At 37.7% G+C, this 72,089-nt stretch overlaps 4 protein-coding genes across 8 annotated transcripts; all 4 read left to right on the top strand.

Moving 5' to 3' along the window:
• The first annotated feature begins 35,341 nt into the window (after window positions 1-35,341).
• On the top strand, window positions 35,342-38,761 carry LOC149233023 (uncharacterized). The gene is made up of 2 exons (XM_089379638.1): window positions 35,342-35,594; window positions 35,724-38,761. The coding sequence occupies exons 1-2, from the start codon at window positions 35,461-35,463 to the stop codon at window positions 37,972-37,974; spliced, it is 2,385 nt and encodes a 794-aa protein (XP_089235764.1). The 5' UTR covers window positions 35,342-35,460; the 3' UTR covers window positions 37,975-38,761.
• A 2,252-nt stretch (window positions 38,762-41,013) lies between these two features.
• LOC149233022 (caffeoyl-CoA O-methyltransferase-like) lies at window positions 41,014-43,747 on the top strand. 4 transcript variants are annotated; one of them, XM_089379639.1, is made up of 7 exons: window positions 41,014-41,266; window positions 41,352-41,437; window positions 42,280-42,471; window positions 42,602-42,681; window positions 42,815-42,959; window positions 43,057-43,188; window positions 43,285-43,747. In XM_089379639.1, the coding sequence occupies exons 3-7, from the start codon at window positions 42,430-42,432 to the stop codon at window positions 43,582-43,584; spliced, it is 699 nt and encodes a 232-aa protein (XP_089235765.1). In that variant the 5' UTR covers window positions 41,014-41,266; window positions 41,352-41,437; window positions 42,280-42,429; the 3' UTR covers window positions 43,585-43,747. The 4 variants fall into 4 exon arrangements, with proteins under 4 accessions (XP_089235765.1, XP_089235767.1, XP_089235766.1 ...); XM_089379641.1 differs by lacking the exon at window positions 41,352-41,437; XM_089379640.1 differs by lacking the exon at window positions 41,014-41,266 and having other exon boundaries at window positions 41,293-41,437.
• An 11,615-nt stretch (window positions 43,748-55,362) lies between these two features.
• Window positions 55,363-57,673, top strand: LOC149233021 (caffeoyl-CoA O-methyltransferase-like). Its single transcript, XM_089376632.1, has 6 exons — window positions 55,363-55,510; window positions 56,337-56,468; window positions 56,599-56,678; window positions 56,812-56,956; window positions 57,054-57,185; window positions 57,268-57,673. Exons 2-6 carry the CDS (start codon window positions 56,427-56,429, stop codon window positions 57,565-57,567), a joined length of 699 nt encoding a protein of 232 aa, XP_089232758.1. The 5' UTR covers window positions 55,363-55,510; window positions 56,337-56,426; the 3' UTR covers window positions 57,568-57,673.
• An 11,317-nt stretch (window positions 57,674-68,990) lies between these two features.
• On the top strand, window positions 68,991-71,782 carry LOC149233020 (caffeoyl-CoA O-methyltransferase-like). Of its 2 annotated transcripts, XM_089379637.1 has the most exons (7): window positions 68,991-69,290; window positions 69,376-69,461; window positions 70,288-70,419; window positions 70,550-70,629; window positions 70,763-70,907; window positions 71,005-71,136; window positions 71,219-71,782. In XM_089379637.1, the coding sequence occupies exons 3-7, from the start codon at window positions 70,378-70,380 to the stop codon at window positions 71,516-71,518; spliced, it is 699 nt and encodes a 232-aa protein (XP_089235763.1). In that variant the 5' UTR covers window positions 68,991-69,290; window positions 69,376-69,461; window positions 70,288-70,377; the 3' UTR covers window positions 71,519-71,782. The 2 variants fall into 2 exon arrangements, with proteins under 2 accessions (XP_089235763.1, XP_089235762.1); XM_089379636.1 differs by lacking the exon at window positions 68,991-69,290 and having other exon boundaries at window positions 69,310-69,461.
• The last annotated feature ends 307 nt before the right edge of the window (window positions 71,783-72,089 follow it).

Genomic DNA, 72,089 nt, shown 5'->3' with positions numbered 1-72,089 from the left:
TGGACACTAATATCCACCTCCACTTGAATCAATGTTGGCATTACCTTATACCACTTGACTGCTAAGCCAAGTGGCCAAGGGTGGAGCTAAAACCAAGCTTTCATAGTCTTTGTCATAGTAGAAAGCATTTAAATATTTGACACGTCACCTTTGCTCAATACCAATCCTCACTCTTTTAGACACGCAACAAAAATTCAAGATTAAGACAATTTCCTTTGACTATGCCATTGAATGCAGTGTTAACTTAGCATGGACATCTAGTGGGCTATCATATCCAAATACTCTATGAGTCTATTTGTAGGTATCTTACCTATGATATTGATATGTGGTGAGCTCCAGTATTGTAGCAATAATGCTACAACTCCTGGGGCTTCCTGTCTCTTAATTTTATCAACCCGGTAGTTCGTACAAACTTGGAAGCGACGGTGCTGTATGCACAAGTACTAGCCCTTGTCGCAGCTGTCACTTGGTCAGCTGGCACAAGTCCGCTAGGGCTTAAGCCAACTTCTATAGGCTCACAGAAGAAGCTTTATCAATGATGGACGAAAGCTAACTCAAAGGAAGGCTACGCTGCTTGACAAACTGAATCAAAAGCATATAAATCCATGAAACCCTAATTTAACTAGTCTATCTTCTATAATGCAAAGAATGTGGATGCAACTCCTATGAATGTTGTCATTACCTCTAACAAGTGTAAATGCATGGGTCTAAGCTACTTGCATCATGAGAAATGTGTTTTTGTGTTTTTCCTTTAGGTGTGTGGAATGAGTGTGAACTTGGCCTAATTAGGGTTTGATTGTGCAGGTGGGATGGAGAAGGAAGGAAAGTGTGGGACAGGTTGGGGAGGCTAGGAGAGGTCCCTAAGGATCCTTAGCACCCATCCACAGAGGTCCCTCACGTTCAGAAGCTCGGCAACGAAGTGAATGGCCTCCTACAGGAAGGCTGCAGGGGATCCTACAGGATACTCTGTTTTCTACAGGATGGCTGTGCACGTCTACAGGATGGTTGGCCGTGGGGGTTTTTAGGAGTTGATGGAGTGTTGGAGTGGTGTGGGAGGCCAAGGGAGATGGAGATGGACCTAATGATGTCTTAGGAAATGGCAAGTCAGACGAAGGAAGGGTGCATGAAATGGGTTGATGTTTTGGAAGGGTGGAATCAACGAGAGTGAAGGAGATGGAGCTATACGTGAAATGAGAGAGTTGGAGGGCACGTGAGTGAGATAGAGGGTGAATAGAACTTGCAGGTGGATGAAGAAAACGACGAAGGAAATCGCTTGAGCAAAAGCAGTGTAAATAAAACAAATGACCTGTGCATGAAAACAAGGAATTCATTAACCTATTATGCCATGAAACCTATAAATCCAAAATGGAAACCAAGCAATAAAACTAATGCGTGAGAGTGCAGTATGGATCAATGTCGAGAATGTATGAATAAATCCTTAATGAAAAACGTTCATGTGGCAACTTGCATGGAGATGAAACGACTGCTGTTCTTTTTGGTGGCTGATCATGGTCTACACCCCAATCCCAAACAGTGAGATGGCAGTGAACCTTTACAACCTGTTTTTGTTGGAGCTCCAAGAGATTTATTCTACCAACCTATCAAACTTGAATACTGAAAGCAAAGCATCATACCAGTCCTATCTATGCTAATGAAAACAATTAAACTAACAAGCTGGAAATCCGAATTGCATAGGAAACTAAACAAACTCAAGTGCTGGAACTAATGGTAAATGCATTACAACACTGAGGAGGTCTATGGCTCTCAGGTTGGGCCCTAACCTGAGAGCTATAGCTCCTTGAGAAAACTCAGAACTAACTCAAAAGTGGCCTTCTTTATTCATAATCTGATAACATGCCAAATTGGCTTACAAAAGAGAACGAAACTTGAGCTGTGCTCCAAAATTACAATAGTAATACGAGAGTTTCAACAACCTAACCAAGGCTAAGGCCTCTATACTTATACAAAACGATGCTCCAACAAGTATCCATGATTCTAGGAGCTCGGCTGTTCAATCTATAGTTTAACTGCTGATCCTGTAGGATGATCATAAATGTTGTTTCCTGTAGAGCAGTTTTGAACTGCTGTTCCTGTAGAACAACTGGCCGTGTATTAAGCTCGGAGGGAGGATGGAGTGGGGCTCGGAGTTCTTGGTGAGGATCACGAGGAATGTCCCCCAAGACCGTGGAAAACCTCTCCTTACGTCAGCAATGCCAACTCGTTGTCTCCTTGCCACCTTTTCGTTGTCTTTTGCTCCCTTTTAATGCCAAAACCTGGAATCACAATGCATTAGCTACATAGATAAAGTGCCTATCCTTTCTCCTACAAACAACATGAATAAACTAAGAAGTGTATGCATAAACAATAAAAATGAATGGTTTGAGCAAGCAAAATAGGCCAAAAATGAGCCCAAATTGTACCAAAATTGGGGCTCATCAATATGTACTGTATTGTGTCTACCTATTGGTAGTGGAAGAATTATATTTTGGGAAAGGAAATGATCATCCACATTGATCACAAGCCCTTACTATTCATATAAACACAGGGAATGCTACAAAATGAACACCATCAAAATTGGTCCCTATACTTGCAACAATTCCACTTGAATATTAAGTACATAAACAGTAGCATAAACCATGTTGTAAATTTCCTTATTCGACCCTTAGTTATGGCATTGATCATAGTTCTTAACTCTTGTGGGTGTAATACCTTTCGGTGACCCCACTTGCATGATGGTGACCTTGATTTTTTTGTACATATTAGAAGCTAGGTGTAGGTAACAAATTCCAAAGCTTCACCTCCAAGATGTACTTTTGCTTTATCTAGGCCATATTGTATTCCTTCAAGAAAGAGTGCAAAAATAGTTTGGGAGGTACACTATACCTAGGTGGCAAGGCATTTTATCATGGAGAAGATAGTAGCAATACTCCAAGAGTACTTCTATTAGCCAAAAATTTGATAAGACATCAGTAGATATATCAAATAATGCATTTCTTATGCCATCACTAAGCCTACCATTAAGAAGTGGGGGTTGTAGACTCCTCTACTTGCCCCAAACAAGCCTTGGGAGTCAATCTCCATGGATAACATGTTAGGTTTTCCCTCCATTGATCATGGTAACAATTCTATTTTGTGGTCGTCTATCACTTCTCTATGATGGCCATTTTAGCACCGTGCAAAATGAGTAACATTGCAGAAGCAATTTTTAATCTCTTCTTTGAGCATGTTTAGATTCATTTTTGGCTACCATGGACTTCCATTTTAGACAATGATAGTAGGTTCATGAGCACCTTCTAGTCTAGCTTGTGATCTCTATGGACACCAAGCTATCCAAATTGATTACCTTCCACCATTAAATCGATGACAAAATAGAGTTGCTCAATACGATGATTGCACATATCTTATGTATGTACAACTCCAACCATCCAAATACATGGGATGAGAGCCTATCATATGTTCAACATAGATACAATAGAGCTTTATATAGTTCTATTGGCCATAGCCTTTTTCAAATGTGCTTGGGGTTTTAACCATTGACCCCCATTGACATATCTTTTCTCATTGCATATACATGAGAAGAGTCCTCCCATACTTAGACCAAAGAAAATAGAGCAACACAATTTGTTGGGTAGATCCAACACATCCAACAATAGGTTCATGATACCTTGCAAAAAGTTGATGCCAAGTATAACTAGTGACATAAATAGTATGAGGATCCAGACAAGTTTCAAGTTTGTGATAAGGTGTGGTTGCATTTATAGAAATATCCATGCCTCACAAACCCCCATAGGAAGCTCTAACCACTCCTATATGTGCCTTACAGCATCACAAAGGTTATGGATGATAATGCTTTTGAAATGTGGAGTTAAGGTTTTCACCATATATTTCCACCTTTACAAGTCACCTCAAAGGAATTTGAGCATTTGACCAATTTAGAACTCATTCTTAATTGCATTGAGCAAGCTACAATGGACCAGATCATGGAAATCATGAAGAATGACACCTTACAATAGAACATACAACTTTGTTACATTATCAAAGCAGATCAATTTCCTCACTAGGACAAGTGGCTCACCATGATTCAAATTCAATACAATTTTTCCCATTTGATGGACACACTTAATGTAATGGGGACTATTCTTTCCTAGGGGGTGTAATTTAACCATGTGGATACTAGTGGCCCCCCACCTCTTCAACTAAATTTTATTGGTAGTTTTTCTCTAGTTCTTCAAGTCTTGAACTTTCGGTGCATTTTTTAAGACCTAAACAATTTTTTTTGACCCTGCGATGGATTGGCGTTGCCATGGAATTATTAATTTTTAACCAACATTTTTCTTCTCATTGAGATATTTCTAATGGGATATTGTGCACACCTGGTGGAGTTTGTATGCATAAGTTGTGGCATTAAGAAGTTGGTGTATCAACAAGACTCGTCGAGGCCTACATTTTTGTTTTCATTTCATTTCCTAGGGTTACGGTTTTGGATCTTTAAGTATTTTACCTCTTATGGTTTAATACTTTAAGTTGAAAATCCATTTTAGGCCTCTTCTAATAAACAACTTGTAAATGAGCATACCTAATAGCTCCCTCTTTAAAAATAAGTTACCACCATTTTAGCTAATTTGTATTGTTTTACATCTCACAATTTAATACTATTTAATTTATTAATAAAATTTAGTTCTTACTATATTACCATGCTCTCTGCAATAATTATGTTCATATTTCCGATAACAGGTAGAATTAGTCGGAAGGCGATGGTGGAACCCTAGCTAGGGTTTTCTGCAGATTTTCGAGCCATGGCGGTTAGCAGGCAGGGCACCCGGTTTCTGTGTAAACGGTCGGCATAGACGCGGCACCACTCACGTTTTTCTCGGGTCTTGGTTTCTACTTGCGGTCCCCCCTGTGCATTCTCTGGCGCACTGACCTATCCTACTTTCCCGCGAACGGTCCCCGTTTCGAACCCCGTCTCCGCCGCGCTACCGACAGTTTAGGATGGGGGACGAGGAGCTTGTCGATTACGAAGCGGACCCCATGCCGCATCAAGCCATCTGGGCTCACTCAAGGTCGCCTCATATGCTGCCGCGGAGCGTTGCACTTGGTTTATCGACGGGTGCACAGACTCAGCTTCCACATCTGTCCGCTTCCGGAAAAAACAAGGCGCCGGCTCTACCTCCTGTGGATTCCTCGCCCCTCGACTGCCCTCCCCTCTCCCCTGCGACGGCTCACCTCTTGGGCACCTGCTTCCTCAACTCCCCTATCCCTGACGTCCCTCCGCAATATCTCGCTCGACCTGTTACTGCTCCGCCCCCTCCGCTTTCGCTCCCTCCGCCCCCTCCCCCATCGAGCTCCCACTCTCCTTCCGTATCATTTATGCCGCTGGCGCAGCATCATTCCACTTTTCCCCCCGCATCGCTCATCCCTGGTACCAGCTACACCTCTCCCCGCACTCCGATTCTCTCCGGGGCTTTCAACACTCCGTCTCTGCCGGTACGCTCCGCAGCATCCGCCCAGCACAGCACCTCGGACCCGTGCCGAAATTCTCTAAGGGGATTTCCTTTTGGCAGACGCTCAGAGAAAGTTCCACAGGGTCGCTGTCACCGCTCTATCGACCCGGATTATATCATCAACATCGGGCCGGAAGCTCCTCTTCCGGACGTTATGGACGCCGCCAACAAAGTTCTGGTTGGTAGAGTTCGTGGCCGAACATACTCTGCAGCGCGACTTAAACTTTGGGTGGAAGAAATTTGGGGACCCTACTTCAAAGAACTCCCAGAGGTAATGGTGCTCACTAGAGGCTGGTTCGCTCTCCATTTTCAAAAGCCGGCATACACTCAGTGGGTTCTATCCCAATTTTGGCACATTGAGCTCGCCCCGGTCTTACTCAAGCGATGGGATCCCCTATTCGATCCTGAACGTGAAAAATTGGGGGAAGGACCCATTTGGGTGCGTCTGCCGGGGCTACCATGGCAATTCTGGAACCTGTACACCTTCAAATTAATTGGGGACACTCTGGGTACCTACCTGGAGCACGACAGGTCATACGAGAAGACTGGAAATAGGACTATGGCTCGAATTCTAGTCCATATGGATATCAGGCCCGGATTGGTGGAAAAAATTACTCTGCATCACAATCACGTCTCACGCAAGCAGCCTCTAGATTACGAAGGAGTTCCTTACCGCTGTCGCAGGTGCCACAAAGTTGGCCACCTCTACAAGGATTGCCCTTTGATCTTGAAGGTAAATACTGAGGAAGCTAAAGGAATTCGCCAGCCGGCCACTGAAATACAACATGAGGGAAACAACATCCCTATGGAGCAAGCACAGAACCATCAGGCGAACCCTTCCATGAAGAAAGGGGACAGCGTATCAAAAGCTGCACGCAAGAAGGACCTGGCTGCTTCAGGACCGCCGAGGACACGCTCAAAGACTGCTGTCAATGCTTCTCAACCTGCGGCGACTGCTCTCTCTCGACCGGGTAATGATTCCATTCCTACTTTCACACAGTCTTTTTCTATGAACATGCATTCTTTCGTTCATTCATCTGTTCATGATCCTCTTTCGGCAAATGCGTCTATTCCTTCCATACTCTGTACCATTGCCCCTCCGCCACCCACCTTTTCCACCACCCCTCCCTCTCATAATCTTATATTGGGTGGCATGGACACCCCATCCTCTCCGGGTGCATCCGGCTCACACCACTACCATCTTAGACCTCGCGCTCGCCCCTGCACCTTGGGTCTGGGATCATCCCCTGGACGCCACTTTAAACTAAAGCGTGGTCGACCCTCTCATTTATCTTCGGCAAAGCTACACGCTGTTGCTGATGTCGCCAAGGGGCGCCAGGTTACTATTGAACGGGCACTTAGAGCTATCGAGCCCATGACCTGTGGTGATCCATGATCTGGCTCTCCTTCAACTGCAGGGGATTAGCCAACCCCAAAAAGCGTGTGGCTCTGAAGAGACTTCTTCTAGTCTCTCGATGTGACATCATTTTCCTCCAAGAAACTCTTTGCTCGGCTGAGTCGGCGGTGCGTTGCTTGCAATCCCTGCTCCCTGGTTGGACCCTGCATGGACTAGATGCGTGTGGGAGATCTGGTGGACTTCTCATTGGTATCAACTCTCGGAATTGTAGACCCCTTTCGGCCTGGGGGGGCAGAGGTTTTCTTGGCATGGACATTATCCTAGGTGAACTGGGTTTACCAATCAGGATCATCAATATTTATGGGCCAAACCAGAATCGTCTTCCTTTCTGGCAAGAATTTCTCAATGGAGGCCACATTACTCAGCATACTATATTGGGGGGGGATTTCAATTTTTCTTTGGGTGCTGGTGAGTCCTGGGGACATAATGCCCATTGTGATCCCATTGTGGATCAAATGCAATTGCTCCTCGACTCACACCATATTGTGGACATCCCCATGAACAAGAAGCTACCTACTTGGCACAATCAGCGTACTGGTGAGGCTGCTCTGGGGCGGCGGCTGGACAGATTTATGATGCATCAGGAACTCATACAGATTTGCCCTCTATACAGACAATGGGTGGGCTCTGGGGGGCTATCTGACCACCATCCGATATTCCTACAGATCAGTCAGCATAACTCGAAGCCTCGGTCTCCATTTAAATTCTTTGCCGGGCACCTAAAAGAACCGGATTATATCAAGATGGTCTCGGACTTCTGGACAACTCAGCCCCCTTTACGGGAACGGAGAAAAGCCTCTGATTTTTGTGAGAGACTCAGAAAACTCACAGGCTTAACCGAGCACTGGGCGAAATCAAAGAGGCACAGGGATGAACAGACTCTGCAAGATACCGAAGCACAGATTGCCTCATTGACTGATGAGAAGGGGGAGGGATATCTCTCGGATGCCACAAAAACCTCCCTACAACAATTGCTTGAGGTCAAAGCAAAAATTCTACAAGAAAAGGAGGAGCAGTGGAGACTTAAAAGCAGAGCCATCTGGCTCAAAGAAGGGGACTGTAATACTAAATTCTTTCATAACATGGCTAATGGCAGAAAGGCTACAAATACCATCTGGAGACTTCCATTGGAAACAGGAGGTTGGGCCAACACACACCAACAACTGGCAGGTATAGGGGTTTCACATTTCAAGAGGCTCTTTACGGCTCCGAATGATATAATCCTTCCAGACATCATTAGAGTTGCAGAAAAATTCCCTCGGTTCGTTGAACAGGATGACATTGGAGACCTTACAAATCCTGTCTCTGCACAAGAACTGGAAGGTACCCTTAAATGGTTCAAGCGAGACAAGAGCCCGGGACCGGATGGCTGGCCTGTTGAATTCTACCTGGCATTCTATGATCTGCTGGGAGAGGATCTTTTAGCGGTTGTTGAGGAAAGCCGGATCTCGGGACACATCCACCCTCCTATGAACCAGACCTTCATAGCCTTGATTCCCAAATCCGATGATCCAACATCCTTCAATGATTTTCGGCCTATATCCCTCTGTAATTGCCTCTATAAAATTATTGCCAAGATCATTGCAAATCGTATCAAGCCGATCCTCTCCTCCCATATATCTGCTGAACAATTCGCTTTTCTTCAAAATCGCCATATTCAAGAAGCTATTGGTGCTGCCCAGGAAACATTACACTCTATCAAGTTGAAGAACCTAAAAGGAGTTTCCTTAAAAATTGACCTCTCAAAGGCTTTTGATAAGGTCAACTGGCTATATCTGAAAATGATACTCACCCATCTTGGCTTTCCTCATATGTTTATCAATTGGATCATGGGATGTGTATCCTCTGTCTCTTTCGCTATTCTAATAAATGGCGCTGCCTCTGATCGATTCTTCATCAACAGAGGTATCCGGCAAGGATGTCCTCTTTCTCCACTACTCTTTCTAATAGTTATGGAGGGACTGAGTAGGCTCATTGTGGATGCAAAACGGAATGGGGAGCTGTGCGGCATCAAGATTACTGATCAATTCACCATAACACACTTATTATTTGTAGACGACATTCTTATCTTCCTCAATGGCAGCATCAGAGATAGTACTGCCCTATATCATATTCTCCTTCTCTTCTGTAAAGCCACGGGCATGGAGATTAATAGGGACAAGTCCACCAGATCTGTGACGAGATGTACACAACAGGAATCCTTATTGGCTGAACAATTTTTCCCATATCTGGAAAATAACCTTTTAGAAGGCATTAAATATCTTGGCTTCAGATTAAGACCGGATGGATATAAAACGGAACACTGGGCTTGGCTAGTCAACAAAATTGAAAAAAGGATCACAGGCTGGCACCATCGTTTTCTATCCAAAGCAGGCAGACTACAGTTGATCAAGTCAGTTCTGGAGGCCACTCCTGTGTATTGGATGTCCCTCACTTGGATTCCAAAGGGCATCTTACAAAAAATTCAACAACTCTGTTACAGATTCCTATGGAATGGAAATAAAAAGGGTAGGGTTTTTGCTTGGACAAGTTGGTCTATTGTATCCATGCCAAAGAAATGGGGTGGATGGGGACTTAAATCCCTCTCTGATTTTGCTCTTGCCTTAACAGCAAAACAGGGCTGGTCTCTTCTTAAGATGGATAGTTTATGGGCTGAAGTCATTCACTATAAATACATCTGGCCATCCAACATCATTGATTGGTTCCGCAGACCCTCATGGAACCAGCAGAGTGTTTCAGCTATTTGGAGAGCTACCCTCAAAGCTCTGCCTCTCATTAAGGATAATCTGTTATGGAAAATTGGGAATGGTACTCAAGTTCGAATTGGGCGTGATCCATGGACTGGGTCTGGGAACGCTCACCTCTTGCCGGACGACCTTATCCGTCACCTCAATGATCGGGGCATCAAATATCTGGCTCAAGTTGGGGATCCACACAGATCCACCATTTTCTCTCAGGCATGGGTCACGGACCCACTGTGGCAGCTGACCGATGTTTGGTCTGATAATTGGCAAAGATACACTCAGGCACTCACAGAATCTCATATCAAGTTACATGAGATGGATGATGAGCTTATATGGGCACCGGCCAAATCTGGCTCTTATGCTCCTAAGCTTGGATACATTAAGCTCATTGAAGACAGACAGCCTGAAACCCTCAATAGTTGGTGGTCGGATATCTGGAAGCTACACGCTCAGCCTAGGACCAGACTATTATTGTGGAATATTTTGGCAAATAAAATACCTACTGGGGACAACCTTAAAAAAAGAGCCTTCGCGGGTCCGAACTGGTGTGTTCTGTGCAGAAAGGCGGAGGAATCTACAACACATCTCTTTATGACTTGCGAGACCACTGGTATGATCTGGCAGCAGGTTACCCAGTCCCTCAATATCCCCACTGTCTGGCAGGCAAATGACTTACAAGCTGCCTGGGCGCACTGGTGGACTGTCGTGCCCTCGGAAAAGGCTAGGAACCTACCTCTTGTTGTGTCTTGGTATATTTGGATAAATCGCAACAATATTATATTCGAGCAGGGCAGGGTAAACTGGCAGCTCCTCTCGCCCACCATTTGCGCTGCCTACTCAGAAATCCCTTTTGAGTCGAAACCAAATCCTCCCAGGCATATTGTGCCCGAAATCATCAACAGAGACATGCCTTGGGCCTATTTTGATGGGGCCGCATCGGAACGCGGTTGTGGCGGGGGTATTCTTTTTCATGTTACAGATTCACATTTTTTCCACCTGAGATTGGGACTCGGGAGGGGCACCAATAATCATGCAGAGCTTATCACTCTGAGACATCTACTATACTTTGCACTATCTAAACATTATCGACAAATACAAATTTTTGGAGACTCAAAGATAGTGATTGACTGGGCCAATAATAATTCTGTCTGTCATACTTATTCTTTGAAACATATCTTGGAAGAAATTGTTTTTCTCAAAACATTTTTTGACCGGATCACTGTTTCTCATATCTACAGGGAAAGAAATTCAACTGCTGACCGGCTCTCGAAAGAAGCGGCGGATCGGCCTTTAGGTGATTGGATGATTGAAGAATACAGTCCAGATGGGATGCACAGGTTTTATCATCGTCCGTATATTGATGGTCTCCAACAAGGGGGCGGCTTCCCCATCTAAAAATTTTGGATATACAGAACATTTTGTACATATCGGCTTTACATGACAGTCACTGTTATTTTTGTTTCAGTACATGACCGGAGGTTATACCTCACTCTTTGCTTCTCTACTGAACTCTAAGTTATATTTCTGTTTATATTGTATGGATACAGTCCTTTCGTATCCAAGAGACACCTACTGAATGTATTTTTTGTAACATTTCAGAACTGTGGTCAATACCACACATATGCATATGCCTTGGCATCTACAACATGTAATCTCTATTACTACTTCATAATAGAAATTACGAACTCTATTTTCCCCGGAAAAAAAAATTATGTTCATATTTCCATTCATATTCTTACTTTTCATTTTATTCTCTATACAATTCAAATCAACTTCCCTCATTAGAAGAGGCAAATTTTCTCAGTGCCCTAGAGAATAAACCTTATTGACAATCTCTATCCCATATAATTAGAAAATTAAAATCAGAGTTTCATGCATGAACTAAAATCAGAGTTTCATGCATGTACTTTGAGTATTGATTGAAATATCTCTTTTTAAAATTTGATTTAATCGGAATTAAAATTGTTACATTCTCACTCCCTTAAAGTTACAATCTTATCACTTCAAAAATGCAATAATTTTCTTTTATCAATATTTTTAAATTTATCCGAAGCATTAAAAATGTAATCTAAATAAGGAATTCACCAAATTTACAAGCTTTTGGTTTAAAAGATGGTCAGGTTCATAACTATGACCAATTCTAAAAGTTTTTTTATTTACCAAATTCTCGTAACTATGTACCATCATATATGACACTAAATACATAGATGTATTATATTTTTTAATTTATATAACACTAAATACATAGATGTATTATATTTTTTAATTTATATAACACTAAATAAAGAGATGTATTATATTTTTAATTTATTTTTTTTAAATGTGATATATGGAAAATCCATAATCCTTTGAGAGAAGGTATTCATACATAAATATTAATTAAAATATTATTTTGAAACCTGATTTTTTTGGAAGTTAAGTTTTACTCTTTTCATTTTAAAATACAATTTCATTATCTTAAAAATTTAAAAATGATTTGAAGTGGATTAAAAAAAACTAAAATAAATTAACTATAATATCAAATTTTTGTAAAGGTGTTTTTTGTCTTTTATTTCTTTTAGCATATATATTGATAAATTAGAAGAGTATTTAAAAGAAACAAGTTGTGTTGGGCTCACTCTTACTGATATAGTCATCATTCTTCGTTATTATGATGATGATATTGTTTTTTTGGCATGAAATCCTCACAATCTGGTCGAGCAACTAAGAATCCTCTAGAATGAGCATAACTATTAATACTAACAAAATAAAAAAATTCATGATAGTTAAATAACAATACAAACAATTTGGACATAGTTCATTCATACAAATATCTTGGAATCAATATCTAACATAAGCTTAATTAGTATTACAACATTTAGAAAATGGTAGATGAGGGATTGAAAGCTTAATATGGACTTGAAAACAATTGTAAGTCAATGGATCTTTAGATATGGTATTAAAAAAGCACTTATTTGGAACATTTGTCACTTTATTTTATATGGATATGATGTTTGGAGGTACAATATCTCCAAAGAGTTGTGGAGGAAGATAAAACATATCCAAAAATATTCTTTAACATAGAATCTCAATATTAAAGAAAATACAACATATCATATCCTCCTCATCGAAGCAAGACCTTTCCCCATTGAAAGTGTAGTTATGACTATGTATGTTATGTATAAAACGAGGTTAAACAACATAGAAGACAAGTCGTTTACTAAAATTGTCTCTAAATTTAGCCAAAATCACTTTCGGCTCAACTAGGAATGCATAAGGATTCACAATCTTGCCTAGGTCATTAGGTGTTAAACAAGGACATCATTTTGTAGAAGAAGGATAATATTAAGCTACAGTCTAACTATTCTATGCTTTGAAAATTTTCTCAGCATATTTTCTGGTCAATTTTTTTTGTTTTTTTGTTTTTTAATCTAAAATCTGGTAGGAATTTATTGAAATCACAAGTTTGAGTTATGATCCTTGCATAAGTCATGTGACTTAGGGGCTTTTAAAGGTGATAAATCCACTTATATATTCAAAAACATATATTAAATAACAAACAATTATGGTTTGACCAAAAATTGATTTGTTGAATTCCAACTAGAAACACCAAAACGTAGAATAGTTAGACAACACCTAATATTAAAAATATTATTACCTCAAAATTGAAGGAGAAATTGTGGCGATAAAGAGTTACAGGAAAAAAGGAAACTAAGATATTATAAGGAGGTGATGAATTCAAATCTTGAAAGTCAAAAGTATTTCTTTATTTTGATAGATGCAAAGAGGAGAATAAACATGATTAAAATAAGAATAAATACTTACGAGCTCCATAATGAAATTGAACATTGGTCTTGATTCACAAAATAAGATGGGATGAGAAGAAAGAGTTTGTCAATTCAACTACCAAAATAGTATAGATGAAAAAATATATCATCTTTATGACATTATGAGGGTTGAAAATTAAGAACATTTTATTTTAGATTGTTTAATCTATTTCACAGGCTACAAAATTATGCTTTTTGCTACACAACTACCCTGCTTTATATTTTACCAATCCACCTCTTTTACACCTTAAATTATTACTAAAACCTTGCACATACATTGTGGGAAACTCAAGGTATAAGTTGTGTATTTACTAGTTCTCTTACCATCGTTTTCAGATTAGAACTAAGAATGTTTACGAGTTTCTTTAATATATTACTTTGTAGGGAATAAAAGAGGCTTAACTCAATAATTGTAGAAATACAACTAATTATTACTATGTGTGATGTGATCCATAACACGATGGCAACTTAAGAAAGGAACATATGGCATTTGGCATATCACATAAAGAGAAAATGATGCCAAATTCAGCATCTACAGAAAGCTTGTATGTTGTTGGGAGATGCTACACCCAGTTGGGCCCACTCGAGGTAAATCATTGTGTTGTATTTGTTTCATATATTTATTAGCGTAGTGTAGTTTGTATTATGTGTAATTGTGAAGTATAAAGAACGACCATGTTTAATTTATGCAAGTGTGCATGTGTTAATTTCATTTCTTGTAGTATGTTGAATTTTATTCTGAATAGTTTGGTTGAATTTTTTTGCATGTATTTATTTGTGTCATGTTTTGATTTTGAGTGTGAAAGATGATGATTTTGTAGTAGTGTTACAAAATCGAGTTGCTGTGAAATTATTAGTAGTTGTTATGAAATCACAATTTTGCACAATCGCTTAACCTTAGTAAGAATGATGACACTAAGATATTGAGTTGTGATTTCAATACGTGACACACCACTTAGCTGAACCAAAGTATAGAGTTAGGCCTTGATAGGACTTAGGTTACTTATCACCTGTAGGTTTCCTTAAGTCCAATTTTCTGCATATAGAAGTAGTAAGAACTCTAATGCTTTTGTATACAACACTGAGAGCCTCACAAGTCAGTAGACCCTAGGTTGACAAAATAAATGATCAACGTACTAATATTGCCTTATATATAGGAATCAAATATTCACAAATTTCAAAATATTTATCATATTACCAACCTTCATAGCCTTTTAACTCAACAAAACTATAGTAATTTTGGAAATCTCTTTTTAATGCTTTATGAGCATAGAAATAAATTTTTAAAACATTCCATTAATCTCTTACTTTCTTACTATTTAAAAAATCATATTCAATTTTAGTGAACTTTAATCATCATCATAATTTTTTTTCCCTTAGAAAAAAATAGGCAAATCAACCCCAAAGGGAATCTTTTAAAGCCCGTCGGCTAGACTATGAGGGCCTAACCCCAAGGGCATCGAGGAGAATTGACCCTGTGACCTCCCGATCGGCGAGGTACTTAACAACAGGGACTCAACCAGTTGAGATAACCCTTGGGGTTTAATCATCATCATAATTATCATCGATTAACATTTAATTAAATCAATTTCTATTTTAAAATAATATGTAAAACTATTTATATTTAATTAAAATATCACATCGTAATAACAATCTCACTGCATAGCCCCTACGGGAAACAGTTGGGGATAGTTGTGAAAATGAAGCGTTACATGCGAGGAGGTTGATGTTATAGTGGTAATCGTTGGAATCAACCCAACATTGAAAAAATTTGAGGGGATTAGAGTAGGGATTTCAAATCTAAAACACCCATTAAATTTGATAGTTTCTACAACTCTAGTGTTCATTTAATTCATTTTAAAAAAGAATAGTAACCAAGGGGCAATGGTTGTGAAAATGAAGTGTTACATGCGAGAAGGTTGATGTTATAGTGGTAGTCGTTGGAATCAACCCTACATTGGAAAATTTTGAGGGGATCAGAGTAGGGATTTCAAATCTAAAACACCCGTTAAATTTGACTGTTTCTATAGCTCTAGTGTTCATTTTAATCATTTTAACAAAGAATAGTGACCAAGGAGTAAATTTCTTAGCTGTATTTGGCATGAAAATCACCCCATTATAGTCAATTTACTTGTCAAATTCCATCCCTAGAAAGGATTAATATTTGTGCAATGAGAATCATTTCTGATTTGTGATAGACAAGTAACATAAATCATATCAACTCTCAGTAGCATAAATCATATCACCTCTTGGTGAAGAAAGCTAATAATTTCAAGTCAACTTTTGGCATTCATTGCACGATATTTGCTTTGAAGATTGTGGATTCATATTGCTCATATGTAACTATCCAAAACACTATGGATCTGATCTCTGCATGACTACAAATGTGTTATAGGTATGAGAAATGAAAAAGAAAATGGCAAAGGCAATTTAAAATTTCACAAATAATAACAATTTGAATGCAGAGTTTTTGAGGGGCAACTTAATTGGTGATAACAATGAAAATGAAATGTTATGCAAGAAGAAGAAATATTTTGATAATGCACACACCCCATTATATTGATAAAATAATATTACATATATACATGAAGTGTTGTCTCAATATAGAGAAACTGTCTTGGACACACAATCAGTTGGTTGAGAGAATATCTCAACCACACACCAATCTAGGAAACATCTAGATTTAAACAACTCTTAAAGAATAGAAACATATTCCTTTACATAGAAAGAATCACAACAAAGACAAGTAGGAATTATATTTCCAAGTCGCCCCCTTAATGAGTACTTGTCTTGATCTTAATCAAGAAAGTGTAGCTATGGCCCTGGTGTTTACAAACATGATAAAAAAAATGCCTACATCCATATAAAGGAACAACGATCTACAGGAATGCATTAGTACCAACAACTGCAACCACCAAACTAGTCAAATGTCCCAATCCATTGATAAAAATGCAAAATGTAAATTTACGTATAACGAGACATATTAGAAAAAATTGAGGGGATACGACGATGGTTAAAAATTGAACCCGTTACAGCCTGTCAAGAGCGCTTTAGCACGTCACAGAAGTGGTAAGATAAAATGATACGTCAAAAGAAATGTAAATTTTTATTTCCACTAGTTAAAAAAATGTAGATTTAGTTACTATTAAACCCTTATACAAATGCGTTATAGGCATCATAAAATGGCAAAGCTTATTTAACAACTAGCTGTAGCAGAGAAAATTATGTTATGCTTAAAGTTAGTGATAGAATTGTCAGTGAAATTGTGATATTTAACTGTTTAAAATGTGTTTTTAGTTATAAAAATAGATTTAATAATCTAAAAAAAATTAAAAGTAAATTTGTATGGTGCAAATTATAAAACTCAAATTTGTTATTATAATAAATCTTTGTTATATGCCGAATAAAATGCCAAAAATATAAAAGAAAATTCTTTCTATAAAATTATTTAATAAATTATATTAAAAAAATTCCAAAATTATAAAATTTAAGACTCAAATATATAAAAGTTAGACTACTTAAAATTAGCTAAAAAATTTCTTATTGAAATTGATGATGATGATTAACCAATGCTGTCTATGGGACCTCAAGAAAAGAAAAAGAACCTAAATGTGATTTTTCAAAATCTTGTTTTCATGATAAAAGAGAAGGGAAAAAGGCACTTTAGTTAGGCTGACTTAATAAGTCAAGAAAATTGGAAGTGTGGCAGATGAAACTCAAAGTTCTGACATAATTCCAAAGAAAGTCAAGAAGATTGGAAGTGTGGCAGATGAAACTCAAAATTCTGACATAATTGGAACCAAAGTCAAGAAGATTGGAAGTGCACTGGTGATAATTAGCCTAGAGGATGGATTCAGACCAACGGAGAGACCCGCAAACTTGTCATGGCACGCATCTGGGTTGGCGTATGATTCGAACCCCATGAAACTCAAAATTCTAACATGATTCCAACCAAAATTAAAAGTACAACCAAAAACAGATAAACAGAGGCTTTGAGCGACAGACGTTCCACTCTAATTCTGCATGGTTGAGTCATGTAATAAGTGTGACAGGAAGATTCTCTGTGTCTACTGTCACAGGGATACCCAGGATATCTTACTCAGGGTTATTGTGTGAATTTGACCTGTTAATTGCATGCACCGATATTAGAGTTAAGTGACCAAATAGCTGTAGGGTTGAAAGGAGATAGAGGTTACTGCAGTTGGGTTTGATGACCTATATATAGAAAGGAGGTTTTTTCATTTGAATCATCAAGGAATCATTCATTTGTGTAATGTAAAGGAGGTTGCCCCCTCAAAGAGGCTGAATTCTAAGGCATTGATCTATCTTTTCTATCTTTTTGTGGGTTGGTTTCATAACATTTGGTATCAGAGCTTTTGGATTCTAGGGTTTCGCTGCTCCAAATAGGTCATCGTGGCATTTTCGCTATAACTTTTTTTCTACGACGTTTCAGAAGCGAAAAAAAAACCATTTGAGACGAAATCGCACTGAACCTCTAGTCCAAATTTCAGAGCTTTTCGCGCTATATTTGTGAAGATATGATCTGAGGAAGTTGGTCTTTTTGCAGACTCCTGAATTACATTCCAAACAGGTGACCTGCGGAAAATCGTCATAACTTTCTCTCTGAGCATTGGATTGAAATTTCGTAGGAAGGTACAGAAAGAGGACGGACTGTAGTTTCTTGTATATATTTTTTAGAGCCAAAGGTGAAAACAGGGACACGTGGCACGTCATACAAGTTCGCTCTACTGAACTAGTCTATAATCAGGTCACTGTGGGAGATTTGGCATAACTCTTCCTTGGAGAATCCAATTTGGATCAGACTGGTGGCATTGGAAAGAGGACACAGAGGGCTACTGTAGGTCGCAATTTCAAAACTGGATGATCCGAAATTACAGAGATACATCAGAGGCAATATCAAACTCCTACAAAGTGAAAAAATGTGTGTAGATTTTTTTAAATTCTTGCTTAAGCTTGGTTTGAAAAATTATTTTGAAGGAATTCAAAGGGCATAGTAGAACATTATTATCGATAACTGATGCCCCGAGGAAAGAAAATGCAAACACCTAGTAAGCAACCTGAAAGCTCTTGCATGACTCATGAAGAAAAGGAAGAAATGCTACATGATATATCAAAATTACAAGACCAAGTGCAACAAATGTCACTCTCACAAAAGCTAACAGAAGCTGAGATAAATGGCGTGGAAGCTAAGATGAATGGCATGGAAGCTAAGATGGACAATTTGAATATAGGTTTGAATACAAATTTGAAGACAGGCATGGCAGATTTGAAGACAAATTTGACAAATTTTCTACAAGAAATACTTACTAATGGTGAAAGGGTAGTAAAGGAAACTCATGATGCAAATAAAAGAAATGTTAATCATGATTCCATAGACTCTAATGTTGGATTTAAGACCCACCATATTCCAAAAATCGATATGAGGAAGTTTGATGGCAAGGATCCCGCAACATGGATATTACAGATGGAGCAATTTTTCGATCTCAATAATGTGCAAAACACACAAAAGGTATGTATTGCAACTTTATATTTGGAACCAAATCAGTTTGTATGGTATCAATGGCTTTGCTCTCGTAAACAAATTATCACTTGGGCAATTTTTACAGAAGAATTGACAGCACATTATGAGGATACAAAAAGCAACACTTTTTTTAGCCAATTGATAAGTCTCAAACAAAAGGGTTCAATAATGGAGCACATTGAGGAGTTCCAAAAATTGAACATAAGGGTAAAAATATTCCAGAGGAGCATAGGATTGATGTGTTCATAGGGAATTTAAAGGATAATATCCAACATGATGTTCGCCTTTGGGAACCTGATTCATTAGAGAAGGCATTCAGGTTAGCAAGAAAAATGGAAAGCAAAATTATGGCAACCAGGAAGCATACCACTCACAACTATAAAGATGGAAGTGTTGTTGCCCCTAGTCTTCCACAACCTATAAGGTTGACACCACAACAATTGGAAGAAAAAAGAGCAAAAGGGCTTTGTTACAGTTGTGATAGAAAATACACTAAAGGTCATAAGTGTGCTGAGAAGAAATTATTCTACATAGATTGTGAAGAGGAAGAAGAAAAGGAGCAAGAAAGGTCAAAAGAAGAGGATATACTCCAGGAACAAAGCCTAGATAAAGAAAAAATGAATCCAACCATATCTTGTAATGCATTGGCTGGAATTACCACTCCTCAAACCATCAAGATAGAAGGACAAATCAAGAAGAAAAAGGTAATAGTGTTGATTGATTCAGGAAGTACCCACAATTTTATTCATTGTAAGGTAGCAAAAGAATTGAATTGCTTCCTATATCCAGCACCAGAGTGTCAAGTGATGGTTGCAAATGGAGGAACAATAAATTGCTTTGGAAAGTGCCATAATATCAAGCTATCCATGGGAGAATATGTATTGACTAGCCCAATGCTTTCCATTCCAATGGGAGGTGTTGATGTTGTACTAGGAGTCCAATGGCTACAATCCTTGGGTACAATAGCTTTTAATTTTCAAGAACTTTTCATGAAATTTTTTGCGGAAGGAAAGGAAGTTGAATTAAGGGGTATTGCAGGGAAACCGGAAAGATAATCAGCTCTAATGGTATGACAAAGCTTCTAAAAAAGGAACAAAGAGGTGTAATTGCACAATTATGTTCGCTAGATGTTTCCACATCGAAATCATCTATTTCTCCAGATCTCCAAAAAGTCTTGGACAATCATTCCAAGGTATTTGAGACTCCCAAAGGTCTCCCACCTATTCGTGATCATGATCATGCTATTCATCTGATTCCAGGAAGTGTTCCTCCAAACATCAGGCCGTACAGATATCCCTATGCCCAAAAGAGTGAAATTGAACGTATGGTTGCAGAAATGCTAGAGGCTGGTATAATTCAACCTAGTCAAAGTTCTTTCTCTGCTCCAGTAGTATTGGTGCACAAGAAGGATGGATCATGGCGCATGTGTCCGGATTATAGGGAGCTCAACAAGCTCACTATTAAAGATAAGTTTCCCATTCCTGTCATTGATGAATTACTGGATGAATTGCATGGATCAATTTACTTCACCAAGTTGGATCTTCGTTCAGGATATCATCAAATCAGAATGAAGATTGAAGACATTCCGAAAACAGCATTTAGAACTCATGAGGGTCATTATGAATTTTTGGTCATGCCTTTTGGCCTTACCAATGCACCTTCAACATTTCAAGGTTTGATGAATTCCATTTTCAAACCTTCCTTAGAAAATTTGTGTTAGTATTTTTTGATGATATACTAATCTACAGCAAGTCTTGGAAGGATCATGTTGAACATGTTGACAGGGTGCTACAACTATTGGAGGAGAAACAATTATATGCAAAAAGATCCAAATGTTTCTTTGGAGTACAAGAGGTGGAATATCTGGGTCATATTGTATCTCATGAAGGAGTTAAGGTAGACCCTAGCAAAATTAAAGCCATTAAGGAATGGAAAATCCCCACATCCATAAAGCATCTGCGAGGATTTCTCGGGTTGACAGGGTATTATCGCAAGTTTGTTAAGAATTATGGGAGAATAGCAGCACCTCTAACAACATTATTGAAGAAAGATGCATTTTCATGGACTCCAGAAGCAACAAAGGCCTTCGAACATCTTAAAGAGGCAATGTGCCAAGCACCGGTCTTAGCTACACCGGACTTCACAAAAACCTTTATTGTGGAATGTGATGCTTCAGGAAATGGAATTGGTGTTGTTTTAATGCAAGATGAAAGACCCATTGCTTTTGAAAGTCGTCCAATCAAGGGAAAGTTTTTACACAAAGCTATTTATGAGAAGAAAATGTTGGCAATACTACATGCACTTAAGAAATGGCGACCCTACCTAATGGGAAGACACTTCAAGGTAAAAACAGATCATGATAGCCTTAAATACTTTTTAGAACAAAGATTATCCTCTGAAGAGCAACAAAAGTGGGTCACAAAGATGTTGGGTTATGACTTTGAAATCATCTACAAAAAAGGGAAGCAAAATGTGGTGGCAGATGCACTCTCAAGAAAGGATGAGGATGTGGAAGCATTGTTGTGCGCCATTTCTATTATCCAACCAGATTGGATAAACGAAGCAAGGGAGGAATGGAAGAATGATGAAGAAGTGTGGGCACTTATTCGAAAGTTACAACAAGATTCCAGTACATTTGATACATTTAGCTGGCAAAATGATTCGTTATGGTACAAAGATCGCTTATACCTCTGTAAGAATTCCCAACTCAAACAAAAGATTCTTATGGAATTGCACACTTCTCCCTTAGGAGGGCACTCAGGATTTTTAAAAACTTACCACAGGGTTAAGAAGGAATTTTTTTGGGATGGCCTTAAATTGGATATTCAAAAGTTTGTGGCAGAATGTTTGGTTTGCCAACAAAATAAAGTTGAAACAATTAAGACCCCGGCTCTATTACAACCTTTATCCATTCCAAGCCAATGTTGGGAGGAGGTTTCAATGGATTTTATCACAGGTTTACCCAAGTCTGAGGGAAAGAGTGTCATCATGGTGGTAGTTGACAGACTTACCAAGTATGCACACTTTTGTGCATTATCACATCCATTTAAAGCCAGTACAGTTTCTACTACATTTATGGAAACAATTCAAAAGCTACATGGAAACCCAAAGATTATTGTAAGTGACAGAGATCCCATTTTCACTGGAAATTTTTGGACAGAATTATTTTCTTGTCTCGGTACTCAGTTAGCTCATAGCTCATCTTATCATCCTCAATCTGATGGGAAAACTGAGATAGTAAACAAATGTTTGGAAGGATATCTTCATTGCTTTGTATCTGATAAACAGACACAATGGGTCAAATGGTTGCCTCTGGCTGAATGGTGGTATAACACTTCCTTCATACAGCGACAAAAATGACCCCATTTATGGCACTTTATGGATATCAGCCACCATTCATCACATCATATTTAAGAGAAAATTCTAAGGTTCAAGTAGTGGAACATCACATCAAGCATCAACAAGAAGTCCTCCAACTTTTATTAGAAAAGACAAATTTTCTCAGTCCCTTATTGATAATCTCTATGCCATATAATAAAAAAATTAAAATCAGAATTTCATGCATGTACTTTGAGTATGGATTAAAATATCTCTTTTTAAAATTTGATTTCATCGGAATTAAAAAAGTTACATTCTCACTCCCTTAAAGTTACAATCTCATCACTTCAAAAATGCAATAATTTTCTTTTATCAATATCTTTAAATTTATCCAAAATATTAAAAATGTAATCTAAATAAGAAATTCACCAAATTTACAAGCTTTTGGTTTAAAAGATGGTCAGGTTCATAACTATGACCAAATCTAAAAGTTTTTTTATTTACCAAATTCTCATAACTATGTACCATCATACATTCCACTAATACATACATGTATTATATTTTTTAATTTATATAACATTAAAGACATAGATGTATTATATTTTTTAATTTATATAACACTAAATACATAGATGCATTATATTTTTTAATTTATATAACACTAAATACACAAATGTATTATATTTTTAATTTATTAATTTAAAATGTGATATATGGAAATTCATAATCCCTTGAGAGAAGGTATTCATACCATAAATATTAATTAAAATATTATTTTGAAACATGATTTTTGTTGGAAGTTAAGTTTCACTCTTTTCATTTTAAAATACAATTTCATTATCTTAAAAATTAAAAAGTGATTTAAAATTGATTAAAAAAATAAAGTAAATTAATTATAATATCAAATTTCAGTAAAGTTGTTTTTTTGCCTTTTATTTCTTTTAGCATATATTGATAAATTAAAAGAGTATTTAAAAGAAACAAATTGTGTTGGGCTTATTCTTACTGATATAGTCATCACTCTTTGTTATTATGATGATGATATTGTTTTTTTGGCATGAAATCCTCACAATTTGGTTGAGCAACTAAGAATCCTCTAGAGTGAACATAACTATTAATACTAACATAATGAAAAATTTCATGATAGTTAAATAACAATACAAACAATTTGGACATAGTTCCTTCATACAAATATCTTGGAATCAATATGTAACATAAGCTCAATTAGGATTACAACATTTAGAAAATGGTAGATGAGGGATTGAAAGCTTAATATGGACTTGAAAACAATTGTAAGTCAATGGATCTTTAGATATGGTATTAAAAAAGCACTTCTTTGGAACATCTGTCACTTTATTTTATATGGATATGATGTTTGGAGGTACAATATCTCCAAAGAGTTGTGGAGGAAGATAAAACATATCCAAAAATATTCTTTAACATAGAATCTCAATATTAAAGAAAATACAACATATCATATCCTCCTCATCGAAGCAAGAATTTTCCCCATTGAAAGTGTAGTTATGACTATGTATCTTATGTATAAAACGAGGTTAAACAATATAGAAGACAAGACGTTTACTAAAATTGTTTCTAATTTTAGCCAAAATCACTTTCTGCTTAGCTGGGAATGGCATAAGGATTCACAATTTTGCCTAGGTCATCAGGTGTTAAAGGAGGACATCATTTTGTAGAAGAAGGATAATATTAAGCTATAGTCTAACTATTCTATGCTTTGAAAATTTTCTCGACATATTTTCTTGTCAATTTTTTTGTTTTTTAATCTGGTAGGAATTTATTGAAATCACAAGTTTGAGTTATGATCCTTGCATAAGTCATGTGAGTTTGGGGTTTTTAAAGGTGATAAATCCACTTATATATTCAAAAACATATATTAAATAACAAACAATTATGATCTCACCAAAAATTGTTTTGTTGAATTCCAACTAGAAACACCAAAATGTAGAATAGTTAGACAACACCTAATATTAAAAATATTATTACCTCAAAATTGAAGGAGAAATTGTGGCAATAAAGAGTTACAAGAAAAAAAGAAACTAAGCTATTATAAGGAGGTGATGAATTCAAATCTTAAAAGTCAAAAGTATTTATTTATTTTGATAGGTGCAAAGAGGAGAATAAACATGATTAAAATAAAAATAAATACTCATAAGCTCCATAATGAAATTGAGCATTGGTCTTAATTCACAAAATACGATGGGATGAGAGCAAAGAGTTTTTCAATTCAACTACCAAAATAGTATAGATGAAAAAATATGTCATCTTTATGACAGTATGAAGTTTGAAAATTAAAAACATTTTATCTTAAATTGTTTAGGCTATTTGATGCGCTAAGAAATTATGCTTTTTGCTACACAACTACCCTACGTTATATTTTACCAATCCACCTCTTTTCCACCTTAAATTATTACTAAAACCTTGCACATACATTGTGGGAAACTCAAGGTATAAGTTGTGTATTTACTAGTTCTCTTACCATCGTTTTCAGATTAGAACTAAGAATCTTTACGAGTTTCTTTAATATATTACTTTGTAGGGAATAAAAGAGGCATAACTCAATAATTGTAGAAATACAACTAATTATTACTATGTGTGATGTGATCCATAACACGATGGCAACTTAAGAAAGGAACATATGGCATTTGGCATATCACATAAAGAGAAAATGATGCCAAATTCAGCATCTACAGAAAGCTTGTATGTTGTTGGGAGATGCTACACCCAGTTGGGCCCACTCGAGGTAAATCATTGTGTTGTATTTGTTTCATATATTTATTAGCGTAGTGTAGTTTGTATTATGTGTAATTGTGAAGTACAAAGAACGACCATGTTTAATTTATGCAAGTGTGCATGTGTTAATTTCATTTCTTGTAGTATGTTGAATTTTATTCTGAATAGTTTGATTGAATTTTTTTGCATGTATTTATTTGGGTCATGTTTTGATTTTGAGTGTGAAAGATGATGATTTTGTAGTAGTGTTACAAAATCGAGTTGCTGTGAAATTATTAGTAGTTGTTATGAAATCACAATTTTGTATAATCACTTAACCTTAGTAGGAATGATGACACTAAGATATTGAGTTGTGATTTCAATACGTGACACACCACTTAGCTGAACCAAAGTATAGAGTTAGGCCCTGATAGGACTTAGGTTACTTATCACCTGTAGGTTTCCTTAAGTCCAATTTTCTGCATATAGAAGTAGTAGGAACTCTAATGCTTTTGTATACAACACTGAGAGCCTCACAAGTCAATAGACCCTAGGTTGACAAAATAAATGATCAACATACTAATATTGCCTTATATATAGGAATCAAATATTTACATGGTCACTATTACATCTAAATTTCAAAATATTTATCATATTACCAACCTTCATAGCCTTTTAACTCAACAAAACTATAGTAATTTTGGAAATCTCTTTTTAATGCTTTATGAGCATAGAAATAAAATTTTAAAAGATTCCATTAATCTCTTACTTTCTTACAATTTAAAAAATCATATTCAATTTTAGTGAACTTTAATCATCATCATAATTTTTTTTCCCTTTGGAAAAATATAGGCAAATCAACCCCAAAGGGAATCTTTTAAAGCCTGTTGGCTAGACTATCAAGGCCTAACCCCAAGGGCATCGAGGAGAATTGACCCTGTGACCTCCCAGTCAGCGAGGTACTTAACAACAGGGACTCAACCAGTTGAGCTAACCCTTAGGGCTTAATCATCATCATAATTATCATCCACTAACATTTAATTAAATCAATTTCTATTTTAAAATAATATCTAAAACTATTTATACTTAATTAAAATATCACATCGTAATAACAATCTCACTGCATAGCCCCTATGGGCAACAATTGGGGATAGTTGTGCAAATGAAGTGTTACATGCGAGGAGGTTGATGTTATAGTGGTAGTCGTTGGAATCAACCCTACATTGAAAAAATTTGAGGGGATTAGAGTAGGGATTTAAAATCTGAAACACCCATTAAATTTGACAGTTTCTACAACTCTAGTGTTCATTTAATTCATTTTAACAAAGAATAGTAACCAAGGGGCAATGGTTGTGAAAATGAAGTGTTACATGCGAGAAGGTTGATGTTATAGCGGTAGTCGTTGGAATCAACCCTACATTGGAAAAATTTGAGGGGATCAGAGTAGGGATTTTAAATCTAAAACACCCGTTAAATTTGACTGTTTCTACAGCTCTATTGTTCATTTTAATCATTTTAACAAAGAATAGTGACCAAGGGGTAAATTTATTAGCTGTATTTGGCATGAAGATCACCCCATTATAGGAAATTTACTTGTCAAATTCCACCCCTAGAAAGGATTAATATTTGTGCAACGAGAATCATTTCTGATTTGTGATAGACAAGTACCATAAATCATATCAACTCTCAGTAGCGTAAATCATATCACCTCTTGGTGAATAAAGCTAATAATTTCTAGTCAAGTTTTGGCATTCATTGGGCGATATTTGCTTTGAAAATTGTGGATTCATATTGCTCATATGTAACTATCCAAAACATTATGGATCTGATCTCTGCATGACTACAAATGTGTTATAGGTATGAGAAAATGAAAAAGAAAATGGCAAAGGCAGTTTAAAATTTCACAAATAATAACGATTTGAATGCAGAGTTTTTGAGGGGCAACTTAATTGGTGATAACAATGAAAATGAAATGTTATGCAAGAAGAAGAAATATTTTGATAATGCACACACCCCATTATATTGATAAAATAATATTACATATATACATGAAGTGTTGTCTCAATATAGAGAAATTGTCTTGGACACACAATCAGTTGGTTGAGAGAATATCTCAACCACACACCAATCTAGGAAACATCTAGATTTAAACAACTCTTAAAGAATAGAAACATATTCCTTTACATAGAAAGAATCACAATAAAGACAAGTAGGAATTATATTTCCAAGTCGCCCCCTTAATGAGTACTTGTCTCGATCTTAATCAAGAAAGTGTAGCTATGTTCCTGGTGTTTACAAACATGATAAAAAAAATGCCTACATCCATATAAAGGAACAACCATCTATTGGAATGCATTAGTACCAGCAACTGCAACCACCAAACTAGTCAAATGTCCCAATCCATTGATAAAAATGCAAAATGTAAATTTACGTATAACGAGAGGCATTAGAAAAAGTTGAGGGGATACGACCATGGTTCAAAATTGAACCCGTTATAGCCTGTCAAGAGGGCTTTAACACGTCACAGAAGTGGTAAGATAAAATTATACGTCAAAAGAAATGTAAATTTTTATTTCCACTAGTTAAAAAAAAAAATAGTAAAATTGCCTATGAAGGGTTGCACACATATGCTTATGGTCTGTCAAGAAATATTCCTTGTGCTTCTAGAATACGACATTCTGACCTCCCTTACTAACACTATATAACTCTGTTTGGATGCCTCTCCAACAATTCAAGCCACACTCTACACACACAGAGGCATTCACTGATTCATATAACTCTGTTCTCATTTATTTAGTTTCAGTGTGGCGAGGAGGAGCAGGTGAAGGTGTTGAACACATGGGTCAGCCCCTTCGGCATGAGGGTTTTGATTGTATTGCAAGAAAAATGCATCAAACATGAATCAAGATTGTCACTTCCAAGAGCGACTGCACTTGAAAAAGCCTTGTTTTTTTTTAACTTCCTCCATTTTTATATTGTTCAAATGATTCAAGTTTCCCTAGATTTTATTGTGTATAGAGTGACGCTTTTTTAACATTTTCGCAAATAAAATCACTTGAATGATTAAAAGTATTGTTAATCCCACTAGTTTCATACATTAGTTGATGCAATGAAAGTGTTTCAAAACCTCCCCAGATTTTATATTGCTCGATTGATTTAGGTGCACTATCTGTACAAAGTGAAGCTTTTTAATCATTTTTGCGCATAAAATCACTTGAATGGTTAAAAGTGTTATTAATCCCATTACTTTCATACATTAGTGGACGCGATGAAAGTGTTTCAAATCAAAAAGTGTTGCTAGGTGAGATTAGCTAGCAGATTATTAGATCACCTTAATATAAAGGGAAAAATGATCATATGAAGAAAATTCCAAAAACTAGTTTGTTGGTATATTTTTCAATTAAATTAGGTGGAATATTATGTGGACATGTGTGAATTGTTTTTTTATTTGGATTTGGAGCACTTTGACAAACAAAATGGCTTGGGTTGTTAAAATGGAGCTTTGTTATGCTTCATTCCAATTTGATTTTCACAAATGATATGCAACAAGAAAGCATCATTTCATGTAGATAAGCTAAATGTAACAAAAGCATTTTAAATAAAAAAGAGTTAAGTGTAGCAAAAGAATTAGAAAAAATAAAATAAAAAAATAGTACAAGGAACACATCTAAAAAATTATTGCAATGGGAAATTGGGCATCACATTATCAAGAGGAAATTCACATCACAAGATTGTGATCACCTTAATGTTTGGTGTCAAAATTGCAATACGATGGAAATTCCTTTTATGTTGTTCAATAAATTTAAGTGACTATTAAAAATATACAGATAATAAGGATCCTTATAACTCACAAGATAATAAGGATCCTAACTGAGATGAAAGCTTAAGGATAATAATGATCCTTATAACTCACAATATAATAAGGATCCTAGCTAAGATGAAAGCTTAACCTACTCATTTCAAAACAATCTTCTAAACTCTATAAAGCGGTAACATTACTTTATAACCCAAAAACATTCTCCATGGCTATGTGAAAAATGCACGGTTCAATGATTGAATCCCATCAAGTCCTTCCCATTAGAAGTATAGAATGTAAAGGTACACATGGTTCACCCTTCTATACAAATTTAAAAGTAGGTCGGAAGCTACTTCATGTTTTGGTAACTTTGAGTAATTTTATTCAAATTTATTATGCTTTAACCTCAAGGAATATTTAGTTGTCAAGTTGTGTTGTAGTTGTAGATGGGGAAGCTTACCACAGTGACAACTTAGGAACAAAATAAAATGCTATGATAATGACTAATCAAAGAATCCATGCTTTCTATGTGCACCATGGTCAAGTAAATATGAACTTTTCATTTATCATTTTCAACATGGTAATAATCTTATAAAAATATCCAAAAAAATATAAAAATCATTAAGATGATTATATATTTGTAGATGTAATGCATGTGTGTTAGGAATTTTTGTGCCCAGTAGGACATTAAATTTGATTAAAAGTCACCTATATTCAACTCAAGTATTTTTCAACATGGTAATAATCTTATAAAAATATTCAAAAAAAATATAAAAATCATTAAGATGATTATATATTTGTAGATGTAATGCATGTGTGTTAGGAATTTTTGTGCCCAGTAAGACATTAAATTTGATTAAAAGTCATCTATATTCCACTCAAATCTTTTTCAACATGGTAATAATCTTATAAAAATATCCAAAAAAAATATAAAAATCATTAAGATGATTATATATTTGTAGATGTAATGCATGTGTGTTAGGAATTTTTGTGCCTTGTAGGACATTAAATTTGATTAAAAGTCACCTATATTCCGCTCAAGTCTTTTTCAACATGGTAATAATCTTATAAAAATATCCAAAAAAAATATAACTAGCAATTGTCCCAAAAGGTACAAAGAGAGGCCGATAGGATTATTAAAAGGAAGAAACCTCTATAGATAGGCAAGCATATATAAAGCTCACTAGTGACAAAGGCAATAACCACGATGACCATCCCGTACTAGTAGATTTGATATTAAAAGAACAAAACCAAAACCAAACCATTCATATTTAAATAAAAAGTAAATTGCAGTGTTTTACATGGTAATTGAAAAGCGGCGAAATTTGTGATTTGCAAATATTAAAACAAATCACTTACATTGCTGGTTGACACTACAATTAAAGCATTAACTAATTGTAAGACGCTTTTCGTAAACATTATTGTTCACTGCATAAGAGCACCTTTGCGGGCAGGTGCTCATCTTCTGTTGTAGTATGAGTTTTCTGCCTTTGCTGTTCCCTAGAGCAAAGTGATACTCGGATGTTCAATTTTTTGAGCATTTTCTTATTATGCAAGACAATTGCGTTGTTTGTTGCGAATAGGTGCATGGACTCGTCGAATGTGCATTTCTCTTCATGTGTAAGAGATGAACTTTTTCTTGACATTAGGTGTTGCCAATCTTCAAGTGTAGATATTCCATTCCTAAGATTTGCAAGTATTTGCCGGAAAGCAACCTGGGATGGCACTTCCATTCCTAAGATTTGCAAGTATTTGCCGGAAAGCAACCTGGGACGGGCTAGCTCCTTGTAGGCCCACGACATCAAAATCTCTTGCCCATCCACATCACAATATCTGATTAGCGGCAATGCATCGTCCAAACTCCCACTGATGTGATGCTGAAGTCCGTTGGACATAAAATACTTGAAAATCTGCTAAACTGCTGTTGACTATTGTGAATAAGGACCTCTCAAGAATTTAACTATATTACTGATAGCATATGTGATATCAGGTCTCACACCTGAAAAATTGCTTAATACCAGCCCAATATTACAATCTATAACTACTCAAAAAAAATTGCTTAATACCAGCCCAATATTACAATCTATAACTACTCAAGATTTGACTAACATTGCCGAAGACATATTGCAATATCAAGGCTCGTTGTCATGTTCCAAAACTTTTAATCTGATCCTTTTGTAATTTTAAAATTGTTTTGAAATAAAAATCTGGAAACTGAAAGTGCCAACAGCAGCATCAACAGAAATAAAACAACAGTAATGATTTTACCAGCAATGGTGCATAATCTGGATTCCTAAGGTGATCGATATCTCAGATGATAAAATGAGAACAGAAAGCAGTGCAAAAATGGGGATTAAAAAAAATGTCACGCAATGGTTTCAAAAACATCAAAAAAATGCTGTTGGAGTCTAGATGTTGAGGCTCCTAAGTCTGCTGCAGACTCAGCAAATACTCTCAAGAACTCCCATATGAGAGCAGTCAGACCTGAGTCAGGTCTGACCCGAGTTTCAGCAAAAGAATTGAAAGTTGGGAAAAAAGCGCAAGGGGGAAAAGAGTCCTGTTTTACTGTTCAGAAAATATTACTTCCAAGTCAAACATATTTATTCAGGAAACTCAATTTCGAATCCCTGAAGTCATTAAGAAACAGAAAACAAAACAAACTGGAAGTTACCAGTCTGCGGACTCCAGGTTGTTTTAGCCATCCCCGTGTCAAAGCTCATACCCCAATGAATCAGATAACTTTTGCACACACCCAATCTAACTGACCTCAGCCACTTGTGGGAATCATATTACCACTATTGCTTTCAAGGCAAACGTTTCTTGAAACAGTACTAACAGATATCGTATATCTTTTTTAGTATAATCTGTAGAATTTTGAAACTTTTCCAACATTTCCTGTGAACTCTCATCAGGGAAAATAGATATGACAGATATTCATATAGAGATAACTTAGATCAACATCATGACATACAATTAGTCTCTTAAATTAAGAAAAAATATCATCATGTACAAAGGTAACTATTCCATATACTAATATTGGCTCTGACTTTTAAGTTTGCAAAAGCATTAGTTGTAGAACGAAAACCCACACATGGAAATGCACTTCACAATCGACTAACTTAAACAAAACAAAAGTAACATTTGTCATTCTCTATTGTTGTTCTGCACAAAAGTGGTTTCAGGGGAATATCAAAGGAAGAAGGCTAAACACTATGTTTTTATCCTTTTCCAGTTTGCCATCAGCCAAATCGAGCCAGTCAATCTTTGTCAAAATTGCAAGTTTGAATCAATAAAATTGTTCGTTTTAATGCATAAATGGATTTGGCACCCTTTAACACTTCTACTGCAAACAAATTGTAAAAATTAACATCTGATATGTGTAATTCCATCAAAACCAAAACGATTCTTGCTGGATTTTGGGATAAAAATACTGATTTCCCTTCTTGCTACTTTAAGCAGCCAGAAAAGGACCATTTCATAGCACATTTAGACTACAGCATAGTAAAGTCAAAAGATTTCACTAAAGACAGAAATTTAGAAATGGTGCATAATCTGGATTCCTAAGGTGATCGATATCTCAGATGATAAAATGAGAAATATATTTTACTTTTCAGTCCATGAATATATGTTAATTTTCTTCCAATATCTCCTAAAATGGCAAATGAAATGCTACCAAAGTGGAGTTGGCTTTTATGCCCCAAGCAAAGACACTCCAACTCTAAACAAAGGGCAACAGGTACTACTGTTTCTCAAGCCAAAACATCATATAACAGTTTTCTGAATGAAATGCCATTAATTCATTTAGAAATTGATTATACAGAAATATACTGGGAAGAAAGCAGTATCAAAATCCTATTGAGGAAAAAGAACTACCCTGTGATTCAAAAACTAATTCCCCAAGAGAAATGAAATGCCATTAATTCATTTAGAAATTGATTATACAGAAATATACTGGGAAGAAAGCGGTATCAAAATCCTATTGAGGAAAAAGAAGTACTCTGTGGTTCAAAAACTAATTCCCCAAGAGAAAAGCAAGAAAGGGCAGTTCTAAGGGAAAAACACAAAAGAAGACTCTATTAAATCTATGAAAAAAACATTGACAACAATTCCCAAAAATATTTCATGTCTGCAACTCATGAATCCAAAAGAAAACATATCTTCCTAAAAACATATAGAAAGGAAGAATATAGAAGCCTCCTTAGACATCGTGTGCACGTAATGGATTGTCAACATGATGAGAGGCCATGAAACCCAAATCTATTTACATATGCATGGGTGTCTGCATATGTGGTTGTGTTGTGCATACCCCCATAATTTGGGATTCAACAAACACCCACATATAAAGAGAACAAAAAAGAATGTAAAACCCTTGCATAAGGCTTAACAACACAGGTGTTCCTGAATAAGCTAGTAGCCATGTGATTTTCATGGAATATATTCTCACCTGTAACTTATTAGGCGAGAGAAAGGAAAAAAATAAAAATACCGCCTACACCAAAAAAAATTAAAAAAAAAAACCTACAACCTCCTAACTGTTTATAATTTGTCAATTGGGTTTATCTCGGGTGATTTGGAGTGATGATTGGAATCTTCCTTATCCAGTTTAATTCTGGAAAGTAACATGATGAGATTTGATGTAATGACTTTGAGCCCTCCCTATCCAGATTTAATTCTCGAAAGTAACACGATCAGATTTGATGTAATAATTTGTTAATTGGGTTTATCTCGGGTGATTTGGAGTAATGATTGGGATCCTCCCTATCTGTTTATAATTTGTCAATTGGGTTTATCTTGGGTGATTTGACTTGTAGTGATGATTGGGATCCTCCCTATCCAGATTTAATTCTAGAAAGTAACATGATGAAATTTGATGTAATGACTTTGAGCATTCCCTATCCAAATTTAATTCTCAAAAGTAACACGATGAGATTTGATGTAATAATTTGTCAATTGGGTTTATCTCAGGTGATTTGGAGTAATGATTGGGATCCTCCCTATCCAGAGGATTTAATTCTCGAAAGTAACATGATGAGATTTGATGTAATGACTTAGAGCCTTCCCTATCCAGATTTAATTCTCGAAAGAAACATGAACCTGATGAGATTTGATGTAATGACTTCGAGCCTTGTTGTTGTTGAAGGGCAGGAACATACATCATTCATTTTCAATGTAAAAAACAGGACATAATCCTCATATGGAATATAAAGATATTTTCAATGGAATATAAAGATATAGTTAATAGAAGGGCAGGAACATCCATAATTCATTTTCAATGTAAAAAATAAGACATAATTCTCATATGGAATATAAAAATATTTTCAATAAAATATAAAGATATTTTCAATGTAAAAAACAAGAACATCCATAACCCTCATATGGAATATAAAGATATTTTCAATGTAAAAACAACTGCATAAATATCACAATTCAAGACATTGAAGCAAACTAATCTCACCATTTTATGCTCAAGCATACCAAAGGGTTAAATAATGAACGTCAAAATCGAACAAAAAACAACAGCAGCACGCCGAATCCATTAGCTCTTCACAAATGAGATTCCTAATGGGTCTAGAAAATTCATAAAAAAATATTCTAGACAACAGATACAATATACTGGAAACAAAGTAATCTCGCTACTTTACAGTCCAATAAGCCTTGTGACATTCAATATTAAAAGATCTGTAAAAGTTAAATCGTCTGAGGAAAGTTAGTTTGAGAGTGAGGCGTGATGATCTATAAACACAATGATGACTTGGTAAGGGAATATATTAGTTATCCCTGGATTCAAGGATCAACTGTTTGTCTTATGTCTGTGAGAACTTTCACATGCTTTCAAGAATACAGAAATTGTAGCCTGAAGAATAGTCTTTAATTACAGGCTTCTCTATATTGGTTTACCTTTCACTTCACTTGAGTTTTAGCTATTACACGGTGTACTTATTGCATACTCAAATCTTTTCTGCAGCTTCCCTCATTTCTATTCCCGACACACCAGTCACGGAAGCGCTGTGCAACACATGTGTATATAACCCACTTCATTGATTGCCAGCGGCAGATGAAATCTAACCCCTTGTGGGCTGCTTCCTATGGAAGTTCAAGTGGTCTATATGGAAATGGTTTAATAGGAACATCTGCAAGTACTGCTCTGGCACCTGGAGGTAGATCCCATGACTTAGCTTGGACTTGTCTCAAGGATAAAGGAAGTGCTGATGTAAATTCTATTCCTGTAAATGTAAATGGGGCAAAGAATAGGGAAGGTAATCCATGCATGGATGCACTGGAAATAAAGTCTAATTCACAACCGCAAACTCAACCATCACAGAAAAAGAGTCCAATATTTCAGGTATGGTGGAAATTTAAGTTGACATTTAATGAACTGTTGACTAATAACAAACTGCATCGGTGTAATATTTCATTTTCTTCTGCAGAATGGATCTATTTTTAGTTTGCCTTTTACTGGTGCAACTTCTCTCAGTGGCAGTAATACAGGAGCTGGTAACACAACGGAAGGAAATGTTTTGGTAACTGCAGCTATGTTTTCTACTGGCAGTACTACATCTACATGCACTTCTTCAGTCAGTGGTGCTGGGAACAGTTTACTTGATGGGAGTGTTGCAAATGCTGCAGTTTTACAGGCTCAACTACTTAATTCTGTCATCCAGCAACCTACTTTCCCTTTCTCTATATCACCTGCTCTCTTTGGAACAACATACAGTGGACCTCTACTACCACAGCAGGTTGATGGTTCATTCTTGAGCAATAACTCTGATAGACAACACTACATATTTTTTCAAATTTTCTAATTTATCAATGAGATTTTGTCTTTATGGAATTTTGTTCTTATAACAATACACAATCTTTTGCAGTTGCCACATTTATAATCACCCATTCTATGAACCTCATATGATGTCTCAACAGTTGGCTAATCCAACCTCAGTAACCCCTGGTCAAAAGCAGCCAAAGAATTCTCAGGGCCTTGGCAGTTTTCCTGCCTCAGAATCTTCCCAGCTGCAACATCAACATGCAATCTCATCATCACAAGCTGGAGTTGTATCACAGAATTCAAACCATATGAATGAAAAGAACATTCCAGCAGATAACAGATCAGCTGCAAAAGTACAGCTTCCAATGGTTCAAAAAAATGCATATGGCCAAAACTTTCCTTCAGGGCAGGTCTCAAGTTTGAATTCTCAATCTACAGAAGTTGCTAGTTGCACACCTACATTGCCAGTTCATTCTCAGGATTTTAGCTTGATGACAACCTTTGGAGTAAAGCAAATGGGAAAAATGAAGCAACAAGCAGAAGCACATTTACCATTCCAACAACAGAATGCATATCTTTCCAGTCAAAATCATGCAACTGTTCCTGGTTTGCAAACACAGTCCAAAGGATTTGACTCTAAATCACAACCATCTTCTATGAATAATAAGATAAATAGAGGACCTATTAGTCCTGATTTGAGGCTACCTAGTGTTGCATCAATAACGGCTTCACAAGGACAGACAGCTCAGAGCATGGTTGACCTTGCAAGAGGGCAGAGTCCATCCCAAAAATCTACCCATAACCAACCAATCTCTGGACAAGCTCACCAATATAGCATTCCTGCTAGTCACAATCAACAGAAGCAACAACAACAACTAAGAGAGAGAGTGGTAACAACTGCAGTTGTAGATGCTGGGAAAACCACCAATGACAGAAGTTCTGGTAATGGTGGTCATGAAGAAAACCAAAAGACATCTGTTCAAAGAAATTTGGACAAGTCTAATGTATTAAGGTGTGAATGGGAGCCTTCTAAAATTCTGCAAGGTTCTCAAACAAATGCTGAGCCAAAAATAGTAAATAATGCTACGGAAAACATGATTACATTTTCTGAAGGCTCAGTTACTAAGGCTGCTACCTTTGGTAAGCTTCCTACTGAACAGGGGATTCATTTTCCAGGGCAAGATGCATGTGGTGTTATTAGTCAAGGGTTAAAATGTGGCCATACTACTCAGGATTTACCTCAGCTGAAAGCTACTACGATTGCATCAGCAGTACCAATTTTGCCCGATATATATAGTAATTCACCTCAAGCTCTGCAGAGGGGCTTAAGTCAGGGACAACAGTCAAGGGGTGAACAGCCTACTCTGAATTCAGGTCAAATGCAAAGGATATTGCCAGGTCCATCTATACCTTCAGCTGCTGCCACTGCCACTATGCTTTGTGTCCCATCTGTTTCGAAATCTGGGGTTGGTGCTGTTAACAAAAATTCTCTCTCTCGGAAAGATTCTCATTTATCCCAGCAAAAATTATCTGTGGTCTCAACTTCAGTCAAGGGGTCTTCAGCAGCAACAGCAGCAAATATGGTATCAATCTTGGGCTCAGGTCCATCAGCAACAACTCTACAAGGACAGCTAAATCAAAATCATTACAATATACAACAGCACCAGCAACATCAGAACTTGCGGCATCAACAATCTGTGCAGCTTATCGATTCTGCACAGAAGCATCATGGGCAGAGTATACTACAAAATTATCCTTTAAATCAGAATTATTCACACCAAATACTCAAGCAACCTTCACCGCAGCAACAACATCGTCAGGTTGGGCAACAGCTTCTTATCCACCAACCTCTACAATACAAAGTTCGGACACAATCTCAAGTCCATTCACAGCCTATACATCAACAGCCAACAACGAATCATCAACAAACATCACAACATTTGCAGCAATCGTTGAGGCAATTTTTGCCCTTGCCTCAGCAGCTTGGGAGCATACAACAACAGCACCTCAAACAAGTACAGCCAGCTATTCCAGCATCTTTTGGGATCACTGTTACTGGGAATCTCTCACACAATCTAGGGTCAGTCAACGCAGGACATGCTTCATTTAGTGTAGTTTCTAGCAGAGTGACAACTCCAGCAAAGTCAACTGGAGAAACCATTACACCTTGCCCTGATTCCAAAGTAAACTTTAGCGATGGACCTATACTTCCACATAGCCGCAATGATGGAACTTCAACTCCGCAGCATATTACCAATACCAATACAGTTTCTTTGCCTTACCCGAGTTCGATTTCACAGTCTATGCATAATTCTGGAGCAGTTGAAAAGCTTAATGAAAAAATAAACCAATGATCCATATTTGAGTGCTTCATATTACATATAGAACTTACAAGTAAACCAGAGTCTTGAGTCCAAGAATAGAACAATAACTTGTGTAATTGAATTGTTAAGGGAATATTTTAGCTCAAAGGTTTTCATATCTTATAAAAAGTAAATCAGACCTGAAGATAATTATATGCTTATGACATTCAACTATTTATGAAACAAACTAACCAAATGAAAAACTCAATGTAGAAGCATGTGTGAATAACATATTTTTTTACAATGCCATTGCCTAGTAAATTCAGATCTCAGTATGGCCTTTAAAAAAAATGTGACCGTCATAAAAATTGAATGCAAATTACGTACCAGACCACAGGAAGCATTTTACAACAGTGAATAGGACCCACATCTAGGTAAGAAATACAAAGCTTAGAGCATTCAACACTGTGATTAATGTTTCAAACCCCTTCTTGGTTAATTTTCAATGTTAGGGTTTTTAATTATTATATGTTTCAGATGTGATTTTATATAGCCCTGTTGGAAGATTACGATAAAAAATAAATAAATAATAAGATCTACCTCTTGTGAAACAGTATGCATCAAAATGAAATGCACAAGAGGTAAATCTCCATAAAATTTACTAGTGAAACACTCCAACAAGCTGAAACAAACCCTGCAAGCAAAGAGATATTAGTCCTGGAGTAAATGAGATTAGAAACAATAAACATAATCCCTGTGGCTAGGCTGTATGAGGCCTTTAGGACATACGGCTGGGCCTAGGAGAGCACTCTCAACGGTCAAATCCAGGGGCAGGACGATAAGACCTTGTAATGAATGAGTGGAAGCTTGCAAATCAATTAAGGTCATAGAATGAAACCCTTGAAAATTTATTTGCAAAATTTCTATGCTTTAAATCTCTTAAAGATTTTCGCTCAAGCACCAGAATTCGAGTCAAATATGTGTCTACAATTATGCAAACCGAGTCCAGGTCAGATTTTGTTGAAGAGATTTTGCAAGGCTGAACCCTTGCAAAATTTAATTCTGAAATGAGATCAAGGGCCTAAACCCTAGCGGCTACTTTGAAAAGATGAAATGCAGATCGATGTACCCTGGAACCCTTCCTTCAACTCGGCTTCGTTTTGAAAAAAATGGCCGCTTGGAGGAGAGGAGTGACGGCTACCAAAAATTTTGGTCTTGCATTTCGATTACTGCAACAATCTTCACTATGACGTCCGGGACTTGCGGCTTCAATAAAAATTATCCCATGAAAAGTGGCTGCTTATGCGGACGAAGCCGTTGCAGAGGGAATTGAAACATGGAGCGAGAAGAGGCCATCGACCAGGTGTCAGCATGAGAAAAGCCTGAACAAATACTAACCAAATTGCCCAGTCTGCCAGGTGTCAGTGTGAGAATGAAAAGGACGACGAAAGGTCCCTTTCAAAGGAAGGCCTATCGGCCTAAAAACCATTAAGATGATTATATATTTGTAGATGTAATGCATGTGTGTAAGGAATTTTTGTGCCCAGTAGGACATTAAATTTGATTAAAAGTCACCTATATTCCACTCAAATCTTTTTCAACATGGTAATAATCTTATAAAAATATCCAAAAAAATATAAAAATCATTAAGATGATTATATATTTGTAGATGCAATGCATGTGTGTTAGGAATTTTTGTGCCCAGTGAGACATTAAATTTGATTAAAAGTCACCTATATTCCACTCAAATCTTTTTCAACATGGTAATAATCTTATAAAAATATCAAAAAAAAAAATATAAAAATCATTAAGATGATTATATATTTGTAGATGTAATGCATGTGTGTTAGGAATTTTTGTGTCCAATAGGACACTAAATTTGATTAAAAGTCACCTATATTCCACTCAAATTTTAGTATTCGTTGGACCATATTTATCCCACATGCTGGACATGGAATTCTTGCTTTGAACATTATAAAGACCCGGGAATTAATTCTTTGAACATTATAAAGGCCCGGGAATTAATTCTTTGAACATTATAAAGGCCCGGGAATCTTTTCTGTGAACATTAATCATATTTACTTCTACGGAACTATTCACAACACTCTGGATTTGATATCTACATCACTAGCAAAATTTTTGTAGATTTAGTTATTATTAAACCCTTATACAAATGTGTTATAGGCATCAGAAAATGGCAAAGCTTATTTAACAGCTAGTTGTAACAGAGAAAATTATTTTATGCTTAAAGTTAGTGATAGAATTGTTAGTGAAATTGTGATATTTAATTGTTTAAAATGTACTTTTAGCTATATAAATAGATTTAATAGTCTAAAAAAAATTTAAAAGTAAATTTGTATTGTGCAAATTATAAAACTCAAATTTGTTATTATAATAAATCTCTGTTACATGCTGGATAAAAGCCAAAAATATAAGAGAAAAATCTCTCTATAAAATCATTTAATAAATTATATTAAAAAAATTCCAAAATGTATAAAAATTAAGACTCAAATATATAAAAGTTAGATTACTTAAAATTAGCTAAAAATTTTCTTACTCAAATTGATGATGATGATTAACCAATGCTGTCTATGGACCTCAAGAAAAGAAAAAGAATCTAAATGTGATTTTTCAAAATCTTGTTTCTATGATCAAAGAGAAGGGAAAAAGGCACTTTAGTTAGGCTTGACTTAATAAGTCAAGAAGATTGGAAGTGTGGCGGATGAAACTCAAAATTCTGACATAATTCTAAAGAAAGTCAAGAAGATTGGAAATGGGGTAGAAGATTGGAAGTGTGGCAGATGAAACTCAAAATTCTAACATAATTCCAACCAAAATCTAGAAAATTGAAAGTAAGACAGATGAAACTCAAACTTCTAACATAATTCCAACCAATGAAACTCAAACTTCTAACATAATTCCAACCAATGAAACTCAAAATTCTAACATAATTCCAACCAAAATTAAAATTACAGCCAAAAACAGAGAAACAGAGGCTTTGAGCGACAGACATTCCACTCTAATTCTGCATGGTTGAGTCATGTAATAAGTGTGACAGGAAGATTCTGTGTGTCTACTGTCACAGGGATACCCAGGATATCTTACTAAGGGTTACTGTGTGAATTTGACCTGTTAATTGCATGCACCGACATTAGAGTTAAGTGACCAAGTAGCTGTAGGGTTGCAAGGAGATAGAGGTTACTGCAGTTGGGTTGCAGTTGGGTTTGATGACCTTGTGGTCATTTACTATTCCACTCCACATTTATATCCACCACAGATATTCCACTACACATTTATTTGGGGCAAATTCTTCTTCTCAGAGGTGTGAGATTTGCGTTTTAGGGTATGTTGACATGTATCTCTCCAACAAAATTTTAATGTTTAATGTATTTGATCTGATTCAGCCCACTGTTTTGTTCTTCGGTTAGGTTGTCTGAGCGATTTTGACAGAGGGTGGATGCCCTTTATTTGGGGCAAATGCTTCTTCTCAGAGGTGTGAGATTTGCGTTTTAGGGTATGTTGACATGTATCTCTCCAACAAAATTTTAATGTTTAATGTATTTGATCTGATTCAGCCCACTGTTTTGTTCTTCGGTTAGGTTGTCTGAGCGATTTTGACAGAGGGTGATGCATTTTGGCTTAAACGTTTTTTTCTTTCATTTCTGGAAATGCTCTGTACAGTAAGTTACAGTTGTCATTTTGAAAGGTTGATGTATAATCGGTGTATTTTGCGAAGCCCGTGTTTCTCCCTCTGCTTATCAATTGCCTCATTTGTCTATCAGAAGTGTAATATTTTTTTACATCTGGCTGGCAGCTTTTTGGACTGTCTTGTTTTTTTTCCATGGAAATCTTTTTCCATCCGCTGGGATTATGCTTCCCAGGGATTATGCTTCCCATTTCTTCTAGTTTCTCTCGGCTCAGTTCTATATTTTGCCATATGCAAAATTACTATGTCAATGTACTGATCTGTCTTTATATATCTTATATAATACATCTTGCTTTTTTCGTCCTGAAAAAGTTACAGTTGTCATTTGGGTAAGGGTCTGCGCTATGAAGGGTGTTTCTGTACAATAAAAATCAAATAGAACTTGCACCAGGTTCATTCGTATCCACTAGGTAGATATGGGGTTAGGGTTTTGGGGCTAATACAAATTTGATCCCCTCGTAACTTCCAGCTAGACCACCTGTACGCATTTTTTATGGTTGAATATGTAATTGGATCACTGTCTGTCTGAATATCTAAGTTGCAGGCCAATTGTATAGAGCCGATTGGGGAAGTCCGACGGGATTTGTTTGGTTGGGTTTAATTTTTTCTAGTTTTATTTGTTATTATATCTGTTTTCAGCTGTGTCGCAGGTGTAAGGATATAACATCCAGCCGCAGCAAACGTGAAGGTGGACTTAACTCCAAGGGCAGGAGCAGAGTAAGGTTGCGACGCATCAGAAAACGTGAAGGTGGACTTAACTCCAAGGGCAGGAGCAGAGTAAGGTTGCGACGCATCAGAAAATGGATTACAAAAGTCTGTTGCAGAGCGATGCCCTTTATGAGGTTACTCTCACCTTAACTAGGCTACATAAATTTAGGAGAACCATTAATGGATAAAGTTAATGTTTGTCTATTAGTGGATTGTATTCATGCACTTGTCACGTGGGAATGGCTAATAATGTGAATATTGCAGTATATATTGGAAACCAGCGTGTACCCTCGTGAGCCAGAGCCCTTGAAGGAGCTCCGGGAATTGACTATCAAACATCCCTGGTAAGCCCCACCTATCCATCTTACTCCTTGTGGCTCTAAATTCCTTAAATCTAGATACAGATGGGTGCTCTGCAGGCAAAACCAGTTTTACTTTTCATGGTGTGAAGCCACTGTGGATTGTCTGGTATGACAGGCACGGCATGGCTATTCCTCCAGATGAAGGTCAATTTCTGGGCCTCCTATTGAAGCTGATGAACGCCAAGAACACCATCGAGATTGGGGTGTACACTGGTTACTCACTTCTCAGCACAGCCCTTGCCTTACCCTGTGATGGAAAGGTGCATTTATATTCACATTCATAGATATTCCCAAACAGGGGAATTTAACGTTTGTATGTGGGCCAATTAATTAATGAAGGATGGCATGGCATGGCAGATAATAGCGATGGACATTAACAGAGCGAATTATGATATGGGGCGACCTATCATTGAGAAAGCTGGAGTTGCCCACAAAATTGATTTCAGAGAAGTCCCTGCTCTGCCAGTTCTGGATGAAATGCTTAAGAATGTAAGTAAAATATAGGGGGGAGAGCTTAAAAGTTCGGGGATGGCGGATTAATGCTTAATAAATTGATGAAAGGCGTTATGGGTATTTATTGTGCAGGAGGAGATGCACGGATCGTTTGATTTCGCGTTTGTAGATGCTGACAAAGGCAACTATCTGAATTACCACATGCGGCTGATAGATCTGGTGAAGGTCGGAGGATTGATTGCGTATGACAATACTCTGTGGCAAGGATCCGTTGCGCTTCCCCCAGAAGTCGCCATGAGCGAAGGCATGAGTTATGGGGAAGACAGAGAGCATATGTTGGAACTAAACAGGGCCCTTGCTGCAGACCCTCGCATCGAGATTACTCAGATCCCAATTGCCGATGGAGTGACGCTGTGCAGGCGCCTTTCCTGAACATTATTCAGCGATCTTGTGTTGTATGTGAGAATCTGAAATTGCAAGCATAGACAGCTTTAAATACATCAATGTTTCCCATTGTTAATGATTTGAATTTACATGAATGTTCGTTTCTAAGCCGGAACAAGTGATCTAATTCATGGTTACTTTTTAATATCAATTTTGCAATCTATTTTTTGCTTTCTTAAGGGAGAAAAAAACGCTGGCTTTGCAATTTGAATGGATGAATTTATATATACTATAGGGATATTGAAATTTCCATCTTTATCAGTTTATTTTAACTATTTTATTAATGTAGTTGTGTTAGTTGACAACAAATTTAGGTGGAGAGGCTTAACACTCAATGGTTAACTATTGTTAAATATGTTCAAATTATGGTTGGAGAGACTTTATTATGGTCAACATAAAGATGACTATGAATGACCATGTTTGACCACATCTAACTATAGCTAACTATAATAAATTATGATGGACTATAGTTCATCAAGGTTTTTCATGTTTGATAATAGTTGACCATGGTTACCCATGGTTCATATTGATCAACCAAGATTTAGAATAGTCAATCTTGGTCACCATGGTTGAGTATGGTTGATATAGTAAACCTAATAAACTAAGGTCAACTTACTAATGTGGTTCATTCTCAAGACAAGGTGAGAAATCTGTAAGGATGTATGATTGGCCAGAGTTAGCGGTTAAAAATTAGTTGTTGGTGAATTAGTTAATAGGTAAAGAAAATAATTACTTTGGAATTAGTGGTAAGGAGTTATTTTATTAAAATATTCTATATTTAGTTAAAAATATTCGTTAAAAAATAATTAAATATAAAATATTGTATTTCAATATTATCGATTTATTTAAAGTAATTATTTAGTAATAATTTATATCATCTTATTTGTTAGGGGTTGACTTATTCATATTAAATAAAATGTATTTGGTAGAAAACTAGTTGTTAGGAATTTAAAATATTTAATTCCAATATAATTCAATAATTAATAATATCAATTTCTATATTAAGATTATTTATTAATAATATCAAGTTAATATTATTTGATGGAGGGAAGCCTTAGATGATGCATTCCTAAAGCATTGGGGGGATAAGAAGGATCTTGTCACGCCCCCAATTCTTTTTTCGTTTAATTGGCCGGGTGCGGCATCGCTTAAGTTAATAACTTTATCCATCGTTAATTAACTTTATGAACTACGCCTTCAACAATTCATGATAACATGAATTTAACATTATTAATGTGCGGAAACCATCAATAATACAAGAACGATAATAAACCCAATAATATGCAAGAAGTAATCTTTTATTATATAAGAGAAAATTACAATGACCGGGAGCCGCGCTCCACCGGAATCATAACCAAGGTGGGCGCCCGCCCGTGCAAGAGCGCACGGCGGTCTGCCTCAACCATCCACCGAATACAAAGATTACATATACAAGTCTAGCGTTGGGCGGGCGGGCGCACCCGTGCACGACCCGTACCCAAACCTCAACCCAACCAAAGTATATATCGTGCGGTGGGCGCCCCTGCACACCACACGAAACTGTCACTTGACTCGGCGGGCACATCTCCTTGTGCGAGCTACGGTTCTCGTCTCACCTCTTCATGCACACCCAAGACTAGTGCGAAGAAGACCTGCGATGAGTTGATTGCCAAATGAACGTGCGCCTTCATGTTTATATACGCACTCTTGGTATGTCGTCCTCCATGCAGCCGACCTTCACTTTTACAATAAGAACGCCCAACTATTATGCCAATTATCGTCGGCTTGCCCCAACGCCTAATGCATACCTCGTCGCCTTGGTTTGTATGGCGAGCTGCCAGCCCGCTCTATAAATGGGCGAGCGCCCTCTCACAACCGCGCGCACTTTAACTCGTGCCTTCGTCGTTTGGAGCGCTCGCACATCCGACACTTAGTCGCATTTCACAACGGGAGGGGCGCGCGCTCGTGCACAAACCTGCAAGGCGTTACATCCTCCCCCACTGGAAATCATTGTTGCCCTCGACAATCCTGCTCTTCTCATCAACTTCCTGTTGTACTTCTCGATCTTGTCCTTCCATCTCCAAAGAGAGTCCTCCGATTCCCAACTCTCTTCCTCCGGTGCATTCTTCCATCTGCAAAGAAATTCCCTTCTCATGTGGCAACCAACTCCTGTAGTTCTGAGCCTCAAAATCTTCTCCAACTCCAATCCTGGCTTGTCCACAATCCCGGCTGGTCCTCTTGTTGGTTCAACTCTCTCTGGATGGTCTGAATCAAGTCTACATCTCTTCAACTGACTCACATGAAAAACTGGGTGCTTCATGTGCATATGGCGTGGAAGCTCCAGCTCGTAAGCAACTTCCCCCACTCTCTTCTTCACTCGGAATGGTCCCTCATACTTCCGTGTCAGTTTGCTCGTCGTCCCCTGGGCTGGCTGAAACTGCTCTCCGGTAATCCTGAGAAACACCATATCTCCCACACTGAAGTGTGCCTCCCGTCTCCCACGATCAGCATACTTTTTCATCCTCCTTGCAGCATCGTGCAAGCGTAACCGTGCTAACTCCAAGGTCTCCTCCCAAGCCTTCATGAACTTCTTCGCATGAGGACTTCTCAAGAAGCCTCCCGTCACTACGGTATGTGGTGCAACCGGCATCTGCCCATTCACCAACTCAAATGGACTATACCCTGTCGCAGAACTCTTTTGAATATTGTAGCTAAACTGAGCAATATCCAAGAGTTCAGGCCAATTCTTCTGATCAGCCGTCACATAATGTCGCAAGTAGTCCTCCAGCAATGCGTTGATCCTCTCGGTCTGCCCATCTGTCTGCGGATGGTAACTCGAACTCATCAACAACTCTGTCCCGACTAACTTGAACAATGTGGTCCAAAATCTCCCTGTAAAACGCGGATCTCTATCCGACACAATGCTCAATGGCATCCCCCAATACTTCACTATGTTCTTAAAGAACAACTCCGCAGTCCGCTCGACCCCACAAGGTATCTTTGTAGGAACAAAGACAGCATACTTGAAAAAACGATCAACCACGACCATAATCCCATTATACCCCTGAACCTGTGGTAACTGAGTGATGAAGTCCATTGAGACACTCATCCATGGCCTCTCTGGAATCGGTAAAGGCTGCAACAGTCCTCCTTGCCTCTGAGTATCCGATTTGTCCTGCTGACAAATGATGCACGTATGTACATACTCCTCCACATCCTCCCGCATCTTCTCCCAAAAGAATCCTCTCTCCAACAATGCCAAAGAACGACGCATCCCTGGGTGGCCAGCCCATGGCGAGTCGTGGCACTCCTTCAAAAGGTGCCTCCTAAGTCCAGATGACTTTGGAACATAGAGTCGGTTTCCAAAGAACAAGAACCCGTCTCGTAGAAAGAACTTTCGTGTCTTCCCCTCCTTTATCTGCTTCACTATATTCTGCGCCAAAGTATCGGTTTCAACACTTTCCTTGATCTTATTCTGCATCTCTTCCGACATCTGAACTCGACTCCTACTCCTAGCTGCCCGGTCTTCTCCCTCCAATGCTGCAAGTTGTCCCTTCCTACTAAGGGCATCTGCTACCGCATTGTGCCTTCCCGGTCTATACTCGATAGTCATGTCGAATTCTGCCAAGAAGTCCTGCCAACGAGCTTGCTTCGCAGAAAGCTTCGGTTGTGATGCAAAATAACTTGCTGCAACGTTGTCAGTCTTGACAACAAACGACTTCCCAATCAGGTAATGCCTCCACACATGAAGACAGTGAATGATCGCAGTCATCTCCTTCTCATGAACCGGATACCTCCGTTCTCTATCCTGCAACTTCCGACTCTCATACGCCACCGGATGCCCATCCTGCATAAGAACCCCTCCTATGGCAAAATCTGAAGCATCTGTGTGTACCTCAAACGGTCTCTCGAAGTCAGGCAACTTCAGTATCGGTGCTGTAACCATCCTCTTCTTCAAGTCATCAAATGCCTCCTGACATTTGTTCGTCCAACTCCACCTCTTGTCTTTCTTCAATAAGTTTGTCAGTGCCGATGTCACCTTGGAGTACCCCTCTACAAACTTCCGTTGGTAGTTGGTCATGCCCAAGAACACCCTCATCTCATGGACATTCTTCGGTTCAACCCAGTCCTTGATCGCCTTCACCCTGCTCAGCTCCATCCGTATGTACCCTTGACCAACAATATGCCCAAGGAACGGAATCTCGGTCTGAGCGAACACACACTTAGACTTCTTCAAGAACAACTGATTTGCCCTCAGTGCCTCGAACACCATCGCCAAGTGCTTCTTATGATCCTCCATGTTGTCACTGAACACCACTATATCGTCCAAGTACACTACTACGAACGAATCCAAGTATGGTCGTAGAACATCGTTCATCAAAGTGCAAAACGTAGCAGGAGCATTGCACAACCCGAATGGCATAACAAGGAACTCAAAGCTACCATACCTTGTTACTATCGCGGTCTTCTTCTCGTCTCCTTCAGCTATCTGCACCTGATAATACCCATGCCTCAAGTCCAGCTTGGAAAACACTCGGGCTTTCGCAAGCTTGTCAAAGCAATCAACAGCCAATGGCAAAGGATACCTGTTCCTTACCGTCTGCTTGTTCAATGCACGGTAATCACAGCACATCCGTAGCTCATTCGAATCCTTCTTCTGTTGGAACAATACCGGAGCTCCATAAGGGGACCTTGAAGGTCTAATGAAACCTGCATCAGTTAACTCCTTTAACTGTCGTTTCAATTCCTCCAACTCAGGCCCTGACAACCGATAAGGTGCTTTAACCGGGGGTTGCTTTCCTGGCTCAAGCTCAATGCTATGGTCCACTGCACGCCTTGGCGGAAGTTTCTTCGGAATCTCATCAGGCATCAAATCTGCATATTTGGTCAGCACATCAGATATCTCAGCTGGAACAGGCGTCTCCACTCCATCACCTTCGACATCCTTGAACATCACCGCATATGTCTCCATATCTGACTCCTTCATAGCCTTCTCCAAACTCAGTGCCGAAACATGCTGCACCTTGACTTCCTTCCTTTGCCTATGAGTGGGCAAAGTCCAAGTTTGTGACTGTCCAAACAACACCACCTCATCACAGAAGGGGACAACAATAGCCTTGTTGCCCTTCAAGAAATCATGTCCGAGTATCATATCAAAGTCGTTCATCTCCATCACCGTGAAGTCCAACTGACCCTTCCAGTCTTTTATCTGCACAGGTACTTCGTGTACCAAACCCGCCACTTTAGCTCTAGAGTTCACTGCCTTGACTTCCACATTCGATGGGAAGATCATCAGTCCAACCTCTTTTGCCAACCGTGTCGTCATGAAGTTATGAGTGGCCCCCGTGTCCACCAGAGCTTGAATGGTCTTGCCATGAACCATCAAGTCCACGAAACCCAGACTGTTCATCCACGATTTCTCCATAACTTTTCCTTGTTCATCAAGCTTCTTCAACCCTGAATCAGCTTCACCTATCATAAGCAACGACTTCACCACCTGTGAACCTGCTCTGATACCACCTGTCATGAAGTGCAGGTGTGTATCATCTTCATCATACACCGGCTTCACTCGTCATGAACCTGCTCTGATACCACCTGTCACGCCCCCAATTCTTTTTTCGTTTAATTGGCCGGGTGCGGCACCGCCTAAGTTAATAACTTTATCCATCGTTAATTAACTTTACGAACTACGCCTTCAACGATTCATGATAACATGAATTTAACATTATTAATGTGCAGAAACCATCAATAATACAAGAACGATAATAAACCCAATAATATGCAAGAAGTAATCTTTTATTATATAAGAGAAAATTACAATGACCGGGAGCCGTGCTCCACCGGCGTTCATAACCAAGGTGGGCGCCCGCCCGTGCAAGAGCGCACGGCGATCTGCCTCAACCATCCAGCGAATACAAAGATTACATATACAAGTCTAGCGTTGGGCGGGCAGGCGCACCCGTGCACGACCCTTACCCAAACCTCAACCCAACCAAAGTATATATCATGCGGTGGGCGCCCGTGCGCACCACTCACCCAACCACCGTTCACACGAAACCGTCGCCCGACTCGGCGGGCACATCTCCTTGTGCGAGTTGCGGTTCTCGTCTCACCTCTTCATGCGCACCCAAGACTAGTGCAAAGAAGACCTGCGATGAGTTGATTGCCAAATGAACGTGTGCCTTCATGTTTATATATGCACTCTTGGTATGTTGTCCTGCATGCGGCTGACCTTCACTTTTACAATAAGAACGCCCAACTATTATGCCAATTACCGTCGGCTTGCCCCAATGCCTAATGCATACCTCGTCGGCTTGGTTTGTATGGCGAGCTGCCAGCCCGCTCTATAAATGGGCGAGCGCCCTCTCACAACCGCGCGCACTTTAACTCGTGCCTTCGTCGTTTGGAGCGCTCACACATCCGACACTTAGTCGCATTTCGTAACGGGAGGGGCGCGCACTCGTGCACAAACCTGCAAGGCGTTACAGATCTCCTTTACTACCACACTGAGTTTGGGAACTTACAGAGGGAAAATGGTGACCTGCTGTCTGATTTTAATAAGAGATTTAACCGCATGTACATCAAGATACCAGCTGAAGTAAAACCCACCACTACCTCTGCTAGACTCATTTATGCCAGTGCCTTTGATTCTAACTTCTATTTACTGTTGAGGGAGAGGCGATGTACTTCTTTGGCTGATATGCAAGATGTAGCCCTGGAAGTAGAATCAAACATCATGGCTACAGAAAAGCTGTATTTGGCATGAAGATCACCCCATTATAGGAAATTTACTTGTCAAATTCCACCCCTAGAAAGGATTAATATTTGTGCAACGAGAATCATTTCTGATTTGTGATAGACAAGTACCATAAATCATATCAACTCTCAGTAGCGTAAATCATATCACCTCTTGGTGAATAAAGCTAATAATTTCTAGTCAAGTTTTGGCATTCATTGGGCGATATTTGCTTTGAAAATTGTGGATTCATATTGCTCATATGTAACTATCCAAAACATTATGGATCTGATCTCTGCATGACTACAAATGTGTTATAGGTATGAGAAAATGAAAAAGAAAATGGCAAAGGCAGTTTAAAATTTCACAAATAATAACGATTTGAATGCAGAGTTTTTGAGGGGCAACTTAATTGGTGATAACAATGAAAATGAAATGTTATGCAAGAAGAAGAAATATTTTGATAATGCACACACCCCATTATATTGATAAAATAATATTACATATATACATGAAGTGTTGTCTCAATATAGAGAAATTGTCTTGGACACACAATCAGTTGGTTGAGAGAATATCTCAACCACACACCAATCTAGGAAACATCTAGATTTAAAAAACTCTTAAAGAATAGAAACATATTCCTTTACATAGAAAGAATCACAATAAAGACAAGTAGGAATTATATTTCCAAGTCGCCCCCTTAATGAGTACTTGTCTCGATCTTAATCAAGAAAGTGTAGCTATGTTCCTGGTGTTTACAAACATGATAAAAAAAATGCCTACATCCATATAAAGGAACAACCATCTATTGGAATGCATTAGTACCAGCAACTGCAACCACCAAACTAGTCAAATGTCCCAATCCATTGATAAAAATGCAAAATGTAAATTTACGTATAACGAGAGGCATTAGAAAAAGTTGAGGGGATACAACCATGGTTCAAAATTGAACCCGTTATAGCCTGTCAAGAGGGCTTTAACACATCACAGAAGTGGTAAGATAAAATTATACGTCAAAAGAAATTTAAATTTTTATTTCCACTAGTTAAAAAAAAAAATAGTAAAATTGCCTATGAAGGGTTGCACACATATGCTTATGGTCTGTCCAGAAATATTCCTTGTGCTTCTAGAATACGACATTCCGACCTCCCTTACTAACACTATATAACTCTGTTTGGATGCCTCTCCAACAATTCAAGCCACACTCTACACACACAGAGGCATTCACTGATTCATATAACTCTGTTCTCATTTATTTAGTTTCAGTGTGGCGAGGAGGAGCAGGTGAAGGTGTTGAACACATGGGTCAGCCCCTTCGGCATGAGGGTTTTGATTGTATTGCAAGAAAAATGCATCAAACATGAATCAAGATTGTCACTTCCAAGAGCGACTGCACTTGAAAAAGCCTTGTTTTTTTTTAACTTCCTCCATTTTTATATTGTTCAAATGATTCAAGTTTCCCTAGATTTTATTGTGTATAGAGTGACGCTTTTTTAACATTTTCGCAAATAAAATCACTTGAATGATTAAAAGTATTGTTAATCCCACTAGTTTCATACATTAGTTGATGCAATGAAAGTGTTTCAAAACCTCCCCAGATTTTATATTGCTCGATTGATTTAGGTGCACTATCTGTACAAAGTGAAGCTTTTTAATCATTTTTGCGCATAAAATCACTTGAATGGTTAAAAGTGTTATTAATCCCATTACTTTCATACATTAGTGGACGCGATGAAAGTGTTTCAAATCAAAAAGTGCTGCTAGGTGAGATTAGCTAGCAGATTATTAGATCACCTTAATATAAAGGGAAAAATGATCATATGAAGAAAATTCCAAAAACTAGTTTGTTGGTATATTTTTCAATTAAATTAGGTGGAATATTATGTGGACATGTGTGAATTGTTTTTTTATTTGGATTTGGAGCACTTTGACAAACAAAATGGCTTGGGTTGTTAAAATGGAGCTTTGTTATGCTTCATTCCAATTTGATTTTCACAAATGATATGCAACAAGAAAGCATCATTTCATGTAGATAAGCTAAATGTAACAAAAGCATTTTAAATAAAAAAGAGTTAAGTGTAGCAAAAGAATTAGAAAAAATAAAATAAAAAAATAGTACAAGGAACACATCTAAAAAATTATTGCAATGGGAAATTGGGCATCACATTATCAAGAGGAAATTCACATCACAAGATTGTGATCACCTTAATGTTTGGTGTCAAAATTGCAATACGGTGGAAATTCCTTTTATGTTGTTCAATAAATTTAAGTGACTATTAAAAATATACAGATAATAAGGATCCTTATAACTCACAAGATAATAAGGATCCTAACTGAGATGAAAGCTTAAGGATAATAATGATCCTTATAACTCACAATATAATAAGGATCCTAGCTAAGATGAAAGCTTAACCTACTCATTTCAAAACAATCTTCTAAACTCTATAAAGCGGTAACATTACTTTATAACCCAAAAACATTCTCCATGGCTATGTGAAAAATGCACGGTTCAATGATTGAATCCCATCAAGTCCTTCCCATTAGAAGTATAGAATGTAAAGGTACACATGGTTCACCCTTCTATACAAATTTGAAAGTAGGTCGGAAGCTACTTCATGTTTTGGTAACTTTGAGTAATTTTATTCAAATTTATTATGCTTTAACCTCAAGGAATATTTAGTTGTCAAGTTGTGTTGTAGTTGTAGATGGGGAAGCTTACCACAGTGACAACTTAGGACCAAAATAAAATGCTATGATAATGACTAATCAAAGAATCCATGCTTTCTATGTGCACCATGGTCAAGTAAATATGAACTTTTCATTTATCATTTTCAACATGGTAATAATCTTATAAAAATATCCAAAAAAATATAAAAATCATTAAGATGATTATATATTTGTAGATGTAATGCATGTGTGTTAGGAATTTTTGTGCCCAGTAGGACATTAAATTTGATTAAAAGTCACCTATATTCAACTCAAGTATTTTTCAACATGGTAATAATCTTATAAAAATATTCAAAAAAAAATATAAAAATCATTAAGATGATTATATATTTGTAGATGTAATGCATGTGTGTTAGGAATTTTTGTGCCCAGTAAGACACTAAATTTGATTAAAAGTCATCTATATTCCACTCAAATCTTTTTCAACATGGTAATAATCTTATAAAAATATCCAAAAAAAATATAAAAATCATTAAGATGATTATATATTTGTAGATGTAATGCATGTGTGTTAGGAATTTTTGTGCCCAATAGGACATTAAATTTGATTAAAAGTCACCTATATCCCTTTCAAGTCTTTTTCAACATGGTAATAATCTTATAAAAATATCCAAAAAAAATATAAAAATCATTAAGATGATTATATATTTGTAGATGTAATGCATGTGTGTTAGGAATTTTTGTGCCCAGTAAGACATTAAATTTGATTAAAAGTCACCTATATTCCACTCAAATCTTTTTCAACATGGTAATAATCTTATAAAAATATCCAAAAAAATATAAAAATCATTAAGATGATTATATATTTGTAGATGCAATGCATGTGTGTTAGGAATTTTTGTGCCCAGTAGGACATTAAATTTGATTAAAAGTCACCTATATTCCACTCAAATCTTTTTCAACATGGTAATAATCTTATAAAAATATCAAAAAAAAAATATAAAAATCATTAAGATGATTATATATTTGTAGATGTAATGCATGTGTGTTAGGAATTTTTGTGCCCAATAGGACACTAAATTTGATTAAAAGTCACCTATATTCCACTCAAATTTTAGTATTCGTTGGACCATATTTATCCCACATGCTGGACATGGAATTCTTGCTTTGAACATGCTGGACATGGAATTCTTGCTTTGAACATTATAAAGACCCGGGAATTAATTCTTTGAACATTATAAAGACGCGGGAATCTTTTCTTTGAACATCAATCATATTTACTTCTACGGAACTATTCACAACACTCTGGATTTGATATCTACATCACTAGCAAAATTTTTGTAGATTTAGTTATTATTAAACCCTTATACAAATGTGTTATAGGCATCAGAAAATGGCAAAGCTTATTTAACAGCTAGTTGTAACAGAGAAAATTATTTTATGCTTAAAGTTAGTGATAGAATTGTTAGTGAAATTGTGATATTTAATTGTTTAAAATGTACTTTTAGCTATATAAATAGATTTAATAGTCTAAAAAAAATTTAAAAGTAAATTTGTATTGTGCAAATTATAAAACTCAAATTTGTTATTATAATAAATCTCTGTTACATGCTGGATAAAAGCCAAAAATATAAGAGAAAAATCTCTCTATAAAATCATTTAATAAATTATATTAAAAAAATTCCAAAATGTATAAAAATTAAGACTCAAATATATAAAAGTTAGATTACTTAAAATTAGCTAAAAATTTTCTTACTCAAATTGATGATGATGATTAACCAATGCTGTCTATCGGACCTCAAGAAAAGAAAAAGAATCTAAATGTGATTTTTCAAAATCTTGTTTCTATGATCAAAGAGAAGGGAAAAAGGCACTTTAGTTAGGCTTGACTTAATAAGTCAAGAAGATTGGAAGTGTGGCGGATGAAACTCAAAATTCTGACATAATTCTAAAGAAAGTCAAGAAGATTGGAAATGGGGTAGAAGATTGGAAGTGTGGCAGATGAAACTCAAAATTCTAACATAATTCCAACCAAAATCTAGAAGATTGAAAGTAAGACAGATGAAACTCAAACTTCTAACATAATTCCAACCAATGAAACTCAAACTTCTAACATAATTCCAACCAATGAAACTCAAAATTCTAACATAATTCCAACCAAAATTAAAATTACAGCTAAAAACAGAGAAACAGAGGCTTTGAGCGACAGACATTCCACTCTAATTCTGCATGGTTGAGTCATGTAATAAGTGTGACAGGAAGATTCTGTGTGTCTACTGTCACAGGGATACCCAGGATATCTTACTAAGGGTTACTGTGTGAATTTGACCTGTTAATTGCATGCACCGACATTAGAGTTAAGTGACCAAGTAGCTGTAGGGTTGCAAGGAGATAGAGGTTACTGCAGTTGGGTTTGATGACCTTGTGGTCATTTACTATTCCACTCCACATTTATATCCACCACAGATATTCCACTACACATTTATTTGGGGCAAATTCTTCTTCTCAGAGGTGTGAGATTTGCGTTTTAGGGTATGTTGACATGTATCTCTCCAACAAAATTTTAATGTTTAATGTATTTGATCTGATTCAGCCCACTGTTTTGTTCTTCGGTTAGGTTGTCTGAGCGATTTTGACAGAGGGTGATGCATTTTGGCTTAAACGTTTTTTTCTTTCATTTCTGGAAATGCTCTGTACAGTAAGTTACAGTTGTCATTTTGAAAGGTTGATGTATAATCGGTGTATTTTGGGAAGCCCGTGTTTCTCCCTCTGCTTATCAATTGCCTCATTTGTCTATCAGAAGTGTAATATTTTTTTACATCTGGCTGGCAGCTCTTTGGACTGTCTTGTTTTTTTTCCATGGAAATCTTTTTCCATCCGCTGGGATTATGCTTCCCATTTCTTCTAGTTTCTCTCGGCTCAGTTCTATATTTTGCCATATGCAAAATTACTATGTCAATGTACTGATCTGTCTTTATATATCTTATATAATACATCTTGCTTTTTTCGTCCTGAAAAAGTTACAGTTGTCATTTGGGTAAGGGTCTGCGCTATGAAGGGTGTTTCTGTACAATAAAAATCAAATAGAACTTGCACCAGGTTCATTCGTATCCACTAGGTAGATATGGGGTTAGGGTTTTGGGGCTAATACAAATTTGATCCCCTCGTAACTTCCAGCTAGACCACCTGTACGCATTTTTGATGGTTGAATATGTAATTGGATCACTGTCTGTCTGAATATCTAAGTTGCAGGCCAATTGCATAGAGCCGATTGGGGAAGTCCGACGGGATTTGTTTGGTTGGGTTTAATTTTTTCTAGTTTTATTTGTTATTATATCTGTTTTCAGCTGTGTCGCAGGTGTAAGGATATAACATCCAGCTGCAGCAAACGTGAAGGTGGACTTAACTCCAAGGGCAGGAGCAGAGTAAGGTTGCGACGCATCAGAAAATGGATTACAAAAGTCTGTTGCAGAGCGATGCCCTTTATGAGGTTACTCTCACCTTAACTAGGCTACATAAATTTAGGAGAACCATTAATGGATAAAGTTAATGTTTGTCTATTAGTGGATTGTATTCATGCACTTGTCACGTGGGAATGGCTAATAATGTGAATATTGCAGTATATATTGGAAACCAGCGTGTACCCTCGTGAGCCAGAGCCCTTGAAGGAGCTCCGGGAATTGACTATCAAACATCCCTGGTAAGCCCCACCTATCCATCTTACTCCTTGTGGCTCTAAATTCCTTAAATCTAGATACAGATGGGTGCTCTGCAGGCAAAACCAGTTTTACTTTTCATGGTGTGAAGCCACTGTGGATTGTCTGGTATGACAGGCACGGCATGGCTATTCCTCCAGATGAAGGTCAATTTCTGGGCCTCCTATTGAAGCTGATGAACGCCAAGAACACCATCGAGATTGGGGTGTACACTGGTTACTCACTTCTCAGCACAGCCCTTGCCTTACCCTGTGATGGAAAGGTGCATTTATATTCACATTCATAGATATTCCCAAACAGGGGAATTTAACGTTTGTATGTGGGCCAATTAATTAATGAAGGATGGCATGGCATGGCAGATAATAGCGATGGACATTAACAGAGCGAATTATGATATGGGGCGACCTATCATTGAGAAAGCTGGAGTTGCCCACAAAATTGATTTCAGAGAAGTCCCTGCTCTGCCAGTTCTGGATGAAATGCTTAAGAATGTAAGTAAAATATAGGGGGGAGAGCTTAAAAGTTCGGGGATGGCGGATTAATGCTTAATAAATTGATGAATTTATTGTGCAGGAGGAGATGCACGGATCGTTTGATTTCGCGTTTGTAGATGCTGACAAAGGCAACTATCTGAATTACCACATGCGGCTGATAGATCTGGTGAAGGTCGGAGGATTGATTGCGTATGACAATACTCTGTGGCAAGGATCCGTTGCGCTTCCCCCAGAAGTCGCCATGAGCGAAGGCATGAGTTATGGGGAAGACAGAGAGCATATGTTGGAACTAAACAGGGCCCTTGCTGCAGACCCTCGCATCGAGATTACTCAGATCCCAATTGCCGATGGAGTGACGCTGTGCAGGCGCCTTTCCTGAACATTATTCAGCGATCTTGTGTTGTATGTGAGAATCTGAAATTGCAAGCATAGACAGCTTTAAATACATCAATGTTTCCCATGGTTAATGATTTGAATTTACATGAATGTTCGTTTCTAAGCTAAAAGTTGTGTTAGTTGACAACAAATTTAGGTGGAGAGGCTTAACACTCAATGGTTAACTATTGTTAAATATGTTCAAATTATGGTTGGAGAGACTTTATTATGGTCAACATAAAGATGACTATGAATGACCATGTTTGACCACATCTAACTATAGCTAACTATAATAAATTATGATGGACTATAGTTCATCAAGGTTTTTCATGTTTGATAATAGTTGACCATGGTTACCCATGGTTCATATTGATCAACCAAGATTTAGAATAGTCAATCTTGGTCACCATGGTTGAGTATGGTTGATATAGTAAACCTAATAAACTAAGGTCAACTTACTAATGTGGTTCATTCTCAAGACAAGGTGAGAAATCTGTAAGGATGTATGATTGGCCAGAGTTAGCGGTTAAAAATTAGTTGTTGGTGAATTAGTTAATAGGTAAAGAAAATAATTACTTTGGAATTAGTGGTAAGGAGTTATTTTATTAAAATATTCTATATTTAGTTAAAAATATTCGTTAAAAAATAATTAAATATAAAATATTGTATTTCAATATTATCGATTTATTTAAAGTAATTATTTAGTAATAATTTATATCATCTTATTTGTTAGGGGTTGACTTATTCATATTAAATAAAATGTATTTGGTAGAAAACTAGTTGTTAGGAATTTAAAATATTTAATTCCAATATAATTCAATAATTAATAATATCAATTTCTATATTAAGATTATTTATTAATAATATCAAGTTAATATTATTTGATGGAGGGAAGCCTTAGATGATGCATTCCTAAAGCATTGGGGGGATAAGAAGGATCTTGTCACGCCCCCAATTCTTTTTTCGTTTAATTGGCGGGTGCGGCATCGCTTAAGTTAATAACTTTATCCATCGTTAATTAACTTTATGAACTACGCCTTCAACAATTCATGATAACATGAATTTAACATTATTAATGTGCGGAAACCATCAATAATACAAGAACGATAATAAACCCAATAATATGCAAGAAGTAATCTTTTATTATATAAGAGAAAATTACAATGACCGGGAGCCGCGCTCCACCGACGTTCATAACCAAGGTGGGCGCCCGCCCGTGCAAGAGCGCACGGCGGTCTGCCTCAACCATCCACCGAATACAAAGATTACATATACAAGTCTAGCGTTGGGCGGGCGGGCGCACCCGTGCACGACCCGTACCCAAACCTCAACCCAACCAAAGTATATATCGTGCGGTGGGCGCCCGTGCGCACCACACGAAACCGTCGCCTGACTCGGCGGGCACATCTCCTTGTGCGAGCTACGGTTCTCGTCTCACCTCTTCATGCACACCCAAGACTAGTGCGAAGAAGACCTGCGATGAGTTGATTGCCAAATGAACGTGCGCCTTCATGTTTATATACGCACTCTTGGTATGTCGTCCTCCATGCAGCCGACCTTCACTTTTACAATAAGAACGCCCAACTATTATGCCAATTATCGTCGGCTTGCCCCAACGCCTAATGCATACCTCGTCGCCTTGGTTTGTATGGCGAGCTGCCAGCCCGCTCTATAAATGGGCGAGCGCCCTCTCACAACCGCGCGCACTTTAACTCGTGCCTTCGTCGTTTGGAGCGCTCGCACATCCGACACTTAGTCGCATTTCACAACGGGAGGGGCGCGCGCTCGTGCACAAACCTGCAAGGCGTTACATCCTCCCCCACTGGAAATCATTGTTGCCCTCGACAATCCTGCTCTTCTCATCAACTTCCTGTTGTACTTCTCGATCTTGTCCTTCCATCTCCAAAGAGAGTCCTCCGATTCCCAACTCTCTTCCTCCGGTGCATTCTTCCATCTGCAAAGAAATTCCCTTCTCATGTGGCAACCAACTCCTGTAGTTCTGAGCCTCAAAATCTTCTCCAACTCCAATCCTGGCTTGTCCACAATCCCGGCTGGTCCTCTTGTTGGTTCAACTCTCTCTGGATGGTCTGAATCAAGTCTACATCTCTTCAACTGACTCACATGAAAAACTGGGTGCTTCATGTGCATATGGCGTGGAAGCTCCAGCTCGTAAGCAACTTCCCCCACTCTCTTCTTCACTCGGAATGGTCCCTCATACTTCCGTGTCAGTTTGCTCGTCGTCCCCTGGGCTGGCTGAAACTGCTCTCCGGTAATCCTGAGAAACACCATATCTCCCACACTGAAGTGTGCCTCCCGTCTCCCACGATCAGCATACTTTTTCATCCTCCTTGCAGCATCGTGCAAGCGTAACCGTGCTAACTCCAAGGTCTCCTCCCAAGCCTTCATGAACTTCTTCGCATGAGGACTTCTCAAGAAGCCTCCCGTCACTACGGTATGTGGTGCAACCGGCATCTGCCCATTCACCAACTCAAATGGACTATACCCTGTCGCAGAACTCTTTTGAATATTGTAGCTAAACTGAGCAATATCCAAGAGTTCAGGCCAATTCTTCTGATCAGCCGTCACATAATGTCGCAAGTAGTCCTCCAGCAATGCGTTGATCCTCTCGGTCTGCCCATCTGTCTGCGGATGGTAACTCGAACTCATCAACAACTCTGTCCCGACTAACTTGAACAATGTGGTCCAAAATCTCCCTGTAAAACGCGGATCTCTATCCGACACAATGCTCAATGGCATCCCCCAATACTTCACTATGTTCTTAAAGAACAACTCCGCAGTCCGCTCGACTCCACAAGGTATCTTTGTAGGAACAAAGACAGCATACTTGGAAAAACGATCAACCACGACCATAATCCCATTATACCCCTGAACCTGTGGTAACTGAGTGATGAAGTCCATTGAGACACTCATCCATGGCCTCTCTGGAATCGGTAAAGGCTGCAACAGTCCTCCTTGCCTCTGAGTATCCGATTTGTCCTGCTGACAAATGATGCACGTATGTACATACTCCTCCACATCCTCCCGCATCTTCTCCCAAAAGAATCCTCTCTCCAACAATGCCAAAGAACGACGCATCCCTGGGTGGCCAGCCCATGGCGAGTCGTGGCACTCCTTCAAAAGGTGCCTCCTAAGTCCAGATGACTTTGGAACATAGAGTCGGTTTCCAAAGAACAAGAACCCGTCTCGTAGAAAGAACTTTCGTGTCTTCCCCTCCTTTATCTGCTTCACTATATTCTGCGCCAAAGTATCGGTTTCAACACTTTCCTTGATCTTATTCTGCATCTCTTCCGACATCTGAACTCGACTCCTACTACTAGCTGCCCGGTCTTCTCCCTCCAATGCTGCAAGTTGTCCCTTCCTACTAAGGGCATCTGCTACCGCATTGTGCCTTCCCGGTCGATACTCGATAGTCATGTCGAATTCTGCCAAGAAGTCCTGCCAACGAGCTTGCTTCGCGGAAAGCTTCGGTTGTGATGCAAAATAACTTGCGGCAACGTTGTCAGTCTTGACAACAAACGACTTCCCAATCAGGTAATGCCTCCACACATGAAGACAGTGAATGATCGCAGTCATCTCCTTCTCATGAACCGGATACCTCCGTTCTCTATCCTGCAACTTCCGACTCTCATACGCCACCGGATGCCCATCCTGCATAAGAACCCCTCCTATGGCAAAATCTGAAGCATCTGTGTGTACCTCAAACGGTCTCTCGAAGTCAGGCAACTTCAGTATCGGTGCTGTAACCATCCTCTTCTTCAAGTCATCAAATGCCTCCTGACATTTGTTCGTCCAACTCCACCTCTTGTCTTTCTTCAATAAGTCTGTCAGTGCCGATGTCACCTTGGAGTACCCCTCTACAAACTTCCGTTGGTAGTTGGTCATGCCCAAGAACACCCTCATCTCATGGACATTCTTCGGTTCAACCCAGTCCTTGATCGCCTTCACCCTGCTCAGCTCCATCCGTATGTACCCTTGACCAACAATATGCCCAAGGAACGGAATCTCGGTCTGAGCGAACACACACTTAGACTTCTTCAAGAACAACTGATTTGCCCTCAGTGCCTCGAACACCATCGCCAAGTGCTTCTTATGATCCTCCATGTTGTCACTGAACACCACTATATCGTCCAAGTACACTACTACGAACGAATCCAAGTATGGTCGTAGAACATCGTTCATCAAAGTGCAAAACGTAGCAGGAGCATTGCACAACCCGAATGGCATAACAAGGAACTCAAAGCTACCATACCTTGTTACTATCGCGGTCTTCTTCTCGTCTCCTTCAGCTATCTGCACCTGATAATACCCATGCCTCAAGTCCAGCTTGGAAAACACTCGGGCTTTCGCAAGCTTGTCAAAGCAATCAGCAGCCAATGGCAAAGGATACCTGTTCCTTACCGTCTGCTTGTTCAATGCACGGTAATCACAGCACATCCGTAGCTCATTCGAATCCTTCTTCTGCTGGAACAATACCGGAGCTCCATAAGGGGACCTTGAAGGTCTAATGAAACCTGCATCAGTTAACTCCTTTAACTGTCGTTTCAATTCCTCCAACTCAGGCCCTGACAACCGATAAGGTGCTTTAGCCGGGGGTTGCTTTCCTGGCTCAAGCTCAATGCTATGGTCCACTGCACGCCTTGGTGGAAGTTTCTTCGGAAGCTCATCAGGCATCAAATCTGCATATTTGGTCAGCACATCAGATATCTCAGCTGGAACAGGCGTCCCCACTCCATCACCTTCGACATCCTTGAACATCACCGCATATGTCTCCATATCTGACTCCTTCATAGCCTTCTCCAAACTCAGTGCCGAAACATGCTGCACCTTGACTTCCTTCCTTTGCCTATGAGTGGGCAAAGTCCAAGTTTGTGACTGTCCAACCAGCACCACCTCATCACAGAAGGGGACAACAATAGCCTTGTTGCCCTTCAAGAAATCATGTCCGAGTATCATATCGAAGTCGTTCATCTCCATCACCGTGAAGTCCAACTGACCCTTCCAGTCTTTTATCTGCACAGGTACTTCGTGTACCAAACCCGCCACTTTAGCTCTAGAGTTCACTGCCTTGACTTCCACATTCGATGGGAAGATCATCAGTCCAACCTCTTTTGCCAACCGTGTCGTCATGAAGTTATGAGTGGCCCCCGTGTCCACCAGAGCTTGAATGGTCTTGCCATGAACCATCAAGTCCACGAAACCCAGACTGTTCATCCACGATTTCTCCATAACTTTTCCTTGTTCATCAAGCTTCTTCAACCCTGAATCAGCTTCACCTATCATAAGCAACGACTTCACCACCTGTGAACCTGCTCTGATACCACCTGTCATGAAGTGCAGGTGTGTATCATCTTCATCATACACCGGCTTCACTCGTCATGAACCTGCTCTGATACCACCTGTCACGCCCCCAATTCTTTTTTCGTTTAATTGGCCGGGTGCGGCACCGCCTAAGTTAATAACTTTATCCATCGTTAATTAACTTTACGAACTACGCCTTCAACAATTCATGATAACATGAATTTAACATTATTAATGTGCAGAAACCATCAATAATACAAGAACGATAATAAACCCAATAATATGCAAGAAGTAATCTTTTATTATATAAGAGAAAATTACAATGACCGGGAGCCGTGCTCCACCGGCGTTCATAACCAAGGTGGGCGCCCGCCCGTGCAAGAGCGCACGGCGATCTGCCTCAACCATCCACCGAATACAAAGATTACATATACAAGTCTAGCGTTGGGCGGGCAGGCGCACCCGTGCACGACCCGTACCCAAACCTCAACCCAACCAAAGTATATATCATGCGGTGGGCGCCCGTGCGCACCACTCACCCAACCACCGTTCACACGAAACCGTCGCCCGACTCGGCGGGCACATCTCCTTGTGCGAGTTGCGGTTCTCGTCTCACCTCTTCATGCGCACCCAAGACTAGTGCGAAGAAGACCTGCGATGAGTTGATTGCCAAATGAACGTGCGCCTTCATGTTTATATACGCACTCTTGGTATGTTGTCCTGCATGCGGCCGACCTTCACTTTTACAATAAGAACGCCCAACTATTATGCCAATTACCGTCGGCTTGCCCCAATGCCTAATGCATACCTCGTCGGCTTGGTTTGTATGGCGAGCTGCCAGCCCGCTCTATAAATGGGCGAGCGCCCTCTCACAACCGCGCGCACTTTAACTCGTGCCTTCGTCGTTTGGAGCGCTCACACATCCGACACTTAGTCGCATTTCGTAACGGGAGGGGCGCGCACTCGTGCACAAACCTGCAAGGCGTTACAGATCTCCTTTACTACCACACTGAGTTTGGGAACTTACAGAGGGAAAATGGTGACCTGCTGTCTGATTTTAATAAGAGATTTAACCGCATGTACATCAAGATACCAGCTGAAGTAAAACCCACCACTACCTCTGCTAGACTCATTTATGCCAGTGCCTTTGATTCTAACTTCTATTTACTGTTGAGGGAGAGGCGATGTACTTCTTTGGCTGATATGCAAGATGTAGCCCTGGAAGTAGAATCAAACATCATGGCTACAGAAAAGCTGTATTTGGCATGAAGATCACCCCATTATAGGAAATTTACTTGTCAAATTCCACCCCTAGAAAGGATTAATATTTGTGCAACGAGAATCATTTCTGATTTGTGATAGACAAGTACCATAAATCATATCAACTCTCAGTAGCGTAAATCATATCACCTCTTGGTGAATAAAGCTAATAATTTCTAGTCAAGTTTTGGCATTCATTGGGCGATATTTGCTTTGAAAATTGTGGATTCATATTGCTCATATGTAACTATCCAAAACATTATGGATCTGATCTCTGCATGACTACAAATGTGTTATAGGTATGAGAAAATGAAAAAGAAAATGGCAAAGGCAGTTTAAAATTTCACAAATAATAACGATTTGAATGCAGAGTTTTTGAGGGGCAACTTAATTGGTGATAACAATGAAAATGAAATGTTATGCAAGAAGAAGAAATATTTTGATAATGCACACACCCCATTATATTGATAAAATAATATTACATATATACATGAAGTGTTGTCTCAATATAGAGAAATTGTCTTGGACACACAATCAGTTCGTTGAGAGAATATCTCAACCACACACCAATCTAGGAAACATCTAGATTTAAAAAACTCTTAAAGAATAGAAACATATTCCTTTACATAGAAAGAATCACAATAAAGACAAGTAGGAATTATATTTCCAAGTCGCCCCCTTAATGAGTACTTGTCTCGATCTTAATCAAGAAAGTGTAGCTATGTTCCTGGTGTTTACAAACATGATAAAAAAAATGCCTACATCCATATAAAGGAACAACCATCTATTGGAATGCATTAGTACCAGCAACTGCAACCACCAAACTAGTCAAATGTCCCAATCCATTGATAAAAATGCAAAATGTAAATTTACGTATAACGAGAGGCATTAGAAAAAGTTGAGGGGATACGACCATGGTTCAAAATTGAACCCGTTATAGCCTGTCAAGAGGGCTTTAACACGTCACAGAAGTGGTAAGATAAAATTATACGTCAAAAGAAATGTAAATTTTTATTTCCACTAGTTAAAAAAAAAAAATAGTAAAATTGCCTATGAAGGGTTGCACACATATGCTTATGGTCTGTCAAGAAATATTCCTTGTGCTTCTAGAATACGACATTCCGACCTCCCTTACTAACACTATATAACTCTGTTTGGATGCCTCTCCAACAATTCAAGCCACACTCTACACACACAGAGGCATTCACTGATTCATATAACTCTGTTCTCATTTATTTAGTTTCAGTGTGGCGAGGAGGAGCAGGTGAAGGTGTTGAACACATGGGTCAGCCCCTTCGGCATGAGGGTTTTGATTGTATTGCAAGAAAAATGCATCAAACATGAATCAAGATTGTCACTTCCAAGAGCGACTGCACTTGAAAAAGCCTTGTTTTTTTTTAACTTCCTCCATTTTTATATTGTTCAAATGATTCAAGTTTCCCTAGATTTTATTGTGTATAGAGTGACGCTTTTTTAACATTTTCGCAAATAAAATCACTTGAATGATTAAAAGTATTGTTAATCCCACTAGTTTCATACATTAGTTGATGCAATGAAAGTGTTTCAAAACCTCCCCAAATTTTATATTGCTCGATTGATTTAGGTGCACTATCTGTACAAAGTGAAGCTTTTTAATCATTTTTGCGCATAAAATCACTTGAATGGTTAAAAGTGTTATTAATCCCATTACTTTCATACATTAGTGGACGCGATGAAAGTGTTTCAAATCAAAAAGTGCTACTAGGTGAGATTAGCTAGCAGATTATTAGATCACCTTAATATAAAGGGAAAAATGATCATATGAAGAAAATTCCAAAAACTAGTTTGTTGGTATATTTTTCAATTAAATTAGGTGGAATATTATGTGGACATGTGTGAATTGTTTTTTTATTTGGATTTGGAGCACTTTGACAAACAAAATGGCTTGGGTTGTTAAAATGGAGCTTTGTTATGCTTCATTCCAATTTGATTTTCACAAATGATATGCAACAAGAAAGCATCATTTCATGTAGATAAGCTAAATGTAACAAAAGCATTTTAAATAAAAAAGAGTTAAGTGTAGCAAAAGAATTAGAAAAAATAAAATAAAAAAATAGTACAAGGAACACATCTAAAAAATTATTGCAATGGGAAATTGGGCATCACATTATCAAGAGGAAATTCACATCACAAGATTGTGATCACCTTAATGTTTGGTGTCAAAATTGCAATACGGTGGAAATTCCTTTTATGTTGTTCAATAAATTTAAGTGACTATTAAAAATATACAGATAATAAGGATCCTTATAACTCACAAGATAATAAGGATCCTAACTGAGATGAAAGCTTAAGGATAATAATGATCCTTATAACTCACAATATAATAAGGATCCTAGCTAAGATGAAAGCTTAACCTACTCATTTCAAAACAATCTTCTAAACTCTATAAAGCGGTAACATTACTTTATAACCCAAAAACATTCTCCATGGCTATGTGAAAAATGCACGGTTCAATGATTGAATCCCATCAAGTCCTTCCCATTAGAAGTATAGAATGTAAAGGTACACATGGTTCACCCTTCTATACAAATTTGAAAGTAGGTCGGAAGCTACTTCATGTTTTGGTAACTTTGAGTAATTTTATTCAAATTTATTATGCTTTAACCTCAAGGAATATTTAGTTGTCAAGTTGTGTTGTAGTTGTAGATGGGGAAGCTTACCACAGTGACAACTTAGGACCAAAATAAAATGCTATGATAATGACTAATCAAAGAATCCATGCTTTCTATGTGCACCATGGTCAAGTAAATATGAACTTTTCATTTATCATTTTCAACATGGTAATAATCTTATAAAAATATCCAAAAAAATATAAAAATCATTAAGATGATTATATATTTGTAGATGTAATGCATGTGTGTTAGGAATTTTTGTGCCCAGTAGGACATTAAATTTGATTAAAAGTCACCTATATTCAACTCAAGTATTTTTCAACATGGTAATAATCTTATAAAAATATTCAAAAAAAAATATAAAAATCATTAAGATGATTATATATTTGTAGATGTAATGCATGTGTGTTAGGAATTTTTGTGCCCAGTAAGACATTAAATTTGATTAAAAGTCATCTATATTCCACTCAAATCTTTTTCAACATGGTAATAATCTTATAAAAATATAAAAATCATTAAGATGATTATATATTTGTAGATGTAATGCATGTGTGTTAGGAATTTTTGTGCCCAGTAGGACATTAAATTTGATTAAAAGTCACCTATATTCCGCTCAAGTCTTTTTCAACATGGTAATAATCTTATAAAAATATCCAAAAAAAATATAAAAATCATTAAGATGATTATATATTTGTAGATGTAATGCATGTGTGTTAGGAATTTTTGTGCCCAGTAGGACATTAAATTTGATTAAAAGTCACCTATATTCCACTCAAATCTTTTTCAACATGGTAATAATCTTATAAAAATATCCAAAAAAATATAAAAATCATTAAGATGATTATATATTTGTAGATGCAATGCATGTGTGTTAGGAATTTTTGTGCCCAGTAGGACATTAAATTTGATTAAAAGTCACCTATATTCCACTCAAATCTTTTTCAACATGGTAATAATCTTATAAAAATATCAAAAAAAAAATATAAAAATCATTAAGATGATTATATATTTGTAGATGTAATGCATGTGTGTTAGGAATTTTTGTGCCCAATAGGACACTAAATTTGATTAAAAGTCACCTATATTCCACTCAAATTTTAGTATTCGTTGGACCATATTTATCCCACATGCTGGACATGGAATTCTTGCTTTGAACATTATAAAGACCCGGGAATTAATTCTTTGAACATTATAAAGACCTGGGAATCTTTTCTTTGAACATTAATCATATTTACTTCTACGGAACTATTCACAACACTCTGGATTTGATATCTACATCAGTAGCAAAATTTTTGTAGATTTAGTTATTATTAAACCCTTATACAAATGTGTTATAGGCATCAGAAAATGGCAAAGCTTATTTAACAGCTAGTTGTAAAGGAGAAAATTATTTTAGGCTTAAAGTTAGTGATAGAATTGTTAGTGAAATTGTGATATTTAATTGTTTAAAATGTATTTTTAGCTATATAAATAGATTTAATAGTCTAAAAAAAATTTAAAAGTAAATTTGTATTGTGCAAATTATAAAACTCAAATTTGTTATTATAATAAATCTCTGTTACATGCTGGATAAAAGCCAAAAATATAAGAGAAAAATCTCTCTATAAAATCATTTAATAAATTATATTAAAAAAATTCCAAAATGTATAAAAATTAAGACTCAAATATATAAAAGTTAGATTACTTAAAATTAGCTAAAAATTTTCTTACTCAAATTGATGATGATGATTAACCAATGCTGTCTATCGGACCTCAAGAAAAGAAAAAGAATCTAAATGTGATTTTTCAAAATCTTGTTTCTATGATCAAAGAGAAGGGAAAAAGGCACTTTAGTTAGGCTTGACTTAATAAGTCAAGAAGATTGGAAGTGTGGCGGATGAAACTCAAAATTCTGACATAATTCTAAAGAAAGTCAAGAAGATTGGAAATGGGGTAGAAGATTGGAAGTGTGGCAGATGAAACTCAAAATTCTAACATAATTCCAACCAAAATCTAGAAGATTGAAAGTAAGACAGATGAAACTCAAACTTCTAACATAATTCCAACCAATGAAACTCAAACTTCTAACATAATTCCAACCAATGAAACTCAAAATTCTAACATAATTCCAACCAAAATTAAAATTACAGCCAAAAACAGAGAAACAGAGGCTTTGAGCGACAGACATTCCACTCTAATTCTGCATGGTTGAGTCATGTAATAAGTGTGACAGGAAGATTCTGTGTGTCTACTGTCACAGGGATACCCAGGATATCTTACTAAGGGTTACTGTGTGAATTTGACCTGTTAATTGCATGCACCGACATTAGAGTTAAGTGACCAAGTAGCTGTAGGGTTGCAAGGAGATAGAGGTTACTGCAGTTGGGTTGCAGTTGGGTTTGATGACCTTGTGGTCATTTACTATTCCACTCCACATTTATATCCACCACAGATATTCCACTACACATTTATTTGGGGCAAATTCTTCTTCTCAGAGGTGTGAGATTTGCGTTTTAGGGTATGTTGACATGTATCTCTCCAACAAAATTTTAATGTTTAATGTATTTGATCTGATTCAGCCCACTGTTTTGTTCTTCGGTTAGGTTGTCTGAGCGATTTTGACAGAGGGTGGATGCCCTTTATTTGGGGCAAATTCTTCTTCTCAGAGGTGTGAGATTTGCGTTTTAGGGTATGTTGACATGTATCTCTCCAACAAAATTTTAATGTTTAATGTATTTGATCTGATTCAGCCCACTGTTTTGTTCTTCGGTTAGGTTGTCTGAGCGATTTTGACAGAGGGTGATGCATTTTGGCTTAAACGTTTTTTTCTTTCATTTCTGGAAATGCTCTGTACAGTAAGTTACAGTTGTCATTTTGAAAGGTTGATGTATAATCGGTGTATTTTGGGAAGCCCGTGTTTCTCCCTCTGCTTATCAATTGCCTCATTTGTCTATCAGAAGAGTAATATTTTTTTACATCTGGCTGGCAGCTCTTTGGACTGTCTTGTTTTTTTTCCATGGAAATCTTTTTCCATCCGCTGGGATTATGCTTCCCATTTCTTCTAGTTTCTCTCGGCTCAGTTCTATATTTTGCCATATGCAAAATTACTATGTCAATGTACTGATCTGTCTTTATATATCTTATATAATACATCTTGCTTTTTTCGTCCTGAAAAAGTTACAGTTGTCATTTGGGTAAGGGTCTGCGCTATGAAGGGTGTTTCTGTACAATAAAAATCAAATAGAACTTGCACCAGGTTCATTCGTATCCACTAGGTAGATATGGGGTTAGGGTTTTGGGGCTAATACAAATTTGATCCCCTCGTAACTTCCAGCTAGACCACCTGTACGCATTTTTGATGGTTGAATATGTAATTGGATCACTGTCTGTCTGAATATCTAAGTTGCAGGCCAATTGCATAGAGCCGATTGGGGAAGTCCGACGGGATTTGTTTGGTTGGGTTTAATTTTTTCTAGTTTTATTTGTTATTATATCTGTTTTCAGCTGTGTCGCAGGTGTAAGGATATAACATCCAGCTGCAGCAAACGTGAAGGTGGACTTAACTCCAAGGGCAGGAGCAGAGTAAGGTTGCGACGCATCAGAAAATGGATTACAAAAGTCTGTTGCAGAGCGATGCCCTTTATGAGGTTACTCTCACCTTAACTAGGCTACATAAATTTAGGAGAACCATTAATGGATAAAGTTAATGTTTGTCTATTAGTGGATTGTATTCATGCACTTGTCACGTGGGAATGGCTAATAATGTGAATATTGCAGTATATATTGGAAACCAGCGTGTACCCTCGTGAGCCAGAGCCCTTGAAGGAGCTCCGGGAATTGACTATCAAACATCCCTGGTAAGCCCCACCTATCCATCTTACTCCTTGTGGCTCTAAATTCCTTAAATCTAGATACAGATGGGTGCTCTGCAGGCAAAACCAGTTTTACTTTTCATGGTGTGAAGCCACTGTGGATTGTCTGGTATGACAGGCACGGCATGGCTATTCCTCCAGATGAAGGTCAATTTCTGGGCCTCCTATTGAAGCTGATGAACGCCAAGAACACCATCGAGATTGGGGTGTACACTGGTTACTCACTTCTCAGCACAGCCCTTGCCTTACCCTGTGATGGAAAGGTGCATTTATATTCACATTCATAGATATTCCCAAACAGGGGAATTTAACGTTTGTATGTGGGCCAATTAATTAATGAAGGATGGCATGGCATGGCAGATAATAGCGATGGACATTAACAGAGCGAATTATGATATGGGGCGACCTATCATTGAGAAAGCTGGAGTTGCCCACAAAATTGATTTCAGAGAAGTCCCTGCTCTGCCAGTTCTGGATGAAATGCTTAAGAATGTAAGTAAAATATAGGGGGGAGAGCTTAAAAGTTCGGGGATGGCGGATTAATGCTTAATAAATTGATGAATTTATTGTGCAGGAGGAGATGCACGGATCGTTTGATTTCGCGTTTGTAGATGCTGACAAAGGCAACTATCTGAATTACCACATGCGGCTGATAGATCTGGTGAAGGTCGGAGGATTGATTGCGTATGACAATACTCTGTGGCAAGGATCCGTTGCGCTTCCCCCAGAAGTCGCCATGAGCGAAGGCATGAGTTATGGGGAAGACAGAGAGCATATGTTGGAACTAAACAGGGCCCTTGCTGCAGACCCTCGCATCGAGATTACTCAGATCCCAATTGCCGATGGAGTGACGCTGTGCAGGCGCCTTTCCTGAACATTATTCAGCGATCTTGTGTTGTATGTGAGAATCTGAAATTGCAAGCATAGACAGCTTTAAATACATCAATGTTTCCCATGGTTAATGATTTGAATTTACATGAATGTTCGTTTCTAAGCCGGAACAAGTGATCTAATTCATGGTTACTTTTTAATATCAATTTTGCAATCTATTTTTTGCTTTCTTAAGGGAGAAAAAAACGCTGGCTTTGCAATTTGAATGGATGAATTTATATATACTATAGGGATATTGAAATTTCCATCTTTATCAGTTTATTTTAACTATTTTATTAATGTAGTTGTGTTAGTTGACAACAAATTTAGGTGGAGAGGCTTAACACTCAATGGTTAACTATTGTTAAATATGTTCAAATTATGGTTGGAGAGACTTTATTATGGTCAACATAAAGATGACTATGAATGACCATGTTTGACCACATCTAACTATAGCTAACTATAATAAATTATGATGGACTATAGTTCATCAAGGTTTTTCATGTTTGATAATAGTTGACCATGGTTACCCATGGTTCATATTGATCAACCAAGATTTAGAATAGTCAATCTTG

This window comes from Pinus tabuliformis, chromosome J, assembly GCF_031772625.1.
Source record: "Pinus tabuliformis cultivar Carrire ecotype Pingquan chromosome J, CPIR1, whole genome shotgun sequence".
Lineage (NCBI taxonomy): Eukaryota > Viridiplantae > Streptophyta > Pinopsida > Pinales > Pinaceae > Pinus > Pinus tabuliformis.
The sequence above is the reverse complement of the archived record's forward strand: the minus strand, read 5'-3'. Positions and strand labels throughout refer to the sequence as shown.

Excerpts from the sequence above, each read along its gene's own strand:
- LOC149233022 (XM_089379641.1), top strand. The coding sequence starts at position 42,430 with ATGGATTACAAAAGTCTGTTGCAGAGCGATGCCCTTTATGAG. Across the intron at positions 42,682-42,814 it reads TTGACTATCAAACATCCCTG|GCACGGCATGGCTATTCCTC; the intron begins GTAAGCCCCACC and ends CTGGTATGACAG. Across the intron at positions 42,960-43,056 it reads CCTTACCCTGTGATGGAAAG|ATAATAGCGATGGACATTAA; the intron begins GTGCATTTATAT and ends ATGGCATGGCAG.
- LOC149233021 (XM_089376632.1), top strand. The coding sequence starts at position 56,427 with ATGGATTACAAAAGTCTGTTGCAGAGCGATGCCCTTTATGAG. Across the intron at positions 56,679-56,811 it reads TTGACTATCAAACATCCCTG|GCACGGCATGGCTATTCCTC; the intron begins GTAAGCCCCACC and ends CTGGTATGACAG. Across the intron at positions 56,957-57,053 it reads CCTTACCCTGTGATGGAAAG|ATAATAGCGATGGACATTAA; the intron begins GTGCATTTATAT and ends ATGGCATGGCAG.
- LOC149233023 (XM_089379638.1), top strand. The coding sequence starts at position 35,461 with ATGGGAGTGTTGCAAATGCTGCAGTTTTACAGGCTCAACTACTTAATT. Across the intron at positions 35,595-35,723 it reads GACCTCTACTACCACAGCAG|TTGCCACATTTATAATCACC; the intron begins GTTGATGGTTCA and ends AATCTTTTGCAG.
- LOC149233020 (XM_089379637.1), top strand. The coding sequence starts at position 70,378 with ATGGATTACAAAAGTCTGTTGCAGAGCGATGCCCTTTATGAG. Across the intron at positions 70,420-70,549 it reads AGAGCGATGCCCTTTATGAG|TATATATTGGAAACCAGCGT; the intron begins GTTACTCTCACC and ends TGAATATTGCAG. Across the intron at positions 70,908-71,004 it reads CCTTACCCTGTGATGGAAAG|ATAATAGCGATGGACATTAA; the intron begins GTGCATTTATAT and ends ATGGCATGGCAG.